This window comes from Corylus avellana, chromosome 1 (assembly GCF_965113065.1).
Source record: "Corylus avellana chromosome 1, dhCorAvel1.hap1.2, whole genome shotgun sequence".
Classification (NCBI taxonomy): Eukaryota; Viridiplantae; Streptophyta; class Magnoliopsida; order Fagales; family Betulaceae; genus Corylus; species Corylus avellana.
This window is the reverse complement of record NC_142490.1, coordinates 20,001,280-20,072,853: the sequence shown is the minus strand read 5'-3', so window position 1 is coordinate 20,072,853 and position 71,574 is coordinate 20,001,280. Positions and strand designations below refer to the sequence as shown.

The window sequence follows — 71,574 nt, the reverse complement described above, 5'->3', positions numbered from 1 at the left end:
CTCCCAGATGCCTTTGTTGTCAATGTAGGAGATGTTATGGAGGTCTGTCATGCTTAATCTTTTCCTATGTATTAAATCTGTTTATTAGATTTTTTGAAGCCCTAGGTATCCAATTCAAATATTTTATTGGTCTAATATCATTTCCAAACATGGAAAAACACATGTTTAACCCCAAAGTCTAACTACTTTGATATTTTTAATTCAGAATTTTAAAGATGGCACTTGGAACTCAACAAAATATTAAACTGTAACACTTTCCACCCTTAGTTTAAGTTCTTTCACAATCTATTTGGATGGAAATTATTTTACGTGTGTCGCAGGTGACACTTTAGCCCCAAATATTGCTCTGGAAAAGGGGTATTTTCCAAAACTTTTGTACGTAGGGAACTAATGCAACTCAGTTTTTACACCCAAAAATAAATAAATAAATAAATAAAATAACAAAACAAAACAAAAACTAGAAAAAAATAAAAAATAAAAAAAATGAAAATGGCGGAGAGGCCTTAGGGTAATTGGACAACCCACTCACCTGAGGGTGGAGGTCGTCCGACCGCCTCCTTAGGAGTTTTTTAGAGTGGCTCGTACAACCCCTAACCTTATAAGGGTGGTTTGGCCACCCCTATGATATTTTGAGAGTGATTCAACCATCTCATAAATATCTTTAAGGGTGGCCTGGCCACCCCTGTGATATTTTGAAAGTGATTCAGCCACCTCATAAATGTCTTTTAGGGTGGTCAGACCCCTTGCCCTAAGTGACAGGGTGATCTAACCACCTCCAATTGGTGGGGAGTGGAGGCTCTCTATTGCATTACTTTTTTTAAGTTTGGAAAAATTTCACTTAACCCGTATGAACTTTTATCGCTTTTACAATCTTCTCCTTAAAGTTTTAAAACTCTTAAAGTATATGCAACTTCTAATTTTTTGTAATGTCACCATTCTCATTCGGGTTCGGGGTTAAATCATATGGCAATGGATGAAATGAACTTTATACCCCTCAAAATTTTCTAAAATTTCAAATTTACCATTAATTAAAAAAAGTAAAAAAATAAAAATAAAAATAAATAAATAAAAGATTGGAAAACCATGCATGTGTTGCATGACTCATGACTGTGGGTTGTGACCCACAGCAGGGTCCGGTACTGACCAACGGCCATGGGTCACCTCTTGTGGGTCTGGTGACCCATCATATATCATTTCCTTAATTTCTAAAAAATAAAAAAATTAAAAAATGGTATTTTGGGAATTCTACACGCATCCGTTAGGATTTAACAAAAAATCCCTAAAGGATGTGTGAGATTGCAAATTTTTTAAAATTGGATATACTAAATTGAGAGTTTTTGAACTTTGGGAAAGATTAAAAGAAATGAAAGTTGAAGGGGTTAAGTGAAGTTTCATCTTTTAAGTTTTTTTTTTTTGTCTTTTTTTCTTGCTTGTTTTTTATTTTTATAATAGGTATACGAATTGAGTTGCATTAGCACACCCACAAAGTTTAAGAAAAATACATTTTACCCCACCTCCGAGACATTTTAGGGCTTAATAGACGTAAAAATGTCAAAGCAATACTTTGGGGATAAAATATATTTTCTCTTAGATAAACCTGGCCAATTCCATCTTCTATGTGGTAATACTTCGGACCATGCACCACCACACTAAGGTAGGGGTCTGACCACCCCTCAAGATGTTTTTGAAGGTGGTCGGCTTAACCACTCCTTTGAGAGTTTTTGGTGGTGGCTCATGCCACCTCTTACTTTTCATGAGTGGTCTAGCTACCTTTAAGTTATTTTGGAGTGACCCAACAACATCATGCATAAACATTTTCAAGGGTGGTCAGACCACATCCCAACTAAATCACTAATATAAATATATAATCCAACCCTAATTACCTTGCAACTGTTAGGGAACATATTCACGACAATTCATACAGAACAGCCACCTTAAGCTAGCTGCAGTAACGTACATATGCATGCACAAATAAACGAATGAAGAACTAAAACACGTGAGTTGAGCATGCATGCATGGTGTTGTGTGGTTTTGCAGATCTTGAGCAATGGGGCATATAAAAGCATCGAGCACAGGGCAACTGTAAATTCAGAGAAAGAAAGGATCTCAATCGCCATGTTCTTCAACCCCAAATTCGAAGCAGAGATTGGGCCTGCAACTAGCATGTTAACCCCACAAAACCCACCATTGTTTAAGAGGATTGGAATGGAAGAATATGTGAAAGATTTCTTTTCCCATAACCTAAATGGGAAATCACACGTGGAGAAAATGAGAATCAAAACTCATGAGGAAGACAGCACTACTACTACTACTACTACTGCCTGATGATAGAAAACGAAAATATCGTATGTTGTTAATTTGTGTGGCAATAAAGTCCTATGACTATAGTGTGTTTTCGAGTGGTAAAAATAATCCCATTTGGCTACAGCTCGAATGGGTCTAAATTGGTTAATTTGCTTAATGGTTTGTTTGAGGTTATGTTGTGTTATATATGATGCTTTGTAGAAATGAAAAATAAATGCATATATAAATAAATAAATTGTGTTGGTATGTGACATGAATGTTTATTTTCTTGTTGTTTCCCTGATGGGCATCTAGCATCACGATTTAAATGATATCATGATACTATGTTGTGGAGCGTCTTAAGCTTGAGAGGCCATGCTAGAGACAATTCGGCAAGTAATGATCCAAGTAGTTGAAGTTGAAACTAATCAACGACTCATTCTTCTGAGAGGGGTCATTTTACCATTAAAATAATCTTTGGTAAGGTCGTTTTGTTAAAACAACTCCATTACAGAGCGTCCTGGCCCTAACACTAAAGCTTTTTGTTGTGGAAGCTGATAAAAACTCGCTCCAATATATATATATATATATATATATATATATATATATATATATATATATATATATAAAAAGACAATTGAGAAAACTCTATCTCAAGGTGAGTTAGAGAGCTGTATATCATTTACTTATATATAAAGACAATTGAGAAAACTCTATCTCAAGATGAGTTAGAGAGATGTATATCATTTACTTATATAGACCTTTACAAGAGCAAGTAATACAAGGAAAGTAATACATGTATGGAAAGTGTATAATACAAGGGCAATAACGGTTGTACAATATTCATGAGAGTAATTTTAGGAGATGAGAATCATATTCCAGCTGGACTGCTATAATCACATATTGCTAGGATCATGGTGTTGAGATTTGCTAGGATCATGGTCTGGAGATTTTGTGTTATCAATATTATAAGTTTAGATCAAGTCAATAGTCCTGTATAAATCTGACACAATATATGAAATGATCAAGATCACGCACGTTGACCACAACAAAACTTGTCTTTTTCTTTATAGCTTATAATGATCCTTGTCTCAGAAGCTGCAGCACTGTCTTGCAGTTTAATTAGAGAAGGAAGAGATTGAGAGGAAACTCAATTATAGGTGAGTCATCCCTAGATTGGGAGAGAGAAATATTGATATACGATTTTTTTTTTTTTCTAATTAAAATATTGATATACAATTGTATCCTCTTGATCTTTTCAAAAACCAAAAAGCCTTTGAACGAGGAGGTCAACATATAAATTAATGTTGTGGGCAAGCTAGCTAATATCCGGTTCCTGTTATTTATTCTAATATTTAATTGGAAGATGAATTGAATTGAAAATACACTAACTAGGACATGTTTGGTATGGAGAATAAACTTATGAAATGAAATGGCTATTCTAATAGAATAGTCGTTCCTTTGTTTGGTTGCACGGAATGATTATTCTCCTATTTATAGGAATAGCTATTTTTATTATTTTTTTTAGATGAATAGTTATTCCTTAAATAATAGAATGGGTTTTTAAGAAAAGCTCATTAATTTTTTTTTTTTTGAAAACCTATTTAACAAAAAACAACACAAAAAAAAAAAAAGGTTCAATGGATGGCTACCCTAGAAAAACCAAGGGGATGGTCTCACCACCCCCTAGCCCCTCCTCGACGGACTCCAGGGGTAGTGAAGACCACCTCCATAGCTCGCGGGTGGTCACAACCATCTCCGATACTCATTAAGAGTGGCCTTCTCTACCCCCAATGGCACTGATGGATCTCCTCAAAGGTTTACAACAAGGGGCTCTAGGGCTCCAAGTGGTCCTACCGGGCGAGCTGGCAATCCCTTGGAGTTGGGGTGGTCACCAAAAACTATTTTTAATAAATTATTATTATTTTATTTTATTAATAAATCTTGAATATTTTATTTTATTTCTATAAATGAAAAGGTACACATATCCCGCTCTAACTACTGGCCAGTTCATTAATGTCAATGTCTTCACTAAACTACCAAAAATGTCATTATCTCCTCCAAAGCCAACAAAAACAAATGTCATCAAGAAAAATAAAACTAAAACTAAAAAAATATTAAGAATTTAAAAAACAAAAAAAAAAAAACAAAAACAAAAAGAGTACTTTTTTTTCCACATTAAAAAAAAATTGATTTTTTTCCTTTTTTTTAAGTTTTTTTTTTTTTTTCTGTTTTCGATTTTTTATATAATTTTATGAAGGGTATTTTTTTTTATTAAGGAGGACATTGCCCTTTTTGGGTAGTTTGGGGGGACTGGTGGACATTGGCACAATTAGTAGTTTAGAGAGGGAAATTTTTAATTGAATAGTAGATTGAGTAGAGCATGTGTATTTTTCTCTTTTATAAATTTTAGATATTTTAGGAATTTCGACTCAATTCTAATGAAAAACTATGTGTTGTCGTCAAATTAAAAATTGAGAGCCCCTATTGTCTGGTCCAAGTATAAACTAGTTTCTTTGCAGTATCCAATAGTAGATCAACACATCATCTCGAAACACGAAAAAGCACTAAGATGAAAAGTTGAAAACACCATATATATATATATATATAAACGCAACCTTTCAAGACTAAAAAATACACAAGGACTCAGACAGATCGAGACATTAAATTGAAAATAAAATTATAGACTTACTGGTGATGTGGACAACATGGAAAAGGGCAAGAAAGACAAAATTAAACAACGAAATAAAGCACCGTCATAGCTGAAGATGACTATGTTTCGCATGTTACAGAGTATAGCTAAGGTGAAAGGGAAACTAAGCGCAGATTTTCCACGCAAGGGTTGGCGGCAAAGGAGATGGGTAAACTGACGTGTCAAAATTCTATTAGTTGCTGCAAACGAGTGAATTTACAGTAAGAGTCTATTTGAGATTGTGTTTGAGAAATAGAGCTTTTAATTTTTTTTTTTTTTTTAAAGAAAAAAAAAATTAGGGAAAAAATGTGTTTTGGTCATTTTTAGACTTGTTGGATCCTTAAAAATACTTTAATTTTTTTACCAAATGAATATTTTTTTCTTCAAACGGACTTTTTTAAGTGTTAAAAGCACTTTTAGGCCTCTTTAAAACAATCACAAACCTTTCAAAAAAAAAAAAAAAAAAACCACAAACAAGGCTTAACTCTTAATTGAAATTATTCCCTTAAAGAGTATGAATGGTCATTCAATTCCAACTCCTTATATTCCCAATAATAGTCTCTTTTCTTTTTTCTTTTTTTTTGAAAAATATGGAACTTCCATTGATGAAATTTCATCAGCATAAAGCTCTTACAACATAGAGCATACAGCTCTGAAAAATCATAGCCAAAAGCTATGAAGGTTATAAAGTCATAAAAATAACTTCAAGATTCTACTAACCCATGTACAATTACATTTAAGAAACATATCTCCTTCATGCAGACTAGATCTAGGACATGAGTAGCTCAAATACAAAACAAAAATAAAAAACGATTAAAAACTAAAAATCCGGCCATGAGAGTTAAGTCTCCACACCAATCAACTCCATCCTCAACCCGAAGGCCAGGACAAACAAAATAAAAAATAAAAACCCCACAAGCATCACCGGAGGAGCACGGCATTATAGACATCCCTTCGAAAGATACGCATTGGCCGAAGAAGACGATAAGATCTAAGATTAAAGAGATTAGATCTGGATCTAGATCTACAAACTAGATCTAAAGCAACCCACTAAAAACGGAGAACGGTGGAACCTACAAAGAAGACACCGAACACTGCTATCGTAAAAGGGGAAGAAGGACGATCTAAATCTAGATCTTCCATCTTCTTAAAGTTCTTCTTAGTGTTGTTTAGAAAAAAAAGAAAGAGAAGAATTCTAAAGAGAAGGCTGACCCTCTCGATCTCTCTACAATAATAGTCATTTCTATTCCTAAATGAATTACAATTCCGTATACTAAACCTACCATAAATTATAACATATCGTAATCGAATTCTCTCTAGTTCTTCTTCTTTTAACCGTTGATTCAATTATCAACTAGTTGTTACTTGTTAGAGAAACAAAGGTCACATGTGAATTATAAGAGGAGTACCCATCAACAAGTTTTTTAATGGTCAAATATAGAAGTTAAATAGTCCATTTTCTAGATATGGATCGATAAAGATCAAGTTCAAGATAATTATATATATTAGATTTTGTGTTGAAAATATATAAATGTTGAATAACAAAACTTTTATATTACAAAACCTTAGAGAAATTGGACTTGCCTTCCCTTAATCATCATTTTTTTCTATCCGCATGGTTTGACAAAAATTTCAAGATTTAAGGCGATCTTCGAGAGTCACATTAATTAATGCTTGAGAGAGTCTACATCAATCACTAATTGTGGTTAAATTTCAATTAGAGTAACATGCTCTTAAACCTTTCATTAATTATAGCTTTAGCTTTTAGCAAGAATATTCTATATTCTTTCTTAACAAAAAAATAGCTATTCAAGTGGGCGGCAGCTATAATCCATATATGCAGTGTGTAATGACATTTAATTTTAAAGTTAAAATAAATCTTCAGCATACCATGATTTTTTTTTTTTTTTATATGAATAATAATTTTATTGGGAAAATTTTAGAAAATTCTACTGAACTTTCACTTGTTTTGACGCTACCGCTCAAAGTCTAAAAAATCTCAATTTAGAGTATTGAACTTTTAATTTCTTACAATTACCCCTTTCCGTTAGGATTTTTTTTTTTTAAATGCCAAAAATACCCCTGCTTTTTTATTAAAAAAATAAAAATTGCAAAGATGTTGCAAAGATTTTTTTTTTTATAAAAATAAAATAAAAACTTCTGAATCTTCACAATTTCTTTTTTTTTTTTTAATAAAAAAAACATGGGTATTTTGGGACTTTCAACAAGATTTAACAGAAAATTCTAACGGGATTAGATAATTGAAAAAAATTGAAAGTTCGAAACCCTTAATTGAGAGTTTTTAAATTTCAAAAGGATACCTTCAAAATGTGTAGAAGTTTATGTGAGTTTTGTGAAGTTTTCCCTGATTTATTTATAAAATTTAAATTTTTTAAAAAAATTAAAAAATTAAAAATTAAAAAAATTTAAAATTAAAAAAAAAAAAAAAAAAAAAGGCATGTGAGAATCACATACTTTAAATACAGGTGTCAATTTAATAGTTTAAACTGAAAAAATAAAAAATAAAAGTTCTCCAACCTACCTTGGGACAAAACTATGTGCAAATCCAAATGATAATGATGTGCATGAGAAAGCCCTCTCCTCCCTCTTCTTTTTCATTTCTCTCAAAAATATCAAGCCAGCCTCTTTCTTTACATTATCAAACAACTTTCTTCAATATTTTCTTACAAAAATTTTAAAACTTTTTCACCTATATATCACATCAACCAACTTCTTCACCTATATATCACATCAACCATTTTTTTATTATTATTTAAACAAAACAAAACAAAAATAAGAAAAAAATTTCTCAACACACCAAATGAAAATGGATAGGCCAAGCTAATGTAGTATATGCAAAATGATAACAATAAAGCTTTCCTTCAAATCGGGTCATCAGAAGAAATTTTTTCTTCTAACTTAATTTATTAAACTAACATGTGTTCTTAAAGGCATACGATTCTCACGTGCATTTTACATGCTCTAAAGACGCATATCAATTTAATAGAATGAGCTAAAAGAATTTGGTCCAGCCCAACTAGAAACAAAACTTTGTCCAAATCCAAATGATAATAATGAAATGAATATGCCAAGTCAATGTGCCCCCCCAAATTTGTAAGACAACTCAACACCTTGAACTTGTGCGATCGAGAGCCACTCACTGCATTTTAACTTTGCTATAACCATCTGTTTGGTGGACCTCAGCCCTATTGGAATATGTCAACATAAATAATGATTTTATTTTTTGAACAATTCTTTGGAATAAGCCTCCCCCGGGATTAGCATGTCACAATCACAAACGTGATCAGTTGCCTCTTAAATACTAATTAAACTGATTAATTAATCAAATAATTGTCAATAAATGCGTCAACTTTATAAAAGAAAAGGAATTGGATAATTATGCACGTTTTTTAGAAGCTTTAATTAGAAAATATTGTAACACGTAGTAGGTAGGTGAAAACATCCATTACGCAACCTGGATAATTTTGGCTAATTTAGGTCATGACTTGACTAGCAACTATACATTATAATTATAAGTTGAAAATTTATGTCTTCCTACTGTGCTGGAGAGGTTTTTCAGCAACATGAATCACCAAAAGGAATTTTTGTTAAGTTTTTGCTCACGGGTATATATATATATATTTAATAAATTAGTAATATTATTAAAAACTGTATTTTTATTCCACAATAACGGACCCATTGAATTGAGCCATTGTCAATAAATATATATATATATATATATATATATATATATATATATATATATATAACAACGATAAAAATGTGATTTTTAGGATTACTCTAACTTAATAAATATATTATTTTCCCCTAATCAACCTTTGAATTTACATTTCCAACTTTTGAAAGGCCACCCACTCATTCTTTTTTGGGAAAATTACAGTTTACCCCCCCAAAGTTGTCAGCGATTTGCAATTCCGCCTCCAAAGTTTCAATTTTTGCAATCCACCCCCCTAAAGTTTCAATTTTTTGCAATTCAGGCACTCCGTCAGTCAAACCTGCTTTGACTGACGGAACAATGACCACGTGCGACGCATCACGCTAACAGTATGCACTTTTCACGCTAAAGAGACCATTGGAATTTGCCCTCCAGATGACAGTATCAGTACAGTATAACCTCACCGGTATGGACATAATGGCTTCCACCTCTTCCGGGACAAAAATCCGCTCGATCAACTCTTTGTTCCACCCTTGAAGATCTCTATCAATGAGCTCCGCCACCTTTGCTTCCGGTTCAAGGATCCGAGGGGACGATTGTATAGCGAAAGTTATGGGACGGGGGATCCATTTATCGCCCCAGATCTTCGTTCTTTCTCCATTTCCAATCCTCCAAAACAGACCTTCTTGCAACAGTTCACATGCACCCGCAATGCTTCTCCAAGCATAGGATGGTTTGTGCCCCACTTTTGCCTCAAGAATAGAACTGTGAGCATAATATTTCGCCGACAGGATGCGAGCGACTAGGCTGTCCGGCTCTCGCCATAACCTCCAACATTGCTTGGCAAGGAGGGCCTTATTAAAACATTTAAAATCCCGAAACCCCATCCCTCCTCGAGACTTAGGGAGGCCCATCTTTTGCCAACTCATCCAATGTACGTTTGAGGCGCCCCACCAAAATTTCTGCATAAGAGAGTTTAGTTGGGAACATAATGTATTAGGGAGCTTAAAAACGCTCATACAGTAGGTAGGAATTGCTTGTACCACCGCCTTGAGCAAAATTTCCCGCCCCGCCTGGGATAAGAGTTTGAGTTTCCAGTCTTGCAATTTTTTCCACACCCTGTCGATGATCCCCTTGAATTCTTTAGTCCGGGACTTACCCACTAAGGCTGGCAAGCCTAGATAGGTATCATATCTCTGGGAGCTTGGAATTCCAGCCACCTCAAGAATTTTCTGTCTCATGTCACCAGGGGTATTGTGGCTGAAAAAAATGGCAGTCTTGGAATGATTCAATTTCTGTCCCGAGGCTTGTTCATAGCTGTGGAGAAGGGATGAGATGCGGTTCCAGTGCCCCATATCTGCTCTACAAAAAAGTAAACTGTCGTCAGCAAAAAAACAAGTGATTTAGGCGAGGTCCCCGTTTAGAAGTGGGCACCCCTTCTAGATCACCTTCTCTATCCGCCTTGAGAAGTAGAGAACTTAAGGCCTCAGCGCAGATTAGAAATAAATAAGGGGACAAAGGGTCGCCTTGTCTGATTCCCCGTGTTGGCACAATCCTACCCGAAGGTATCCCATTAACCAAAGCTTCATAGTGTGCTGAAGAGACACACATCATGACCAGTTTTATCCACTGGGGTGTGAAACCCATTTTCCCCATAACCGCCTCCAAGAATCCCCATTCTACCCTGTCGTAAGCCTTACTCATATCTATTTTAACTGCCATGTACCCCCGCTTACCCCGCATTCGGGTTTGCATGGTATGGAGGGTTTCATACGCAGCCAAAATGTTGTCTGAGATCAGGCGTCCAGGGATAAATGCACTTTGATATTGTGAGATAAGGCTAGGTAAAATCTCTCTTAACCGATTTGCCAGAACCTTCGTCAATATCTTGTATAATACATTGCACAAACTGATCGGTCTGAATTCCGAGACACAAGATGGATTTGCTGTCTTAGGAATAAGAGCTATATACGTAGCATTTATCGAACTATCCAAAACAGCATTATTGAGAGAGAAAAGTATAGATTTGCAAACCTCTGGGCCCACTATATCCCAATTCTTCTGGTAGAAGCCCGCATTGAAACCATCTGGACCTGGAGCTTTTAAAGGGGCCATTTGGAACAGGGCCACCTTAATTTCGTCCTCCCCAAACGGCTTCATGATCGACTCGTTCATTGAATTCGTCACCTTCTCCTCTACGGCCTCCAAACATCCATTCAAAATTGCGGAACCTCCCGTGGTAAATAAGGTTGTAAAATATTCTTCAAAAGCTTTAGTAATTTCCCCCTGAGTCTTCCATAAATTTCCTCTTTCATCTCGGATTTGATTTATTTTATTTACCTTCCGTCGGTGGTTCGCACATGCATGGAAAAATTTGGAGTTGCTATCCCCAAATTTGAGCCAATCCATTTTTGCACGCTGCTTCCACTTCAAATTTTCTTGCGCCAACTGGATTTTCAACTCCTTCTGGATAGCAATTGTGAGCCCACCGTCCGAATCATTTTCTCCACCTTGAAGGTCTGCCAGTTTTCTGCATTGCTCCCCATAAATTCTGTTTGGTTTTTTAACTTCTTCCCACTGCCACTTCAGCAAGGACCGTTTGCAATCTGCCATCTTGCTCTTCAAATTCAGCCACGGGTCTGTGTAGTGGGTGTCTTCCTGCCACGAGGTTTCTATTATCTCACGACACCGGCCATTTAACTCCCATCCTGCCTCAAATTTGAAGTTCCTGGCTCCCCTCCGATTGGCTAGCTGGTCATTTAATCGAACGGATAATGGGGAGTGATCCGACCATACCGAAACCCCGACCACCACTTCCACTTCTTGAAATAATTCACACCAACCCCCGTTTGCAACTGCTCTATCAAGTCTTTCCTTGGTGTAGTCCGTCCCTTCCCGACCATTATTCCAAGTGAACCTAGGCCCCTTGAAACCCAAATCCGACAATCCGCACACTTCTAGAGTTTGTTGAAAATTTTCCATTAGCCCCCTTCTACGTCCATTTCCGCCAAATTTTTCTTCTAAACAGATTATTTCGTTAAAATCCCCCAAACACAACCACGGTGAAGGATCCATCGTTGCTATGTATTGGAGTAAGGTCCATGCCTCGGGTCTTTTGCTAGGATCGGGATGACCATAGAAGCCCGTAAGCTTCCACGGAGTGCCCCTCGGGGAGGCTAGAACCTTTGCATTAATGTGCCGATTACTGTAATTTAGAATTTCTACCCCTGATTCAACCATCCACATCATCGCCAATCCACCGCTTCGGCCAATACAGTCCACCACCAGCATGTGGTCAAAACCCAGTTGAACTCTCACCCGTTCCATTTTATTTGCCCTAAGCTTTGTCTCCATTAAGAAGACTATTGTGGGTTTCTTCGTCTTTACCATCCGGCAAAGTTCCCGAACTGTCCGAAGGTTCCCAAGCCCTCGGCAGTTCCAACTCAGGAGATTCATTGCGGTCGGCGGGGCTGAGAGCCAGCCACCGCCAATCCCGATCCATTTTTACCAGTGTTACCGTTCCCTCCAATTGCCTTACCATGACGTCCGTCCTTCATTCGCCCCTTTTTAGCCACGTCCTCCACTCCACCACTGGACTCCCGCACCTTTCGTTTACCCAAATTTTCCCCGCTGGGGACTCCATGAGGCTTGAACCGTCCATTGTTCTGCCAGGTATCATCACTTGCACGCCGCGTAATGTGACACTCGTCAAAATTGGCCGTTTTCATTTTTTCCTCCACATCAGCCATGGTAAAAAAATTGCTCCCCGAAAGAGACCGGTTTGCTTTACCCCCAGCTTCCCTCCAGCCAGCTGAATTAACGTTTGGCCCCACCTCTGCGTTTAGGTGCTTCTCTTTCTGTGCCAGCTCAGCCATAAATTCTGATAAGTGGTGCGGATCGTGGTCATAAGTGTGCCCGCTCTCCCTTCCTTTCTTGTCCACCCTTGTTTCCTCTTCGGGCAGGTTTCCATCTTTGTCTCCCGAAAATTTTTCACCTCTGTTCCCTATGTTTGCGCCGTCTGCCAATCGGAGGGGAGCCAGGAACTTCAAATTTGAGGCAGGATGGGAGTTAAATGGCCGGTGTCGTGAGATAATAGAAACCTCGTGGCAGGAAGACACCCACTACACAGACCCGTGGCTGAATTTGAAGAGCAAGATGGCAGATTGCAAACGGTCCTTGCTGAAGTGGCAGTGGGAAGAAGTTAAAAAACCAAACAGAATTTATGGGGAGCAATGCAGAAAACTGGCAGACCTTCAAGGTGGAGAAAATGATTCGGACGGTGGGCTCACAATTGCTATCCAGAAGGAGTTGAAAATCCAGTTGGCGCAAGAAAATTTGAAGTGGAAGCAGCGTGCAAAAATGGATTGGCTCAAATTTGGGGATAGCAACTCCAAATTTTTCCATGCATGTGCGAACCACCGACGGAAGGTAAATAAAATAAATCAAATCCGAGATGAAAGAGGAAATTTATGGAAGACTCAGGGGGAAATTACTAAAGCTTTTGAAGAATATTTTACAACCTTATTTACCACGGGAGGTTCCGCAATTTTGAATGGATGTTTGGAGGCCGTAGAGGAGAAGGTGACGAATTCAATGAACGAGTCGATCATGAAGCCGTTTGGGGAGGACGAAATTAAGGTGGCCCTGTTCCAAATGGCCCCTTTAAAAGCTCCAGGTCCAGATGGTTTCAATGCGGGCTTCTACCAGAAGAATTGGGATATAGTGGGCCCAGAGGTTTGCAAATCTATACTTTTCTCTCTCAATAATGCTGTTTTGGATAGTTCGATAAATGCTACGTATATAGCTCTTATTCCTAAGACAGCAAATCCATCTTGTGTCTCGGAATTCAGACCGATCAGTTTGTGCAATGTATTATACAAGATATTGACGAAGGTTCTGGCAAATCGGTTAAGAGAGATTTTACCTAGCCTTATCTCACAATATCAAAGTGCATTTATCCCTGGACGCCTGATCTCAGACAACATTTTGGCTGCGTATGAAACCCTCCATACCATGCAAACCCGAATGCGGGGTAAGCGGGGGTACATGGCAGTTAAAATAGATATGAGTAAGGCTTACGACAGGGTAGAATGGGGATTCTTGGAGGCGGTTATGGGGAAAATGGGTTTCACACCCCAGTGGATAAAACTGGTCATGATGTGTGTCTCTTCAGCACACTATGAAGCTTTGGTTAATGGGATACCTTCGGGTAGGATTGTGCCAACACGGGGAATCAGACAAGGCGACCCTTTGTCCCCTTATTTATTTCTAATCTGCGCTGAGGCCTTAAGTTCTCTACTTCTCAAGGCGGATAGAGAAGGTGATCTAGAAGGGGTGCCCACTTCTAAACGGGGACCTCGCCTAAATCACTTGTTTTTTTGCTGACGACAGTTTACTTTTTTGTAGAGCAGATATGGGGCACTGGAACCGCATCTCATCCCTTCTCCACAGCTATGAACAAGCCTCGGGACAGAAATTGAATCATTCCAAGACTGCCATTTTTTTCAGCCACAATACCCCTGGTGACATGAGACAGAAAATTCTTGAGGTGGCTGGAATTCCAAGCTCCCAGAGATATGATACCTATCTAGGCTTGCCAGCCTTAGTGGGTAAGTCCCGGACTAAAGAATTCAAGGGGATCATCGACAGGGTGTGGAAAAAATTGCAAGACTGGAAACTCAAACTCTTATCCCAGGCGGGGCGGGAAATTTTGCTCAAGGCGGTGGTACAAGCAATTCCTACCTACTGTATGAGCGTTTTTAAGCTCCCTAATACATTATGTTCCCAACTAAACTCTCTTATGCAGAAATTTTGGTGGGGCGCCTCAAACGTACATTGGATGAGTTGGCAAAAGATGGGCCTCCCTAAGTCTCGAGGAGGGATGGGGTTTCGGGATTTTAAATGTTTTAATAAGGCCCTCCTTGCCAAGCAATGTTGGAGGTTATGGCGAGAGCCGGACAGCCTAGTCGCTCGCATCCTGTCGGCGAAATATTATGCTCACAGTTCTATTCTTGAGGCAAAAGTGGGGCACAAACCATCCTATGCTTGGAGAAGCATTGCGGGTGCATGTGAACTGTTGCAAGAAGGTCTGTTTTGGAGGATTGGAAATGGAGAAAGAACGAAGATCTGGGGCGATAAATGGATCCCCCGTCCCATAACTTTCGCTATACAATCGTCCCCTCGGATCCTTGAACCGGAAGCAAAGGTGGCGGAGCTCATTGATAGAGATCTTCAAGGGTGGAACAAAGAGTTGATCGAGCGGATTTTTGTCCCGGAAGAGGTGGAAGCCATTATGTCCATACCGGTGAGGTTATACTGTACTGATACTGTCATCTGGAGGGCAAATTCCAATGGTCTCTTTAGCGTGAAAAGTGCCTACCACGTGGCCATGCGCAAGGAAACACAGCAGCAGGCGAGTGGATCCAATACAGGATTCCTTAAGAAGCTGTGGGAGACCTTATGGGGACTAAAAATCCCCAACGTGGAAAAGAACTTCCTTTGGCGTGCATACCACGAGATCCTGCCCACCAAAGTGAATCTATGCCGAAGGAAGATTGTAGGAGATGCGCTTTGTCCAGTGTGCGGGCGTGAAGACGAGACCAACTTCCACATCTTGTGGGATTGCCCTTCGGCGAGGGACGTCTGGAGCGCTAGCCTGAAGAAGTTCCAAAAGAGCTCCCTAGGTGGTCCAACTTTTGCGAAGGTGATGGAGGAACTATTCACGAGCTGCGAACCAAAGGATTTATGTTTGTTTGCAGGGGTAGCCCGGAGAGTGTGGCACAGGCGCAATGAGCTGGTTCACGAAGGTCGGTTTAGTCATCCGAATGTGTTGGTTCAACAAGCCAAAATTGCTGTTCTAGAATTCTCGGAGGTAAATGCTAGACACGCTAGTTCCCTTTCAGATTTCGCAAAACCTGACGGGGGTCATGGTGCAGGGTAACCTTCGGGTGGCGCACATCATGGCCTGTAATCCTTCAGGGAGAAATTTGATTCCCAGGGAACAGGAGGGAGGTTCAGAATGAGGCGGAGTTGTTTTCTGTTGGATTTTACTTGTATTCCTGATTAGTGATCATCAATAAAGTCTTGGTTTTTATCAAAAAAAAATATATATATTCTTAGTTGACTTCCGTTTCCTTGACCAGATCGCCCCCCCCCCCCCCGGCGGAAAATTTGTTTTAAAATTACTTTTATTAACTACGGATTCTAAGAAAGAAAGAAAAAAATTAGTGCATCCCGACCCTCCCCAAATTAAACTTGAAGGACTTTACCCCCCAAAGTAAGACCACTTTTACGTTTTAGCCTTCAAAGTTCAAAAAATAACATCTACCCTCTACAAATTAAGGCTAAAACACAAAAGTTGTCATATACTTTATGAGGTAAAGTGTTTTTTTTTTTAGAGTTTAGGTGGTTAAAAGTCGCATGCAACCCGCGTGATCGACATTCCATCCGAAAAGACGGAGAAACTTGTCACTGTTTAATAATTTGTGCGGAATCGAATGTAACTTTTTGAACTTTAAATGCTAAAACGCAAAAATTGTCCTACTTGAATTTCTAGTTGGTTGGTTTAATTGACCCATCCAGGATATATTATATATATACTTCATTAATAACATTTAATAGTAATTAATTAAGAGCTATGTTTTTATTATTTGACAAAGAAACTTCTCCGGTAGTGATTCAATTGCCTGGCTATATAATTAAAAGCCATCATCACACCAATTGACGGTGTAGGGTGCAGCACTTTGGCAAATCAATGGCAGCCACGGGTTCCACTTCTTCTGATCATTTGGTCCTGACCATAGAGGAGGAGCTCGCCAAAGATCCTAAGATCAAACTCGTCCCAAAACGCTATGTCCGGGTTGATCAGGACCCTCCAGTTGTTGGAACCCTCTTCCCTGCAATCCCAACCGTTGACATGAAAAAACTGGCGTCTGTGGAAACCAAAGACTTTGAAGTTGAGAAGTTGCAGACAATTTGCATGGAATGGGGGCTCTTTCAGGTCTCCTTGCTTCTCATTTTTATATAAACATTTAACGTAGAAGTTGTTTTATTTATATATATATTTATGTAATATGTTGTTCTTGTATAGTTGGTGAACCATGGAGTCAGCTCTTCACTGTTGGAGAAGCTGAATCATGAGATTGAGGAATTCTTCAAGCTTCCATTGGAAGAAAAGATGAAGTTCAAGGTAAGACCAGGAGATGTTGAAGGCTATGGAACCATCGTCCGATCAGATGATCAAAGACTTGATTGGGGTGATAGGGTGTATATGATAATAAATCCTATTCATAGAAGAAAGCCATATCTCTTCCCAGAGCTCCCTTCATCTTTCAGGTTCTCTATCTCTCATCTTTCTTTTCTTTTTTCAAAAACCCGGCTTTGATATCCTGGACACCGTATAAATTAAGTGTCTATTCCACACACAGGTCGAATAAAGCTCAAGTTTGCATTCACGTAGAGTCGAGCTTTAGACCTGAAGCTTCATAAAGCATAAGTGCTTACTACTCGCGCCAACTCCGTCGAGAGTTCTTTTTTTTTTTTTTTTTTTTTCTTCCTATATGGGGATCGAACATCTATATAATCTATTCATTTTAGGATTTCATCCCTGAAATTAGATTAAGAGCATGTTTGGGTGTGCGTTTGAAGTGCCTAAAAGTGCGTTTAACACTCAAAAAGTTCGTTTGAAAACAAAAGTACATGTTTAGTAAAAAAAAATTGAAAGCGTTTTTAAAGGTCCAAAAAGCCTAAAAATGGCCAAAACGCACTTTTGGCAACTTCTTAAAAATGAAGCTTTTGTCAAAAAGCGTTTTTTGACTTAAAAACTCTATTTTTCAAACACAATTACAAATAAGCTCTAAGACCAAAATCATCTATTTGGGGAACAACTAAATATCCGGAACACCATGCAAAGTGTCTCCTCTACACAAGTCGGGTACGTAAAGCTCGAGTTGGAGCTCGAGCAGAGTCAAACTTTAGACTTGATGCTTTACAAAGCACGAGAGCCGAGCAATTCACAGCTTGATCGACCCCAACCTTTTGAATTTCTCTCATTTATTTATTTTCTTTTTGTTTTTGGGTTTCACTAGAGAAACGATGGAGTCTTACTTAAAGGAGTTGCAAAAACTTGCAATGACACTGCTGGAGCATCTGGGAAAAGCCCTAATGATAGAAATGAAAGAGATGAAGGAGTTGTTTGACGATGGAATGCAATCAACAAGGATTACATATTATCCTCCATGCCCACAACCGGAGCAAGTTATTGGTATCACACCTCACTCCGACGCCACTGGCATCACCATCCTCCACCAAGTTAATGGAGTTGAAGGTCTTCAAATAAAGAAAGATGGTGTCTGGATTCTTGTCAACTTCCTCCCGGATGCCTTTGTTGTCAACGCTGGAGACGTTCTCGAGGTTTGATAGTTCTTCATTCATTTCCTAATCTTTCTCCTTTTCAAAAGTTAACAGAATTCTGATAATCAAATTCCGTTCACTGAGTTAACAGATTCTGATAGCATGAAACGTTAGAGCTATTTAAGTCTATGTCGCATTAACGGAATCTGTTAAATTAATTGACGTAATTTGACTATATGAACTAAATTGTTTTTTTGACATACCTCAGAGATCTATGAACTTTATAAAACATATAAACCATAAGGACTAATTTTGCATTTTTCTTAAAAATTAAAATAAAATAAAAAAACATGTGCTAAATATAGTATCTGGTCAACTTTTTTGGAATCCCTAGTGCTATCATATTCAAACTTGTTTATCTTCATAAAATAATAAAATAAAAAATATGGTTGGTGACCAAGACCAACACATTATATGATAAAGCAGTCAAATCTTTGTCACATGGAGATGCTCCCTCGTTTGTGCACTAAGAGCGAGTCAAGGGCAACTGAGATCTTCCTATGACAGGATTGGAGTACTGCTGATACTACTATTATTTTATCAAATATGCTAAAAGAAAGATTCATGTTTTCTTTGTATTCTTCTAAAATTGATGTAATTTTTAAAATTATCATTTGATCAAAATTATATTACAAATATAATTGTGATTTTAAAAGTTACATCAATTTTAAAATGATACAAAAAAGACGTGAGAATATCATTTAGCATTACTCTTTCAACCCAACTTTGTGTTATTTGGGAGCCTGCTGATCATGTGAAGCGATGCCCAAAAACAATTAAAGATACACAAACAGAATTTGTCCAATGAAAGGTGATCGATTGGAGCTTTAAACTTGTATACAGACACGGAGGGGTGTAAACCGCTTTATATGAGTAGATAATATCCGAATTTTACATTTACATTCGTACTTTGTGGCCGGAGAGTGAATTATAGTAACGAGTATATGTCGCCCAAGTATCTACCTTAATTCATTAAATTTGATGTGACGAGATCCCTAACCAAAAAATTCTTCCACCAAATATTATGGGAAGACCACACCACATCGAATTTGGTGGATAAAAAATGGAAACTTAGGTAGTATATAGCTTTAATATTTAGGAACTGTCTGCCCATCTAAGGCAAACAGAATTCACCCATAACTACACATGGTCTTAATCCAATTTTAGGGATTAAATCCCAAAATGGTGTTTTTTACAAGACAAAAGTATTATTATTATTATTATTATTATTATTATTATTATTAGGCAGAGGTGGATATTAGCTAGCTATATTCCGCTATCTCCCAACATTTTTGCAAATGACAGGTATGGTATCCACCCAACTAGGGTTAAGGGTTGAAAATCCACTCGTAACCAATGTAGACAAGTAAATAGTAGATACGGGACAATTTTTAACTGCCCACCTGAACACCCCTGCTCACACGACCTATCATGTCGTTAACACTAGAAATTAACGCTATCTAACAACAATTCCTTGTAGACAAAATTAGTGTTATATGACAACAATGTAATATAATTATAGAAGGTTTTAAATTCACCAAAAAATGAACCAAGAAACAATAAACAAGAACTAGTATCTCTTTAACATGTGCATATTTTTGCAGATTCTGAGCAATGGGCTCTATAACAGCGTTGAGCACAGGGTAACTGTAAACACGAAGAAAGAGAGGATCTCTGTTGCTTTGTTCTTCAACCCAAAATTTGAGGCAGAGGTTGGGCCAGCAACTTCTTTGTTAAACCCAAACAACCCTCCATTATTTAGAAGGGTTGGAATGGAGAAGTATGTAAAGGATTTCTTCTCCAGGAGGCTCAATGGAAAGACATATTTAGAGCATTTGAGGATCAAAGCTGAAGGCAACAGTGCTTAGTTGATGGCAATTAGATTGTGCAGTACTGTGCTTCCCCAATACTGTATATCATAGGTGAAATAATTGAAAGATTTAACACAAATCAAGTGAGTTTTGTAGCTTGACTTTACTGTATATTCAAATGTGTTTATAAACTAAGTTCAAAAACTTTCAATTTTACCCTCTCGAACTTCTGATTTGATATAATTTACTCCCTCCATTGGAATTGAGTGTTAAATCCTAACGGGAACTATGAAAAATACCAAAATACCCTCATTAGGTCATAAGGGAATAATTGGCATTAAATCAAGCTCCACGTGCTTGGTCCTAGCAGGAAAAATAAGACAATGACATTCTTCAACCCCTATTGAGGATCAATATGGAAAGCACCTCAAAACCAAGAAAGAAAAGAAAGGGAGAAAGAGGGGTTACCTTGCCTCGACACTTACCACAGGAACCATGCATCTAAAAGAAAAGACAAAAATAAAAAATAAAAAAGTGAAGGATTGCTCTATTTGGTCGAAAGCTTTACCCATGTTAGGCTTGACGGCCATCAATATTGTTATAATTTTAAAAGTTACATTTGTAACACCCCTACTCCAAATAATATAATATTGTTTGCTTTGGGCCAAGCTCACACAGTTTTATTATTGGGTTTACTCTCAAAAGGCCTCATAGCATTTAGAGAAAACATATTACATATAAACACATCATCTTTTCTACCCGCAAGTAATGTGGAACGTCACAATCACTCCCTATTGGGACCCAACGTCCTCGCTGGCGATCTTCATGGGCTTGTACACGCTCCCCTCATCTCAGGTTGGATTACACCCCGCTTTAAATGGTACGAGGCCTTTTGGGTAAATCCAATAATAAAATCGTGCAGACTTAGCCCAAAGTGAATAATATCATATCATTTAGAGCAAGGTGTCACAACATTAGTTTCAAGAGACACAATCAGGACACAAAGAAAACTTATAGCACTAATCTAGGCATAGGACTCTCGAACATATTTGCAAACATCATATGGGCCCTAAACTGAACCCAAAAACTAAGAGAAGCCCAGTCCAACCCATTTGCCACTTGCTTATGCATGCATACATATCTCTCTCTATCTCCAAGACTGAGAAAATAGGAAAAGAAACGCCGAGAAAGAACGAGAAAGCGAGAGAAAGCGAAGGAAAATCCCCGAGAAACGAGAAGGAAGGAAGAGGAAAATGGTGGTGGAGGAGGCGCTAAAGTCAGCGACCACCGAGGAAGAGATCAACACCAACACGAACGCAAACCCTATCCCGAACCCTAGGGCTGGCGGAGCTGGAGAGGAGGACGAGGAGCCCGGGGAGGGAGAGATCGTAGGGCTAGACGAAGACTCGAAGCAAACGGGCACGGCTTTGGTGGACCAGCTCCACCCGCTCGAGCACTCGTGGACCTTCTGGTTCGACAACCCCTCTGCCAAGTCCAAGCAGGCCGCTTGGGGTAGCTCTCTGAGGCCGATCTACACCTTTGCTACGGTCGAAGAGTTCTGGAGGTTAAATCTTTTCTGTTTTTGCTATACTATACAATATGTGTGTGTATTGAGTTTTTGTTTCTGGTTGGTCTTTGTTTGGGTGCTGAGGAAGTGAAAGATTTGGATTTTGGAGGGGAAATGGAAAATTTGAGGGAAAATGGAAAGAGAAGTTGGCAAATTGTTGTTAAGAGAAATGAGGAAAAGAGAGTGTTGTCTGTTTAGAGTTAGGTTGATTTATCACTGTTTCTGTGCTAATGGGAATGAATTAGCTGAACATTTATGGATCTTGAATTCAAACTATGATCTGTTTGTGGTTGCTGAGAATCAGGAGGAATTGGAAAAGGGGGGGGGGGGGGGGGTGGGGGGGGTGGTTGAATTTTGTGTTATTTTATGTTTGTTTTAGTTTAAAAGGAATGTGAAGTTTATCACGTTTGGTCGGAACATTGTGTTTACTTGGATTCGTAGCTTTCTCTTGGGAACCATTAGAGCGTTTTTGATTCTTTCATGTGAAACAATCGGTTCTTGGGTGTGTCAAGTGGTAGAGACATTGTGCTTCGGTTTAAAAGAACTTTGTTTAAGTGAATTTGGTAGGTTTTTTGCAGATAGTTGAATATTGCATTCAAAACCCTAATTTAACAAAATTTTTGGTTTCATATGAATCATGTAGTTGAATTTTTTTTTTTTTTTTTTTTTTTTTAATATGGAGTATTACATGAATCTGTAGAGTATTATGTATATTTGTGCAGATACTGGTTTTTTATTCAGTTAAATGTTGGTTTCATACTTTTTTGTTGAGATTGATCACCGTATGGTATCATATTCATGTCTATATGTGGTTCTTGTTATTTATGTGCCATACTTTATAGTTGACTGAATACACTTTTGGTCCCTGAAATTCAGAAATTTTAATTTCTCCCCCTCTAACCCCTTTCTCCCAACTATATGTACATCCATATACTTGCACGTCATGTGATTTTAAGAGAAGCAAAACTTTGTGAACTGCACCTACCTCTATTATTTTTGAGTCAGTAGACTTTCTTCATTTGTTTGCTAGGGCTGAAATCCATAATTATACTCTTAACCGTGGGATTTTTTTCCTTAATCCTTGCGGTGCAAGGTGGAACTCTTCCAAGTTTATAGATACATCAATTGTCATGGACCACTAAAACATCAACTATATAGACTTATTTTAAAAAATTATCAAATATTGAGACAGCGCCTTTTTGCTTTTTTAATTTTGGGGATCCCGGTGGGAGGGGGGTTTGAATCAAGTATTCTTTCTTTTTCTTTTTTTGATGAATATTGAGTAACCTTTCATTTTTCCTCAAACAAACCGGTTCAAGATATAATAACTTCGAGTCAATTAAGGAGAACATGTAATGACCCATCTTTTTTTGATGAATATTTAGTAACCTTTCTTTTTTTTGATGGATGATTTATATAAATCATCCATCTTTTTTTTTTGATAACGTAGGAGAACTTTACTCAGATTAATTGCACGTTGCAAACGCATACTGTACAACAATCCTCACCGTTAATCAAACTCCTACGGGTAACTGACCCCACCCGCCAGAACCAGTTACCAGGTAATTCAGGAGCTTTCACTCCTGATGGGCTAAGCAGTTTATCCTCATGCCTAGGAGGCTAAATCATCCATCTTATAAGGTTTTTATAAGTAATAACCTTATTAAGTGTAAACGCAGAGTCAAATTTAACAAATGTTAAGTGCATGTGTGTGAAACTCCTTTTTCTTTACTAATTGCCCTGTAATTGTTCATTTAGGTGAGGAGGGACTTTGCTTCTGACTCCTTGAAGAAACCAAATTTGCATTACATAGATGAGAACCAGCCTATACAAATGTTTGTTTGTTGGAATCTTCCTATTGCCATAATCTCTTGGGAGCTTGCTCTTACTGCTGCTTCTTCTAGCCTCACCTTCACCATCACTGCCTTCTCGCATAATATCCTATTTTCCTTATCTCATGCAATAGAGGGAACAAGACTGAAAAGCCCAAACTGAGCTCAACAATTTAATACTTACCGATAAGTTGTGTGGAAGATGGTCCCTCTCTGCCTCATGTGGTGCATTTGGAACGAGAGAAATGCTAAAAGTTTTGAGGACTCAACTAGGAATTTAGAGGACCTCATTCGCTTTTTCTTGTACACCATTTTCACTTGGACTACTGGCTGGCTAGAGCCTATAGTGATCAGCTTCCAAGATTTTCTTTTTATGTTCTCTTCTTCTTTTTCTTCTTCTTAGTCGCTCTCTTGTATACTCCCGATGTACTAGGATTGCGCCCCTTTGCGCTTTTAATTTATATATCTTTACTTATCAAAAATTTAATACTTACCGATACAGAGGCTGTCCTGCCTGTACCTCTGTGAGACTGAGAGGGGATGTTAGTGTTTCTTTTCCTTGAAATTTGACAGTATTTTATGAACTTTTTTGTGGGAGTAGTTGGCTCCATTTCTATACCTCTCTGCTAAACATTAGCTATTTGTCTTGACCTTTTTGATCTTGTACTTTTTCTTTCCCTATAATAAATTCTCTTCTATCTAGTACTTAAAATTCGTTAACAATCCCCATACTCTCTGTCGAAACAAATATAGGTACCGATTGAATGATAGGAACCCCCTTCCCCCTTTTCTCTTTGGTTGTGGCCAAAGAACCCTATTTCTCTGCACATGTATAAAATGAAAATGGGGCCTGAAGACATGGGAGAATATCATAGCATCTCATTGCATCTAAATTTTTTGGCATAGTTTGTCTGATTATGACCTCGAATCTCTGTTTCCGTAACTGCTGATTTACCTTCTTGAACTATCAATACCTCTGGTCTCTCTATCAATCTCCTCAAAATAACTGACAAATTTGCCTGGGCAATTTATTCCTTGCACAGTGTTTACAATAATATTCATCATCCAAGCAAGTTGGGTCACGGAGCAGACATCTATTGTTTTAAACATAAAATAGAGCCAAAATGGGAGGACCCTGTTTGTGCCAATGGAGGGAAGTGGACTATAACCTTTTTTAATAGAGGGAAATCTGACACCTTTTGGTTATATACGGTATGTTTCAGACAATCTTTGTAAGTTAACACTGAATCAAAAATTCTTTGTGGCATCTAATTTTCTGAGTGTGCTGATACTAGTTGCTGGCAATGATTGGAGAGCAATTTGATCATGGGGATGAAATTTGTGGAGCAGTTGTCAATGTCAGAGCTAGGCAGGAAAAAATAAGCGTGTGGACCAAGAATGCTACAAATGAAGCTGCACAGGTAACTTTTTTTGAAGCAGATAAACCCACCAGCCTTCATCATACTGCCTTTATTATTTGTCCCCATTTTTATTTTATTTTTTTGACCCACAAGAAAACTTTTCATGCTTTGTCTCCCACGTATGGATGCTATATTACTGAAGCACATTAATTTTTGCTTTTGTTTATATGAGCACAACATGGATCCTTGGTTTGTATTTTACTGTGGCTATTCCTTTATTGCTCCCCTTTAATGCCCCACTTAGATTGCAAGAAGGTAGAGGAAAAGAAGGGAAATTTTATATGTGCACGTTGGAATGGTTATCATATGACTCAAAATACTTGATACTAAGTGGAGCAATTGGGTGATATGATCACTTGGATTAATCTATTGGACACATTTTATCTTTTCTCATTGTTCACTTTTTTATTCATGGGTTCTGTATGAAATAATCCTTTGATTCTCGAAGATTCAAGTGAGAGGAATAAGAATTGATTTAGCTTCCTTAGATCAATTTAAGAAATTTTCATGGATTTCACCTGTAAACAAGGCCTGGCTGAATTGCTGTTATTGGTCATTTTTAGCGATTGTTTTTATTCTGATTGTAAAAGGCCTGCATAGCATCTCATGCCAATTTTTTTTTGGCTGCAGATGAGCATTGGGAAACAGTGGAAGGAGTTTCTCGACTACAATGAGACGATAGGATTTATATTCCATGTAAGGATACTTTTTGGAGAATGTACTTAATTTGTTTTCCTTTATTGGCTCTCACCTCATTTATCATAGGTTATGGGTTTTGTAAGTAATGTTCTGGTCTTCCTCCTTCAGGATGATGCAAAGAAACTTGACAAAGCTGCCAAGAATCGGTACACAGTATGATTGATGTGTATGCCAAGAGGATGCAAGATGTTTTCTGGTTGCTGCCTCATCCTAGTTACCATTCTAGGGTTTGGTCTAATGAGTTGTCCCTGCTTTGGACTATTTTCCATTTTGTGAAAGAAATTTACAATGATAAGCTGAATTAGACTTCCTTAATTTTGGTCTTGGATATGCATTTTTCGTTCCTTATCTCAAAAATCCAAATGGTAAAGGGTTGCATATAAACACAAATAATGGTACTCACCATACTCTTACAAGTTCCTCACAAGTTGAGCATTACTTTAGGATCATGTTTTCTGCTCACATTTTTGTTTAACAAAGGTTGATCTAAAGGCTGATTCGCAGGGTCATAGCAGCAAAGTGTGTTGATGTGGGATAGAAATGTAATTTCCAGCTTCTTTTTTTTTTTTTGTTTTTCTTTGTGCGGTCATTAATCGTTTTAGACTAATGTGCTACACATATTTTTACTTCTCTACATCCAATTTCTCACACTCATATGTAACTTTTAAAACTACCATTGAATTAAAATCCAATAAATATCCATCACAAATCTAATAAATTTTTGCTCTTGAAATAGATATGGAGCTCATTTCGTGGTTTTTCAAAACTATATGTCCTCCATATGTCATGGCCACCAACGAGCCTAACCAGCGTCTCCTATGGCTACTCTATACGGCGCCAATTTCCTCCGCCCCCTCCATCCAACCATCATGGGCCGGGATGTGGCCTTCACACGCTGGCACATGGTTTTTACACACCACCCAATAGTCGTGCTCTACTTGTGCCTCGTCATCCCCACGAAGATATTTTAATTGTATGTTGGAGAGTCAATTACCAATATCTATTGGGTTGATGCAAGCCACTTTGGTGATGCAATAACATTTGTCACAATCATTAGTGGAGCTAGGATTTTGGTTGATAATATGGAAGATTTAAAAATAAAGCTGAAAATTTTACCATAAATATTAAAAAATATAACAAATGAAATAAATAAACAACTTCAAAAGAATTTAATTATCTTTTAAAACATAAAAATGCAACTTGCAATTTACATTTCACACTTGATATTAATTTATTTAGTTGTTCTCAATGAGTTTTCATATACTAATGACACCATAACTTCAAAATATGGTATAAATCGCACTAATTGAAAATTCTTAAAAATAAGTGACAACGATTAACAGTTTATAGGAGAAAGTATCAATTTTTTATTTTTTTTATTTGAGTGGGCATCATTTACGCATTGGTTATTGGATGAGTTAGTTTCTTAGATATTTATGTGGGGTATTCTTATTTCAAACTTATTATATAGAAGAAATTGATTGATTTTGTTGGTAGGATTTTCTCTTTACTGAAATATCGAGATTGTGGTCCATGTGAAAGGTCACCTTATCTAGTTAGCTCCTAAATGGATGACAAACACACAACATAGCACATACTTTATTTATATTCCTTTCCTTCAATTTAAATGCTTATAAATGTTATTGACCATTTTTTTTCCAAAAATGTGAAAATACAATTTTGCCCTTATGAATAATTCAAATGAATTAGAAAGGATTCTTGTCCCTTCATATTGAATTTGAATCCTCTCCAGTTTATTTGTTTTATTTGTTTTATTTGAAGGGCAAAATTGTTCCCAAAAAAAATGTAAAAATGACAATTTTGCCCTTATGAATAAAACCAATTGGATTCTATCATGTTCAAATGAACTAGAGAATATCCTTGTCCCTTGGTATTGGGATGGAAGGAAACAAAGACCAAAGAAGACTATGGAGTTTGGAACTTAAAAGACCATCATAAACCATTCCTAATTAATCAATCAAATCCTCATAGCATAATAAATTGTTAGTTATTTCAAGGATTAGAAAATGACAAAGGTGATATACCTCCACCACTTGCTTGCTTGGAAACTTTTGAGAAACAAATTGGTCACCACGAATTGAGATCCCTAAAATTAGACTGTCTGAATTTTACAGACATTCAAACAGTTTAAGAGAAAGAGATTGTGAGGTCCATTTGTTCCTGACAAGTAAGCTCACCACCTTAAACTATCCAAAATAAGTAAACTATACAACCTGCTCTCTTAAACTATCCAAATTCTAGTTTTCACCGTGCAAGAAACTGCATTGTCTTGGTCCTTTCAAAATCAATTAGGTCCACAAACCTATTTAAGGTATGGATATAGGGGTTGTTTGCCAATGGACCAAAAAAAAAACCCTCATACTATTCGTCTTAAATTTAACTCTTAATATTCTTACTTTTTACTTCACGTTAATCATCTTTTACTACTATTTAATTAAAAAAATCACTATAAAACGAAATTTTTTCACTTTTTCATATAAAACATTCTTATTTTTTTTTTCACATCAATCAAAGCTTGATACAGTTCCAAGTCAATCTCTTTTTCCAAGCCAATGGCAAACAAACCCTTCCATACAAAACATAATGTTTGACTGACATGACCAATCCTAGAGTCCAAATTCTCTCCCCAAATATCAATCAACCTCTCATTTTCAATTCTCAGTAAACTTCAATTTTCATTAAGTCTCTACTTCAGAAAAGGTTTGGACATATGGCTTCCACCACAAGCGAGCTTTCCTGAAAATAGACTTCAAAAGTACTTGCTTTTTGTCCTCCATTGACAACACAAGAGCCCTAAAAATTTCACATGATTTCTTATTTTTCTAAATTTTTTTTTTTTTTTTTTGAAAAAAAAAAAAAAAAGGAAAACACAAATACATTGGATTTGGATATGTGGCCGACCAAGCGACCACCTACAAAAAAATCTAGAGTGATCTTAGCCAGCCCTGATGTCTCTGGTGGTGGCCAGCCACTCACCTATTTTAAGGACTTATTCCACAAACCAAATGAACCCATTATACATATCATACTTTCATTTATTTTTAAGGGTTAAATACCTTATTCTTCCTGTGGTTTAACTTCTTTATTTTTTGTCCCATAAAGTTTACTTTTTATTACAAGAAATACCTCTGGTTTACCTAAAGACGGAGATGGTACATCCATCTAAATTTCGTTCAAAATTTCACGTAATGCCACGTCAGCACAAATAACAAATTGACATATGTCCCTATAATTAATAAAAAAAAATAAAAATATTAAAAAATTATATTTAATTAAATTTTTTAATATTCAAAAAAAATAAAAATAAAAAATTGGGGTTGGCCGTAGCCACCCCCCTTGGCCATTTGCGGGGTGGTTGGCCACCCACTTTGGCCATGGCCACCCTCATCTGGCCAATTTGGAGTGGCACGATCTATGGGGGTGGCCAAACCACCCCCAAGTGGCCAAATGGAGGTGGCCTAACCACCCCCAACCCGGCCATTTGGGGGTAGCCGAGCCACCCCCTAAATGGCCAAGGGGTGGCCAAACTTTTTTTTTTCTCTCTTTTTTTAATTTAATTAAATATAATTTTTTAATATTTTTAATTAAAAAATAATTAATTAATTATATGAACACGTGTCAATTTGTTATTGGTACTGATGTGTCGTTCTATCAAATTTTGGAAGTAACTACCAACTCCATCTTTAGGTAAACCAGACGTACCTACTGTGAAAAAATGTAAAGCCTATAGAAAAAAATATAAAAAAAATAAACAACATAGGAATGAGGTATTACACCCTATTTTTAATTCAATTTCTTTGATATTTGTAAAAAATCTTCGCATAATAAAAACAAAACATACTCATGTACCTGCACTATTTTATATAATAGAAATGAAAAAGTGGAAGATGTTGACCCATGAGCCTCCACTTTCATTGTCACAGGTGGAAGTCCTGAAAATCTTGCTCTTTTGTGAAAGCAGAAAAGCTCCATTGTCGCTGACACCAATGGCAAGACAAAAATAGTGGAAGAAGTAAATTGATATTCAATTTCTAATTTTAATATTGTGGGAGAATAATGTTAACACGTTTTTTTTTTTTAAAAAAAAAAAAAAAAAACTGCAAGTGAGGTCCAATATATGTTTGTAATTAAAAAAAGATTGGTAATTTTTTTTTTTTTTTTTTTTTATTTGAATATCATGTTGTTTGTAATTAATCATGTTTGCTAGGTAGTCGGCTGTGAACCATGCTTCATGAAGCGAAGGTCACTAGTTCGAATCTCCCTTCCTTTATAGACATGTCAGCAAATAAAAAAACAATGGAGTTGTTTTTTTCACATTTTTTAATATTCTTAATTTGACACAGATTAATATGTAAATATGAATTAAAGGTTCGATGATTTTCATTAACAAGTAAAAAATTGTACTATTTACTCAACGGTTGCAAAGATAAATGAGTTATACAGGCGAGAATCTCATATTTTTAAGTCTTATCTGATTCTTAATAATTCTCAAATACGAGTTTCGCGTGATATTGAAAATCTAGATTCCGAGGCATCACATTTCTAAGTATTATTCTCTTTGACATCCACATATATATATTTTGACTTATAAAAAAATATGTGGATGTCAAGAAAAAGATTAGATTTTGTGAACCAAATGCCATGACAAAGATAATAACCCAATATTTATGATGCCTTTTGGCATTTTCCTTTCTCTTTTTGGCTCTCTTCTATGTTTTGCATATGCCATTACAGGTTTGAGATTGTCCCACCCGCCCACACATAAAATGTGTTCAAAACTGCAAATTTCATTTTATTCAAAAATAAATTACAATATATATATATATATAAAATAGCATTCAAAATACACTATCCACCTTTGATTTTCTTCTTTATTGGAAATTCAACACCATTTTTAGCTGGAGTTATAAACTCCATTTACACTATTATCCATATATTTCTCTTATCCATGCAATTTCGCTATTTCTCCATCTTTCATTCATTTTTTTTTTCTTTTAAATTTACCATTAAATATGCAGGACCCACATGATCTATAAGACCTACATGTGACTCTTATAGATCCAATAGTAATTTTTTTTTTTTTTAAAAAAATATGGATAGAAGATGAACAAATAGCATTTCTCGTATCCATACGATTTATAACCAAGTTTATGAAATAAACTCTAATAAACACAAGCAACGCTACATGCTACATACTACACTCCATGCCACTCTTATTTTATTGGACCGTTATAACAAAACCCATTAATCCTTATTTATTTATCCATTTTTAACAAAGACTGATCTAAAAGGCTGATAAACACTATCACATCAGCTCAGCGAAATAACGATAAATGTCATGGAATTGGTGCATTGAATTCATACCAAAAAAACCAATTGATCATAACCCAACAAAAAAAAAAAAAAAAAAAAAAAGTTTCCATAAAATCATAACCCAAGCAATTTTCCTACTATATCTTGGTGGGGTCCCAATGTGCAATATTGGCACACATATCTGTTGTATTCACCATATAAAAAGCACCAAATCATTTGAATTTGCATAGTTTTTTTGGGTGTCACCTGCATGGCCTAAAAAGCTCTGCATATATACCATATTAGCTTCATCGTAATCCCTGGCTATAGCTTTGGATAATGAATTTCCTTATGCCATTAATAATCATCATCAAATGCATACTTCGAATGTAGATTTTTCCTTTCCTGAGCATAGCCGCCTAAAATATCGCTCGCCAACTTGCTCCCTCGTCCCCGTATGGCCAGGCTTTGCGCTTCTATATATAGCTCTCAACAGAAGCAGGGTCAGTGTCACATTTTGTTGATGAACGTGGATTTTTCTCAAGAAATTGGCACTAGTTTACAGAACAATCCGGTGAGAGCCTTTTACTGGGTTCCTTTTGTTGCTTTGATTTCTTCAACTTCTTTGTGGCCATTCTTGCTCATGTACGCCATTGTGAAAAAAAAGAAATTTTGGGTTTTTGATTTTGTATTTGGGTTTGGTTTTCTGGGTTTGTAGAGATTACAATAACCCTCATTTTGATTTTTCTTGATTTTTTTTTTTTTGGCGCTTGATATGTTGATGGGTTATTTTTGTTTTTGTTCTGCCTTTTTGAATTCTTCCTTACTGATTGGTTTAGAATAAAACCCAGATATTTATTTATGATCACGCTCAAGGTAAAGTTCTTTGCCATTTCTTGAACACTCATTACTCTGTTCAGTATTTCTGGGATTGTTATTTTTGAAATTATCTTTGACAATGTTTTTGCTGAGTTGATAGGTTAATGCACTGTATGAATTCTTTTGCTTAAGAAAAATCAAACAGCTAATATGACAAGTATGGACAGTTGTTGGAAAAGTTTGTAGTTCGTGTGTAGTAGGTGGGATGATTTAGTGTGGAGAATTTCTTGTTTATTTGAAGTAGAAGAGAAAATTCACCATTTCAATGATTATGTATGACACTTTGTAAGGGTGACGAAATATCAAGAGATTGAGTCTGAACAGTTTGTTGGAAACTTTTGTAGTACTTTTTAGGCATGACCATGGAAACGTGCAAATTGCAGGTTTCTTTACAGACTGTACACATGCCAGGGAATAAGTATAACTGTAGCCCTGTGACACCAAGAACTAGATTGGAAAGGCTTCTGAGAGAAAGAGAGAGAAGGAAATCCAACCGGTGTTTCCCATCTAGTGAGGAAGCAAGAGATTGCAACGGAGAGGCAGAAATCCATGTGAATGATTCATGTTCAACCGAGAATAATAATTTGGGTCTACCTAGGGAGGAAGAGTTCTTGAATGGGGTTGCAGCTGCAAGAACTTTTCTGGCTGATGGATGCCAAAGGCAAGATGGGCGCCCTTCTAAACAAAGATTGTTGGTGGTAGCCAATAGGTTGCCGGTCTCTGCTATCCGAAGGGGTGAGGACTCATGGCAACTTGAGGTAAGTGCTGGAGGGCTAGTCACTGCACTTTTAGGTAAGTGATTGGTCAAATCTTTCATTATCCTTATTCTTTCTTTAAGCATTCTATATTATAATTCAATTAGCTGGGACCACACCTCATAAATTACATTTTTTATTTTTCTGTTTTATTTTATCTTGCAAAGCTAAAAATAATAATGATTCTACTGTTTGCCCTCACTCCTTTTTTTTTTTTTAAAAAAAATTTTAATTTTTTTAAGCATGTTTTTCTATTCTCTATTCACTGAAGTGAAGGCTAAATGAAGCCTTGAAATTCTTTTGCAGGCCTGAAGGAGTTTGATGCCAAATGGATTGGTTGGGCTGGTGTAAATGTACCCGATGAAGTTGGACAAAGAGCACTCACTAACGCCTTAGCTGAAAAGGTTCGGAAATTTGGTTACATTTGAAGTCCCATAAAACTTAACAACTACTACAATTATCATCTATAATATTGGATAATGTCTATGATGTGTAAGTTTTGCTCCCATTCCCCCCCAATGCACAAACAAATAATGTACTGTCTCTCCCTTACTAACTTTGGTTTATTGACTGCAGAGGTGCATCCCAATATTTCTTGATGAGGAGATGGTTCATCAGTATTATAATGGTTACTGTAACAACATCTTGTGGCCTCTTTTCCATTATCTCGGGATTCCACAGGAAGATCGACTTGCAACCACCCGTAGTTTCCAGTCTCAATTTGATGCATATAAGAAGGCAAACCAAATGTTTGCTGAAGTAGTGAAAGAACATTACAAGGAGGGAGATGTCGTTTGGTGCCATGATTACCACCTAATGTTTCTTCCGAAATATCTAAAAGAATATAACAACAAAATGAAAGTTGGTTGGTTTCTTCATACTCCCTTTCCCTCCTCTGAAATACATAGAATGCTGCCTTCTCGGTCAGAGCTGTTGAGATCTGTTCTTGCTGCTGATTTAGTTGGGTAAGCTATTCATTTTTCTGCATATTATTTGGACATGCACGATTCTTTGTTTTATTCTGTTTTTGCTTCATCATGCTTCTTAGGAGTAGACTGGTATTTGGATGGAACTCAAAGTTCTCATGCCTAGAAAGGCCTCCAAATGTCATCCAAGTTTAGTGATAGACTTTGGTCAGCTGGTAAACTATGGTTGTGTTCGTGCCTCTTGCCTTGGTTGATGTCTCCTTAGGAACTGAGAAACTGTCTTCACCTTTCTCCTTGATTACCAATTTAAAAACAGCTCATTTTGGTGACATCCTATATGTTGCACGCTTGTGTTCAAGTCTTTGTATTAGATGCTAAATCATATTCGTTTTTCTTATTTTATATTAGCATTACTATGTTTTAAGTAGTAATTGACCACTATAACATCTCTGATGCCAATACTCCATTCGATGCCTACATATGACACTGACATATATTCCTACCACCTCCGAAGAACATTAGGAAATTCATAAGCTTCTATAATTGTTGAATAAACAAGAAATGCAAAGGTATTCATTGCCTTTAGATTATGCTGCTTTGCTCTGTAATTTTATTGAGTAAGTGATTTACTTCATGATTGATTAGGTCAAATTTGAAAAATATGTGCATGTGATAAACTGCTGTTTGTCCCAAGTGTTCGTGACATAAAATTTATGAACAAGGAAATCGTATAAATTTCTCCTAACAGCACATTTAAAGATATAAAGGGTGCAATCCAACTTTCCAACAAATATGCATGGGGTTCACTAGGTGGGAACACTAATGTATTAATTTATGTGTGTTTGTATGTATACATGTATATTTATATGTTTGTATGTATGATAGACCTTATAGTACCATTTCTCAGAAAGGCTAGTTCCTACGTCATTTTCCCTCCTTTTAATTGTCAACTTCATACCAGTAAACAAAACCTAATTAAATCAATGGGCAACTTCATGAACTCTCTGCAGCTGCAACTGAAATGTGGTAGCTTGCTCTTGTTAGCTTCAGTCAGGCCTTTAATTAGTTTTATCACCTTCAGTGAAAAGGAGCATGCAAATGTATTATGCCTTAATACTAATTAGAGCATTTCTTTTGGGACCATATAAGCAGAGCCATTTTTCCTTATTGACGACCTCCATCATGCTAAATCTAGTTCCCCATTTTAAAGGATTTTTCTAGTTGGGGAGTTGGGGATTTTAAAGCTTCCCCTAGGAAGTGTTCAATAAGATGAAAGTTACTATAAAGTTTATATCATTGGAGATCTAGGATTCTGATAAGTTAAAAGTGAGAGGCAAAAGAAAAGAGTTTTTTTTTGTCATCCTTCGGTTGCACCAGGAAATGGGGCATTCAATATCAGCCTGTTATATCAACAATACTTTTAAAAGAGTTTAATGACTGTGCTCATATAGATTTTATGTTAAGTTCTCAAGACCATAATGTTTTAATTGGTGGATATTTTAATATCAACAATACTTTTAAAAGAGTTTAATGGCTGTGCTCATATAGATTTTATGTTAAGTTCTCTAGACCATAATGTTTTAATTGGTGGATATTTTACCTTCCAGTTTCCACACATATGATTACGCAAGGCATTTTGTAAGTGCTTGCACTCGTATCCTTGGACTTGAGGGTACGCCTGAAGGAGTAGAGGATCAAGGAAAGCTTACACGTGTAGCTGCGGTACATATTAGCTGATCACCCTCTCTCTTTCTTTGTTTTCCATTCTCCTGCAAAATCCACACTTTGTTTCATATATTTCATAGGTTTGTCAGCATTGATTATAATTATCAATATGAAGTACTCCCTTAATTTTTTTCTCAACATGCCTATGTGTTATTTTCTTGGGAGTTTGAAACAACAGTTTCCTATTGGGATAGATTATGAACGATTTATTCGAGCTCTTGAACTCCCTCAAGTTCAGAATCACATGAAAGAACTGAAACAAAGATTTGCCGGCCGAAAGGTAAGAGCTACCTGTTTTGTTTGGAAGCACCATTGTTAATAGTTCTTCTTGATTATGAATAGAGTGCAATTAACTGTTGAGGTGGTGGTCATGTTAGGGGTTGGTCGGGCTAGACATGGTTATAATAATGCTGTTCTTGCTTATATTTGATTTATGTCTTCATTCTGGAATCCTTAGTCTTGTTTGCTAGACTTACTACCATCAGTTTGTTTGCTTTTAATTTTCCTCATGTTATTGTTCTTCTGTGGATAGGTAATGTTGGGGGTCGATCGTCTTGATATGATTAAGGGAATCCCCCAAAAGATTTTGGCGTTTGAAAAGTTCCTTGAAGAAAATCCACATTGGCGTGATCGAGTTGTTTTGCTGCAGATTGCAGTACCAACAAGGACGGATGTTCCTGAGTGTATTTTTCCTTCTTAACATGTTTCCTCCATTTAAATTCATATAACTGAAAAAGCTATATTTGTTCTATGCACATGATACATGCTCAATTGGAATTAAGTTAGGATGGATGATCGATCATTGTTAAAGTATTTCCTTAGGTATCTGGTAAAATTTTATTTCTCTCCAATAACCAATTATACGGGTCCAAATTCTTTGATTTTCTAATCACAATATGCAAAGCAGATAAACTAATAAAATTCACTTTCACGTAGGTTGTTATATTTTTGTATTTGACTTAGTGAAACACATGCTTTAAATTGTGTGCATATTATTGATTTTTTCTATCCTACTATTATAGCTTTTAACATCAATGAAGGCTTGTAGGTTATGATAAAGTAGTAAAATAGGAGAAGGAAATAATTCTCCAAATACACATATGTTTATGAGTGTACATGTACATGTGTTCTCAGCTGAACAGGACTTCTATTTGAAATGTGATGTTGGTTACATGAATCCTACTTTCCCCACTTAATTCTACCAGAGCCTTACTTTTCAGATACTTGGGGTTGGTTACTTGTTCACACAACCCTATTTAACTTAAGAGAGCCTTTACTTGAAATCCTTATGGTTGGCTACATAAATCCTATCTTACTATCGAACCCTATATCTATACCTCCTTTATGTATCTACATTTGGAGGACTTCAAACAAATTCCAGCTTTACATGACACCAAGTTTAACTGCCTCTGTTTGCAGCAAAATAAAAGGTCTTTGTTAATTTATAAAATATCTTTATTATAACCTACAAGCCTTATTAGTCCACCCACCAACACCCCCCCCCCCCCCCCCCCCCCCCCCCCCCCGGCCCTCTCCTTTCCTCATTTTCATGTCATTTTTTTTATACTTAGAATTTGTTTTGGGGGACTGTTTGATTAAGTTATGATCATCATGTTCATTTTTACTTGGGTTTGCCTTGCCTTAGAATTAGTCTCACGCATGCTTCGTTTTATGTTATTTTAATAAACTTTCACTAATAGAATTGCAATTCTTTGGGAATTCAGTTAGAGGTTCTTTCTCTGTTGCTCTGAATATGAAATTAATCTTTTCCAAAATTTTATATCATCTTGGAGTATCCATTATCAATATATTCTACTTGTTGCTTTGATAGATCAAAAGCTTACAAGCCAGGTTCATGAGATTGTTGGACGCATTAATGGGAAATTTGGTACTCTAACTGCGGTTCCAATACATCATCTGGTTTGTCTTTACCTTATCAACTTTTGTTTTTATCCAATCAATTACAAACTCATGTATGTAAAATTAGATAATAACTTATATTAATGGTTAAGATGTTAAACGCATCTCTTTGTTTTTTTAACTGTAAAAGGTATCTTTTTAATTGTAAATCAAACATTATTATCTTTTTAGTGACTTTATTGCTCACTACTAGCATTGCATGTTCACATGCTGAGTTCTACCATCACTTTTTCTTTTTTATAAGTATTTGTGGACTCAGAAATTTGAAACTGAAGTCCTAGAGATGCATTTTGTTATATAGTCTTTGGAAGCAGTGTAAGATAAGAAGTTAAACTTTTGTCATGTATTGATGTTGCATAGACTGAAAATTAGGCAAATATCATAAAATTATTGTTCTTTCTTAATTCGATATGTTTCTTATTATGCCCTAATTAATAAGTCCTTTAGCTATGCTCTTACGAAAAACATTTCTCTATTGCAACTATTGTTGGCTGATCATCTGAAGACTTCTAAAGCATTCTCTTCTTTATTTACAGGATCGATCTCTCGACTTTCATGCGTTATGTGCACTATATGCTATTACTGGTACTCATTTTTGTGCCATCGATCACAGACGTAGTCATTGTTGTCTTTTTTTGTCTTGTCTCCCCCAAGTTAAGAAGATGGCTAAGGTGTTGAAATAGTATTAGGAGGCAAATTAAATCATTAAATATCTTAATGAATTGTTTCTTGAGTTCTCATGCTAATTAAATGCAAAATAAAGTCTTCCAGTTAGCTCATGCCTATGCTCTTTATTGTTTTTATGTTCTTATTACTTACACTCCTTTAAATGTATCATGCCATCTGTTTTTTAAATGGTATTTTTTTCTATTGTCTTTGATAAACCATCCAATTTTCTGGAAATTGGCTATAAATATTTTAACTTTCTGGCATACTGTCAGAGCACTGTGAGCACATTAACTGAAGACAATCGTAAGAGAGATGGTTACATGTTGCTATTGACAATATATTGAAGTTGTACTCAGATACTTAATTAAGGTTTAATAGAAGGTTCCTTAAGATAAATGCACAAAATGCGTGTTCCCTCCCTGATTGGCCAAATAATAATTATTACATCTTTGGTTGTCCAAATTTTAGCAATATTTGTTTCATTTGACATACATTGAAGCATTGTTGTTAAATAAAACTGTTGAGGCAAGCCATCACTATGGAGATGCAATTAACCTATCATTTCTTCCATACTGTTGTATAAAAGGCTATATTTAATGGGAGATTTGCACTCAAAATGTTTTTATTCACTCTTTCTTGTTTAGATGTAGCACTCGTAACATCTTTAAGGGATGGAATGAATCTTGTCAGCTATGAGTTTGTTGCCTGCCAAGCTTCCATCAAAGGAGTTCTCATTCTAAGTTAGGTAATTAAGCTTTCCATTTATTTGGTTTTATTTATGATTATTAGTTTATTCATAGTGAACTGTTGGCTTTTTTAAAATGATATACCTGCAAGCAAAGATGTTTTGGCCATCACTTAAAAGAAGAAAATATTACTTTTGGCTAGAGACCATCGTAAAGAAAATTAAAACAATGATGATGAGGATGAACATCATATACAATATCCAGGAAATGTATCTTTTTGTTGTTGATAAACTGTTTGTAAGCTTGAAGATATATTTGAGGCATAAAGAGAAGAATAATTTAATCCAAAAGTAACTACTTGACTGAGGGTCTAAGTGTTTCTATACATTCTATCCCATAAAAACTTACCTATTCACCCGGTGAGCTAGAGTACTATACTATTAATGCAAGAAAACATACACAGCTACAGGAAAGAACAGGGAGATTGGCCTTAAAAAACTAGACAATGATATATAAGTAGATAAGATACTTACTTACCAGTCAACATTACATTCCGTTCAAACTGGTAGGTATATTCATGTGAAGCATCTGATTTCTTGCCGCATTTAGTAGGCAGTGATTATTGAGGGTGTTTCCTGCTAAAACTCATAAGAACATTTCATATTTAGCATTAGATTCCTAGCCACTTCCTACAGGTGTTGGCTTACTTGCTTTGTAACCCTACGTTATTTCGGGACTAAGCACAACAGGCCTATCTAAATCACTTGATGATTAGAGTTGCAGAAAAGAAGAGGACAACGAGTGAAGTTGGAAGCATTTCTAACCCTTCTGAGATTATCATGACCTGGAAGAAACCCCATTCTTTGCATGCGCAGTGCATTTTCTCCAACTCAGAGTCCATAAATTCAGGGGAGAAAAGCTTCTGCATGTCGATGACTGGGACTTGGGGTAAACAAGTGGTGTCGGATATGTTTGAAGGGTCCTGATAGGGACGCACATACCGCGGCGGCACTGTCGCCATCGTTTCCTTTGCCAACTCCTGAACACAAGGTGAAAAACGCTATGCCGACTCCAAAAAATTATTTATCACAATTTATGCGGAATTAATATTATGAAGCAATAAACAATTCAATCACCCAAAATATATAAAGCAATAAAGAGGCAAACACAGATATTTTGGTTACGAAGAAGAAACCTTTTAGAAAACATTCTAAAAGTAAAACCTCTCCGGGGCAGCCAAACCCAGGAAATCACTATCAAAAGATTATCTAGAGATTACAGACACTAGGAACACTTACAACCCTTTGCAAGACCTTGGCTCTGTAAGATCGACAAGCCTACAACTCGTCTCCTTGCTCACAATCTTCTTCAACGTGATTCTCCTTTATTGGACCCTTCCGATAGACTTCAATTAAGCACACAATCAAAACTAACAAAAATCCTCTAAGAGGAATCAATTTGGCTCACAACAAAATAATCACTCAAGCACAGCCTCACACGAACTCTTTGGGGGTGAAAATTCGTGCTTCTCTCTTCTATAATGATGTATATATACCCCCGACAAAACCCTAGACCTAACCCACTTAAAATCATGTTTTTGGGCCTAAAACTTACGGGGTGTCCGGACATGTTAATGGGTGGTCCGGACACGGCTTCGCGGAGCAAGATTTTAGTTTCTGGAAATGAGGTCCGGACCCGGGGAATTGCGGTCCGGACCCGGCCTGTCCAGTCTTCAACAACAGCTCACTCCGATGGGCGTTTGTGGTCCGATTGAGTTGAAATTTTGCAGGGACGTTCATAACACATGAATCTACATTATGAACGGTGGAGATTGGATTCTGAGCATTCTATATCAGTCTTTAAGCTGTGAACAGTAATATCTACATTTTGGAACTGAATTAAGCCAACACAAGAACTAACAAACTCCCCCCTTTGGCAATTCAGTGACAAAACCAAAATGTCGAGCCAATCCCATCATCTCCCCATATTTACTCCCCCTTTTTGTCATAGAATGACAAAAGGTCTTCATGTTTCTTGAAACACTTCACAAAATACATCAAGGCATATGTGGAACAAGAAGACATAAATAAAACTCATGATAAAAAAATGACGTAGAATGCGTGATTATAAAGAAACATCAGCAAAACTCCCCCTCAATGTATGACTCAATTAACAACAGGAAACTGGAAATGCAAAGCATGTTTCTCCCCCTTAAAAGTTAAATGAACACACATGATAACACATCAATGACTCATGTATTGCACAATGAATATCCAAACATGCTCCAAATATGCAAAATATACATGAGACTAGAAATGGCTAGAAACTCATATTGCTTAACCCAAGCCAAGAAAATGTTCCATTCAACCTATGCTTGTGTGGTGTGTGGGTAAGCCATCCAAAGAGAAAAATTTTCAATTTACAAAATGAGGAGAAAGTTTCACCACCATGAGGCTTTGACAAGTATATCAAATCAAAAGTCAAACCTTATCATACCAGGGCCTAGCCACTCTCATCCTATACAATTCTCTTTGTAAAATATTTTGCACAAGTTTGACACAGTGAAATAAATTCATTTTGGAATATGATCTTTTGATTTTATTTGTTTAACTATTTTGTTTATTTTTCTCTTTGAGAAAGTGTCCTTAAACTTTTGGTGGTTATCACAACAGAGAAAGCAGGAATTTTTAAGCCCTAGGTTCAACTAGCATATGGTCAATTTGAAAAATATGACTAGTCAAAAACCTCATATGGCTACCTAACAGACCTCACAAATAAAGTGAAACAAAACCTCAATTTAAGCTTAAATGTGCACAAAAGATAAAGCATAGACAAAATGTACCACATAAGCTCAGGCTTTAGGTAACCACAAAAAGAAGTCCATTAACACAAATTTTCATCTCATGCATATTAAGAACATTCCAAGACGTAAGGAATTACATCCATAAAACGTAACATGAGAAATTAATGGACTATCTAGGTGCATAAGACAAAAGAAAGAAAAAGAAACAATCAAAGTAACATATTTTTGTCTTTTTGAAAATTTTCTCAAAAGAAATGCACACAAAAGAAAAAACAAATGCAAAACAAAGAAAAATGCAATGCAAAACAAAACAACATGCTTGAATTGAGATTACAACAGGCAAGACATGAATGTCCTTTAACATTAAACTTTCATCACATCTTATAGGTCCCACTACAAAATAATGATTTGGTTTAATAACTACTTCTAGGTCTTCACAAGACATTACACATTCCTAAACATTTGATTAGCAAGTAGACAAAAATCTTGGTGGTCCGCATACAACATCTCATCTATAAGCTTTTCAAAGATCATGATATATGAATTTCTTGAAAAATCCTTTATGAATATGCCTCAAAACATGAATCTCAAAACAATCATGTATATACTCTTCATACAAAAAGTGTAACAACAAAAACAATGCAGTGCATAAACAATAAAGCAAAAACAAAAAAAATGCAATGAAAAAAAAACAACATGCTCTAGGATATTACAAAATAAGCAAAACAATCAGTCCTAGGCATGTTATTGACTCACCTAACTTTAGGTGAGATCACTACTACTCCCCCTCAATGGGTGAATGGTATCATCCTTCCTAACCTACACTTGAGAAATCTTAGGTCTAAACTTATGACTTTGCTCAAACTTATCTAGCCTAGATAGCACTTCTCTCATCATTATGACCAAACCCTCACTTTCTTTCTTAGAATAGGAATTTTCACTTTTATGCTTATGAGATTTCAAATCAAAACACTTTGGTCGAATATGACCAACCTTTCCACAATGATGACAAGTGGGCACAAACCTTTTAGAAGGTAATTTTCCATGAGGATGCATGACTCTAAGCTTAGGGTAAGATGCATGATGCTTAACATAAATTTTCTTACCTTTCTTACCATGGAGAGTCGGAGCAGCTGCATGATTTTCTTTCTTTGGAGCAGCTTTGAATTTCCAACAGTTTGGTCTAATGTGACCAACAATCCCACAATGATGGCATGTAGGAAAAAACTTACCTTGAGTTTGTTTAACTGAAGGAGTCTTAGAAAAATTAGTCTTGGTTTCTTTAACATTCACAGGATTAAGATTCAAGGACTCATTAGAAACATGTGAAGTAGATGCACCAACATTATCAACAATCATACTAGGCTTGTTAGGAACAAATTCTTTAGTACAAAGAAAACTTTTCAAATTATCACTAGTGAAATTTCGTGAGAGTTCCTTAGAAATATTCAATTCATTCGATAAAGACTTTTCAACAAGCACAGAAATCTCAGATTTCAAAGAATCAATCAAGATATGTGATTTAGACAAATCATTCGCCAAAGATTCTTTATCAGATTTCAAAAAATCAATTAGGACATGTGATTCAGACAATTCATTAACAATAGATTCATTCACATGTTTAAGATCTTGAAAATCTCCCAAACAATTTGTGTATTGATGTCTCAAAAGAGTGAATTTTTCCAACAAATTGTTGAAGGAGTTTATAAGATCATATTCCCCTTGAGAAGTATTCATAGCAAACAAGAGTCAACAGATCTCACTCAAGAATTTAATCCAAACAGAGTGAACCCGCTCTGATACCAATTGAAAAACGCTATGCCGACTCCAAAAAATTATTTATCACAATTTATGCGGAATTAATGTTATGAAGCAATAAACAATTCAATCACCCAAAATATATAAAGCAATAAAGAGGCAAACACAGATATTTTGGTTACGAAGAGGAAACCTTTTAGAAAACGTTCTAAAAGTAAAACCTCTCCGGGGCAGCCAAACCCAGGAAATCACTATCAAAAAATTATCTAGAGATTACAGACACTAGGAACACTTACAACCCTTTGCAAGACCTTGGCTCTATAAGATCGACAAGCCTACAACTCGTCTCTTTGCTCACAATCTTCTTCAACGTGATTCTCCTTTATCGAACCTTTCCGATAGACTTTAATTAAGCACACAATCAAAACTAACAAAAATCCTCTAAGAGGAATCAATTTGGCTCACAACAAAATAATCACTCAAGCACAGCCTCACACGAACTCTCTAGGGGTGAAAATTCGTGCTTCTCTCTTCTATAATGATGTATATATACCCCCGACAAAACCCTAGACCTAACCCACTTAAAATCATGTTTTTGGGCCTAAAACTTACGGGGTGTCCGGACATGTTAATGGGCGGTCCGGACACGGCTTTGCGGAGCAAGATTTTCGTTTCTGGAAATGAGGTCCGGACCCGGGGAATTGCGGTCCGGACCCGGCCTGTCCAGTCTTCATCAACAGCTCCGATCGATAGGTGTTTGTGGTCCGATTGAGCTGAAATTTTGCAGGGACGTTCATAACACATGAATCTACATTATGAACGGTGGAGATTGGATTCTGAGCATTCTATATCAGTGTTTGAGCTGTAAACAATAACATCTGCATTTTGGAACTGAATTAAGCCAACACAAGAACTAACACAAGGAACAGGGAGAGAGCTCCCCAGCGATTGCTCTGTTTCCATAGCTCCAAGAAAACCCAGAGTCCAAATGCTTCAATCCTACCTACTCCCAATCAAGAACACTCAACTTTAAGAATATTGACACGACTCTTTTTTTTTAATCAATGATAGACACAAATTTTATACAAATCTAATTGTCTGTCTTTTAATGAAAGTTACAAGGGGGAAAAAGAAAAAAAGGAAAAATTAAAAATTAGTCCTTATGGTTTTAGTGATTTATAATTAGATTTATGTAGTATAAAATTGAACTCGTAGTTCTTGAGATATGCCAAAAAAAAAAAAAAAAATTAGTCACCAAAGTCAAAGTCCGTTTACAAATTTAATAGATTCTATTAGTGTGATACGGACTTAAATAGGACAAATGTCATAATTTTATTGATTCTGATATTTCACGTTATCCGAATTTATTAAGTCGGTGAACAAAATTTGACTATAAAACTAAATTGTTTCGCTTTAATGCCAAGTAGACGTAATTGCAAAGGAAAAACCTTCTATCAGGTCGGTCTGCAAAATGCCACTTTTGTAGCAACCAATAGAAGCCTAACACATCACCTAAAGTACAAAAAATGCACAAAAATAACCTACAACAAAATACACTAGATTTTTGTTGAACCAAGCCCTCTACATGGATTTGCACAAGATACCTGTGAGTCTGCTGAAACAAGCCCTCTCCTGTGGATCTTTTTAGAGTGATAGAATCCCTAAAGGGTTAACCTTCCACTTTTAAGTTTTAGTTTTGAATTCAAAAACGAGTTTTAAGGCATTAAAAACAGGTTTTTAGGCATTAGAAACGAGTTTTGAGGCTGGGTTTGGCTAAAAAGATGCCGAATAGGGTGACTCACGGCTAGGTCACGGCCAAACCCAGCCGTGGAGAGAAGACCCATTAGAAAACCCCCCCCCCCCCAAAAAAAAAAAAAATTGAACAGGCCACAAACACCCGTGGCAGCCCGTCGGTGAGGGGGAGAGGGAAGAGGAAAGAGAGAAAAGAGAAAAAGTGGAAGAGGAAACAGTGGGTCTGAAGACGAAATCTCCCCGGCAGTGATGGAAGATGAAGAAGAAAGGCAGAAACTTGCGTAGGAAGAAGAAGAAATCCCGTGTTTTCATCCTATTCCATAAACTGTGCTTCCGTTACATGTCAAATATATATTGGGTGCTGTAAAAGTGGTCTTTTACGCACTGACCGTATAGTAGGAGCTCTCAAGTGCAAACGAAGTAAATCATGAAGTGATTTTGCATTTTTCCATTAAAAAAAAAAAAAAAACAAACAAAAGCTATTAGATAACATTGATCATGAGGTCACTATTTTTCTGTACAACCTACTTTACTTTTCCATTTTCTCTCACTCACAAGTGGTTCGTCCTTTTCAACTTATTAAATTCTGGCTCTTGGACTAAATTACCAAAGCCTGGTGGAGCCATGAAGGAGGGGCCAGCTTGCTCTATCTTGACACCAAGAAAATAATTTCTAGGTAAACCCTGATGGAGTTTTGTGGGGTATCAGCAATGGAATTGTTCACAGGATCCTGTGCTAATAAGGGAGAGAGGTGGTAGGAGGGGGCCTATCAGTACTTTACCATATCACCATCCATTATATTAATCACTAAAGTTTGGGACATGTACAATTATTAGCTTATATGTATAAGAGTGCCCACCAATTTTTTTTTATTGTGTTTTTTGTCAATTTGTGAAACAATTGGCATTGACTTTTAATAATAGCATGTTGATTATACCTGCTCCTTTTGATTTAGGGTCCATTTAAAATTGTGGTTTTAATAAGTGGGATTTTAAAAATTGTATTTTTTAAATCGCTACTTTTTAAAATTTCAAAAGAATTTGGTAAAACATGTTAAAAAGTATTTTTTTTATTATCAAATATTTGTTGTGCAATTCGCACATTTTCAAATATGTACCCCTAATTAACCTACTTATAGAAATCACTTTTTTTTTTTTTTTTTCTATTTTAAATTAAGTGTTTTTTGAATTGCAATATCAAACGCCTTACGTTTTGAGATATCTTTTAAAAATTCAGATTATTCTAACGAAATCGCAATCCCAAACACACCGATAGTTCATTCTGATGTTTAGAACCTCTTCCCTTATTTTTAATACTACGAGTGGTTCATGTTATTTTGCAATTTTTGTTGATGATTTGTCTCGTTAGATCAGAGTTTTTATAACGCTTTAAAGTTAATTAACTGTAGTAGTTTTTTTTTTTTTTTTTGGTAATTATCTGTGGTAGTTAATGTAGAGTGTTTATATCTTCTTACTTTTCTCTACTTTTAACCTTATTTTTAGTAGAGAATTTCAAATTGAATATTTCCACCGAGTGGAATATTGAGGTTGCCGACAAATTAATCTCCATTGTATGCATGCCAACGACTCTGATGACTGACCCACCGGCCGACAACGTACTTTGATTGAATATTTGCATTTATGACTTGTCTTCTTAAAAAACTGTACATTTTGAAAAACCATTGTTAAGGTTAAAAGTTTGAGCACAGGAACAAAAACTCCATGCATGCTTGTCTTCATGTATGTTTTGTTACATTAATTACCTTCCTAGCTAGGAAATTAACTTGTTAATTAATCTCATATTTGTCCAAACTTTTCTTCTTTTCGAGGAAGCATATCAATTTTTATTTTTTATTTTTTTAAATAAATGAACTCTCCATATTAGAAAGGAAGTCCTATTGATTGGTGCTAAGTCCTATTGAACTCTCCATCTTGCTCTCTCTTAGATTTCAAATTCAAAACAACTATCAAAGATGGGAAAGAGTTATTTAAGGACTTAGCACTACTCAAGCATTCAAACCTCTCAAAATTTCCTTATGAAATTTATTAGCCAAAAGTTTAACTCCACATATGTGCATGCATGCTCAAAAGTTTGATTTTCGAAAAAGTAATCCAACCACCCTAGCAAAACCACATGCTTAGCCAACCAACCTAAAACCCAGCCTTCTCGGTTGTAGGAATTCCTATAGCCCAGTTAGCTAGCCTCTAAAAAAATTGGGAACCCCTTGACCAGATCTTAGAGCCAATCTTTTTCCCAAGGTTATAGATCCATTTTGCCGACTTTCCTTGCCTACATTGTTCTATTGGCTAGATGTTGTTCACCTTAGAGACCTTATGCGGTTATGAGTACAATCGGGGGTGGAAGACACTTAATCCTCCGGATTTTTAAGGGTTGTCAAGGGCATACTGGGCATCGTGCGAAATGCGATGCTCTTCTAGCCATTGGATCCTACCTCCGGCTAAGCTGTTTTTAGGGCCAGTCTCTTAAATAGAAAAGATAACCCTTTCTATGAACCCATGTGTTGACGTCTCTAGACTTCCTAACATGCAAACCTTTCTTTATTTTTATTTTAAAAAAAAAAAAAAAAAAAAAAAGAGAAACTAAAACAAAAACAAAAAATCTTCCCTAGTGATGATATTCTACCATGGAACATTCATCAAAGTTTTGATTTTAAAAACTTACCTAAAATCTCTCCTAAACCATGTACCACATTGATTATCACAAATTGAGTTTTCAAAATAACTTAAAATCCTTCGTACTCACATGCCACAATGATTAACAAGATTTGAGTTTCAAATTTCTTAAAACTACTCCAAAAATTGCATAACTTGGAGACTTCACCCAAAAACCCTAATTTTCCTAGAAGTCTAGAACCTTCAATCCATTCAGCAATCCCTTGCTTTCTCTCAAAATTCCTTTCACCAAAACTCCAAGGCACACGTGAGAGAGGAATGAAGGAAATCTAAGTTCTCATCCAATTAAGTTTCAAAAACCGATTCTCTTTGCAAGTAAATGTCACCATGCTCTTTAAAATTTTGTTGTTCCAAATTGATCATGTTTTATTCATAACTTTTTCAAGCATTTTATCCAATGAGAATTTGATATTCTAATTGGATGAAATGAAAATGGTTATGGTAAAAGAAGAGAGAATGAATTGTGAAAATGGTTATTGATCTCACAAGACTACCAAATAATATAAAAATGAGAGTTTTCTCTCAAATTAATTTATTAAAATGACATTTGTCTTTAAAACACATAATTCTCACCTACTATACATGTGAGAATCGCATATTCTAAGACAGATATCAGTTTAATAGACCAAATTGAAACAAAATTTCTATAATCCAGTTTATAGGTAATTAGAATTTGGACAATGTATTTACATGTTGACTTGACGTGTTTCATTTTATTCAAAGCTTAAGCTTATAGGAAGAGATGAATTTAACATTTTTATCAATACTTTAACAATTTCTCTCACGCTCAAACTCCATTTTTAACCTATGAAGCCTATAATGTAAAATATATAACTGATCTATAACACTAAAAATACATAAATTTAATAATATAATAAATACTTTTTAACATATTATACAACCCATAGCAGAAAGATACCTTACACACACACACACACACACATATATATATATATATATATATATATATATATACTCACACAAAGTTACAAACAACATTTTCAGTTTCAAATGAAGAGCTAGCTAGCACGCCGGCACTCACGTGGGCGACCCTGAGGAAATCGCTTAAAATCAGTGCAATAGTTGTAAATCATGAAGTACTTTTGCACCCATCTGAGTCGTCTTCGCCCATTTGCATCGAGCCCTTGAGTTTGCCAACCACCAAGAGTGGCGGAGCTCGTTGACGTTGAACCACAAGAAGATGAGCCTCTAGACCACACGCAGGCATTAGCATTAAAGTCGCGGTAGTAGGCAGTGAAAGGAGCCTTGGACCAATCCGTTTTCACAAGCCCACCTCTTGTTGCCCATTGGTCTGCATTCCAGAGGCTCGAGTAAAGCTTCATGGGCTGGCTCTTGGGGAAGGGAACCCCAATGGACTCTTCGTTGTGGAATACTCTTATGGGGGTGTTATCCACCAAGAAACTGCAGAGAGAGAGAGAAATACCAAAAAATGTTACTTAAATTAATGGTGTACTAGAATATTCAAATTAATGGTGTACTAGAATATTCAAAATATTGGTTAAGAATCTTAGGACTGGGTGACGTCAAACCCTTTAATCATAACTCGCTAATTTTATGTTAGGTTTGTGACGGGTCTGCTGATTAAAAGTGTCAACTATAAATGTCACATGACAAGTTTGAATTATGTACTATATAAATAAATGTTAACCTGACTTATTTAATTAAATAAACAAGTTCCAAATTCACTAATTTTATGTGAAATTCATGTCGAGTTCACGGGTCAAGGTCAAAATTTGCATGGATTACATGATGTGAGAAGTAAATATCCTACATAATTAGCTGTGGATTCCATACAAAGGAATAGGTGTGGAAATCTTTTGTTGGGTCAAACCAGAGGTAGAATTGTTGCTCTCTCTCCCCTTTCCCTTGTGTATAGACGTTTGTGTGGACGATATAAGGCTGTCCACTCAAGTTCCCCAAGAACTCAAAATCAATCTCGTCATGACTAGTCCCCTCTGAGGATAGCTGCAGAAATTAAAGAACAAACTTGGAGCTAGCAAATTTTCTCTTGTTTCTCAATATATGTCAAAAATGGAGATAAGAGATTTACATAGTAAGCCGTGACGGTGCCAGCAGAGTTACCAGAGACGAGCTTCAGCTGCATGTCGATCCTTCCAAACAGATATTCTCTTTTGGATTGGAAACCAGAGCCAGATATTTGGTCAAGTGAAAGTGTGAGAAGCTTCCCATTATCTAGAATCTTCCCACGATGATCCCCCCACAAGATGTCACAATCTCCATCAAAAGTGCCAGCAGAAGAAACCACAAAGGAGCTCACAAAGAGTGAAACCAAGAGCAATTCTGAAATCCTATGACAAATGTATGCTGCCATCTCTAGAGATCGCGAGAATTAATTGGAATATGGTGAGATTGTGTATTTGTGTTGGGAGGAGGAATTTATAGGTAATGGAGAGAGAAAGAGGGGGTGTGCGTGGCGAAGGGTGTAGGATGCTTGAAGAAGTAGTGTACAATTATCAATAAATATACAGAGGGAATGGAGCTGGCAATTGGGTGTCTTTAGCTAATTAGAAAGCTGTGAATGAGTTTGGAGTATACAGGGATAGAACATTTAAAGTCCGTGAAATTGCCGTTTTGTCTTTAAAATTGTGCGTTTTTAAAATTAATAAATATACAGAGAGAATGGAGCTGGCAGTTGAGTGTTTTTAGCTAATAAGAAAGTTGTGAATGAGTTTGGAGTATACGGGGATATAGCATTTAAAGGTCCGTAAAATTGTAGTTTTATCTTTAAAATCGTGTATTTTTTTTTTTACAAAAAAATGTATTTTATTGTGGATTGGGATCTCTTAAAATTTCTTTTAAATTTTAGATTCTCAAATTAATAAATTCCAGCCGTTTATCTCATCTAAACGTATAAAATAAATTATATTTCAGCATTTAATGAGAAAGCTACCTTAAAAGAATTTAATAAGCCATATTTTTTTATTAAATACTAAAACATAACTTATTTTAGATGCTTTAAAAATGAAAGAAACTGCTCAAAATTTATAAATTTGAAAGTGAGAATCTCAATCCTCTCATTCCTTTTGATTTGAAATTCTGAGGGCACACCGATTTGGCTTTGCCTTGGCAAAACAGCCGAGGAAGGCACAGAGCAATGTGCCTGCATATGATGTAACATTCTCCAATTTTGAAGCTTTGTGCATGATTATATGTGATGAGATATAGAGAGGATAAATTATTTGACATCATGCAAGAGGACACGTGCAGGCTCCTAAAGTGATGTGGCTGAAGAGGTTGCATGGAAATAAGAGTTGGAGCTGGCTAGCTATCACAGAAACGCGCGTATGTTGCATGGCCACATGACCTGGCGCCATCTTCTACGCTACCTTTAATTGCTGTGTGATTATCTCCAGAATAAGCTATAATATTTTCAAGTATATATATATATATATAGTAGCTGGTCTTTGCAGGTAGGGAAGTTAATTTGTATTTGTGTGTCAAGTTTAGGTCATATTGAGACATATATATAAGATTATAAGTGCCTTTATAATTGCAGTTTCATAAGAATAATTTGCATTTTTAAAAGATCGCAAAATGTAAGGCGTTTAATATTGCGATTTAAAAAGCACTTAGTCTAAAATAAATAAATTAAAATAAAAAAAATTGCTATTTCTATAAGTAGGCTAAGAGGTGCTTAATTGAAAAAAAAAAAAAAAAAAAAAAAAAAAAAAAAACGAATTTAAACTAAAATCACTATTTCGCATAATAAATATTTGATAATAAAAAAAAAAACATTTTTTAACATGTTTTTTACCAAATGCCTTTACAATTTCAAAAATGCAATTTTTAAAATCTTACTTATTGAAACCGCAATCCGAAACGAACCTTATATAGGTTAACTTTAAGTTGATCAATTTAATTAAACGAGATTAAATCTCTCAATTCTAATGCTCTAATTTTGTATTGGGTTAGCATGTCATGTTAAAAATTATATGTCATTATATCGCGTGTTAGGTTTAAATCGTGTCAAAATATAGATATAAGATCATATAGGTCAATCCTAACCGGACTTATTTAATTAAACGGGTCATACTCTTCAATCCTAACCTTTTAATTTCGTGTTGAGTTCGTATCAGGTTCCGTGTATAAAAAATTGTTGGCTCTAATCTTAGTGTAGAAGAAGATATACAAGGAGTATTACCGGGACAAAAGATGGAAAGAAAAGTTAGCCTGCAACAATGGAGGAAGACGACATGTCCTTGTAATGGAAGCAATCTTGGCATATCTCAGAGGTAGCAGAATGAATGAGCTGTGTATATCATTTTGTGAGAGGTGTTATCAACAACATAATTGGTGTTTTAAGGCTGTATTTTCTTATTAGAGGAGACAGCTTGATTTAATTAGCTATAGAAAGAAGGAATCAAGATGACTTGAGAGTTGGACAAAGGGGTCGAAGTACGAGAACACACGTGAGCTGCTTTATTTCTTGAGAAAAATAAAGTGGGTGCTTTGCTTTGCAAGTTGCCAACTTTATCATCTCACGGAGTTCTATATATATATATATATATATATATATATGTGTGTGTGTTTGTCATCCTAATTAACTTCAATTTTTTGTTCTACAGGTGTTGAATAATATATATATATATATATATATATATATATATATAGAGAGAGAGAGAGAGAGAGAGAGAGAGAGAGAGTATGAAGCTTTGCCTCGATCTGGTTGAGCAGAAGCCGTGGCACTCATAAAATATTTTGATATATATATATACATAGAGAGAGAGAGAGAGAGAGAGAGAGAGAGAGTATGAAGCTTTGCCTCGATCTGGTTGAGCAGAAGCTGTGGCACTCATAAAATATTTTGTGATTTTTTTTTTTTTTTTTCAATTGAAGTGTGAAGAGGAAAAAAAAAATTTTGATTTTTTTGAATAACCTATTCCATTCTTCAAGGGAAATTAAAGTTATTCATATCAAAAGCTATTCCTTTCCTTTTTTCTAGAATATATATATATATATATATATATATATATATATATAGGGAATATTTATTCCTTTTAATGGTATATAATCAAATAGAAGAATAGTTATTCACGTGGAATAGCTATTTCATTTTAAGAGTCTATTTCACGTGTCAAATGGGGCTTAATTAGGTCACACTGGATATGCGGAATAGATCATGCGTTAAAATAAAGTGACTATTTATTTGGGAGTATACCATTCTTAAGAATAGCTAGGGGTGGGCAAATTAACCGTTACCGTTTAACCGGCCGTCTACCGGCTTCAACCGAACCGATATAAACCGTAGCCGATATGCCGATATCCTTATCGGTTAAAAAAAGTATACCGGAATTCGGTCCGGTCCGGTCCGGTTAAGGGGTTCTTATCGGTTAACCGATAAGAAACTGAATTTTTTTTTTTTTAGTCCTAGTCCCAAAACGGCGCCGTTTAGTCTTTTAGAGAGGTTTCCAAATTCCCACAAGTGACATAGGTTTCCGAATTTGTGTAATGGTGTTGCCCATGACTTATTTTCCTTTTGCTAAGTGACTTTAATTAGTTAATACTTTGTTTATTATTCATTAATGAATCTTATTTTAATTTGGGTTTGGGTAGGTTTGTTGTTTTTTTTTTAAGTGATGGCATTTGATGGAATTTATTTGCCTTTGGTAAAAGCATTTTTCATTAACTAGTTTTGCTAGTCTAATTAGCATTCATTATGTTAATTAGTCCATTTGCTTTGGAAAAATGTATTTTATAATATATATAAAAAAAAAAAAAAAAAAAAAAAAAAAAAAAAAAGGTTGAAGTGGATCAATATAAAAAAGCTTCAATTTTTAGCCCAAAAAACAAATATTTGGGTCCTAACAAAAAGTATTTGGGCTCTCAAAAGTCAAAAAAAACTCATTTTTGGTTTTTGGCTCAACAAAATAAATCAATATAAAGCTCTCGGTTAAATCGGTTAACCGGTTTAACCAGACCGTTTAACCGTGTACCGTTTTAACCGAAATTATCGGTTAAAATTCTTATTGGTTCGGTATCGGTTAATAAACCGTTTAACCGAAAATTATCGGTTAATAACCAATAAGGTCCTTAACCGGACCGTTTTAACCGATACCCAGGCCTAAGAATAGCCAATTTCTTACTAAGAAGAATACATATTTTTCTTTTAAAATAAAAATAAAAAATAAAAAATAAATAGCAATTCTTTGAGGACTTGAATGAGTTTTTCAAAAAATTCATTAATTCTTTTTCGTAATTTTTCTGCAAATCTAAATATTGAAAAAGAAAATCACAAACATATTTGTGGAATATAAAACACCATAACATCCGTTAAAATACATCCAAGAATCCCATCAACTCCAAAAAAAATTCTTCATTTCTTTCAATATACGAAATCCACAACCCAAACAAAAGAGCTACCGGCCAATCTGCCCCTTCACCTCAATCGGTTAGCTTCCAAAATCACCACCAAAAAACACCATCACATCACATGCAACCCAAGTTTCCACAATAAAAAACCCAGCAAACTATCCTACAAAAAGCTTCACATAATTGGCCCTTTACCAATTTCCTGTAGCCTTTTTTTCCTTATTCAATTAGAAAAAAAAAAAAAAAAAAAAAAAAATTGGCCCTTTACCAATTCGCATAACTCATATTTCATCAACTATATATCGAGATTCCATAACACCCGATATGTATAATTTTTCTAAATGGAATAATCATTCCGCATACCAAACGGGAAATATGGCTCTTTATAAACGTTGCAAGAGAGGCGGCTAAGGTTTTAGTATTAGGGTTTACTTTGCAACAATTTTTTTTTTTTTTTTTTTTTTTGGGATGAGTAAAAATTTGCATTCCAAAACAAATAAAACACCCAAATATTACACGGTAAGAAAGCTGGAACTCAGTTTTTTACGAGAATTTGCAACCATTTTCATTAAATAAAGATGCCAAAAAAACTAATATAGTGGGCCTTTATTCATTTAACTAAGTTTAGCATAGGCAGCACTAATGGGCTTGCACACTATAAGCCCATCAACTGGGCCTTTGCCTAAAGTAATTAACTTTAAATAGCACAAAAAAACAAAGGATTGAAAGTTCCTAAAATATTTAAATCATTGATGGTACATTTCAGCTAAAATAACATGCTAGGAAAAAAATAAAAAAGTGCCACAAACTAACAGTCGTTTGCGATAGAGCCTCACAATGTTCAAAATGTACTAAAGTAGCCCATCAAACTACCAAAATATATCAAAAATGCCACTTTTTTTTATTCATATAATACCCCTATTCTTTTAACAAATAAAATAATAATAAAATAATTTAAAAAAAAAAAACCAATGGACGAATAAATACAAAAAAAAAAAAAAAAGTTTTTTAGAATAAATAAATAATTAGTCAGTGTATTTGACCTAAATTACAAATTGTTTCATGTTGTATGAATGTAAAATCAAAGGTTCTTAAGATATTCTACAAAAAAAAAAAAAAAAAAAAACACCCTGGAGTCAAATTCCGTTAAAAAATTGTTTTTATTCGCCCTTTTTTTTTGTATTTTAAAAAAATTGTTTGGTTTTTTTTTTTTTTACAATTATTTTATTATTTTATTTGTTAAAAGACGAGGGGTATTATAGGAATATAAAAAAAAATAAGTGACATTTTTTATACATTTTGGTAGTTTGATGGGCTACTTTAATACCTTTTGAACATTGTAGGACTCTATCGCAAACAGCGGTTAATTTTGGGGACTTTTTTATATTTTTCCCAAAGTTTTTTTATATAAGGATTGTTGTTTCATGTATAGTTTTCCTTTTGACAGAAATTCTAGCTTGTGTTGTTTGTTCTTCGGTGGATAAATTTCTCTTATCCATAAAAGACACAAGATACGTGAAGGAGAGAACTATTTATGGGTGCTTAGAAACACTTTGGTAAAAAGCTGGGAAAGCCAAAGAATGAGAGCATGGTGGGAAATGGCCCTCTTATTCCAAATTTCTGATTTTTGTTTTCCTGTTTAATTCAAGTTTAGAAAAAACAAAACCATTAAATTTATCATATATGAAATATTCATTTTGTTATCTAAAAGTAGTTTTTAGAAATTATATATGTTTGGAAAACCCGACCAAACAGGAAATTATTTGTGAAATTTTTTCTAAAACAATTTATCATGTTAGAGTCAAAATATTTGAGTTGTATAGTGTTAGAATATAGGATTTCTATATATTTTCCTTAGTTTTTTTATTTTTTATTTTATTTTTTAAAATATGAAACTTTCATTGATGAAATTTCATAAGCATAAAGCTCTTACAACGTAGAGCATCCAGCTCTGAAAAATCATAACAAAAAGCTATGAAGACTACAAAGTCATAAAAATGACTTCAAGTTTCTGCTAACCCATGTACAATTATATTTAAAGAACATAGCTGCTTCGTACAGACTAGATCTAGGACATGGGTAGCTTAAATACAAAATAAAAATAAAAAAACAACTATAAACTAAAATCCGACCGTGAGAGTTAAGCCCCACACCGATCTATTTCATCCTCAACTCAAAGGTCAGGACAACAAATCCATCATCAACCTGAAGGCTATGACAAACAAAATAAAAAACAAAAACCTCACAAGCAGCGGAAGAGTGTTAAAGGAACAAATCTAGAGAATATTCTGGATTTATTGTATAGTAAATCTCAAAAGTCAAAAAGGCTGACTATGCATGATTTGGGCCGTGATTCAAGAGATGTGCTCCCTCTTCTCTAGTTTATATAATAGACTATTTGTAAGTAGTGAAATAAAAGAATTTCTTTTTCTTCTAAAATCTTATAAAGAACACACCATCGTAGACATTGTTAACGGTATGATTTCCACATCAATAGCATCAACTAAAAATGGGTGTACAGTCAATTATGCAGCACATGCTGCAGATAATGAAGATCAGGTATCAGAGCATAAAGTCTCGACAGATATGGCTAAGGAGCTCTACCATGCTAGGAAAGCTTTAAACCAAATAAGCAAGGCAATATTTGACTCTCGTACAACACCAAGTCACACAAGGAAAGGGCAAACAGTGAGGGATTTTATTCTTCGCAAAGAATCTCTACCATCACTTTAATCTAGATCTTCCCTCATCTTGAAGTTCTTCTTGTTGTTGTCTAAAAGAAAACACCAAATCGACCTTATTTATATTATTATCTTAGTTGATTGTAGTCAAATCGACCTTATTTATATTATCTTCACCGGCAACTTTTTCTTTATAAACATGGATCATTTGTATTGTAAACTTATCAATTAATCCTTAGAACAATTCTTAGTAATGAACGACTACGTCATCATAGGCATCTCCCTCCAAAATTCTCGTCTTTTTTCTCTCTCCTTCTGCTATTTTCTCATACTTTTCATTTTTTATTACAATTCTTTACAAATTGGGCAAGCGCCTAACCTCGAGCACTCATCCATTTGGCAAACTGCTGCTGGGAGATTAATTATATCTCATGCATCACCAATGACGATTTCACTATACAAATGGGTTTGAATTTGTCCCACAGATTGAGATCAAGTTGATTGTCTTAATCAGAAACGTGCTTGGTTTGTTGAGTAGTAAAATCACCAATTAATGGCATATTCGTCAAACCATGTGCATCAGCTTTACAAAAGAAAAATCTGAATTTAAGCACGTTTTGTTATCCATAAGCTTAGAAAAATGTCACTTTGAGAGTGAAACATGTAGTGGATGAAAATATAAACCATCACGCAACTACGACGGATTCAAGCATTAATTACTCGACATGCACTTGTAAGTAGGCTATTTGGGATAGGAAAGAATATTTGTGTCTCTAGCTGGTCATGATTTGACTAAATTTTTATCTTTTTTATTTTTATTTTTATTTTATCAGATCATAAATTCAAAAGTTATTGTGAAATAATTATGGAATAAAAATGTAATTTACATTATTCTATCATAAAATAATAGCTAGCCCCCATGATCTTAAATTTCTCCTTAACTTTTACTTGTCTTTTTTTTTTTTTGGGAAGGAAAAATATTTCATATTCATTGATAAAAGGTCGCGAGCAAGTGCTCTTACAAACAGAGCAAAAAGCTCTAAAAGCAAATCATAGCTAAAGACAAGAGCTCTACATATGTCGACAACATACCAATCAACCATTACAAAACATCTGCTAACCCATTACTATTCATCAGGTTTAAAAGCAGATCTGCACCAAACTCCTTCCAATGCATAGGTAGCTCTTATTCTTCGACTCTGAGAGCAAAGAACCTCCAAGCCAAAACTCTTCCTTCTCGACCTGATAGCCAGAATATCAATCACATCCACAACCCAAGGGTCTAGACCAAAGCAACAATGGGCAGATCGAAGAGAGAACAGAGCCTTATTACAAAAGCAGGAAAGCAGGAAAAAAAAATTTTAATTAAATTTTTTTGAGATGCTAATGTTACAAACCTGCTTTATTTTTTCAGCCCTGCTTTTTCTTACAGTTTTTATGGTTTCTAATATTCAAATGCTTATTACCATTTGTTATTAAGACATTCATAAGCTTTACGTTTTTTACCATTATTTGAGACGAGATAGCATTTTACTCTAAAGCAATCTTGACCGTTGGCCATTAATAAGTTTTAATATGGCTTTTGATTCTTCAATTGATATGGTCATTATTTTGTCTTATTGATGACTTTTGATTCTTCATTCGGTCTTGAGCTTTGTTTTTTCTCTTTCTGTGTATACTTGCCCCAACAGCAATGATTGTTTGCTATTGCATTTTATAATTTATTTTGATTAAAAGGGTTGTTCTATTAGTCTTTGTTATTAAAATTGTGTCCTCAATGAAGGTAAACACTATAGTCTAATTCTAGAAAGTTGTGTGTCAAAGGATCCGACTATACCGAGTTATATACTTCGAGAGATACGAACCAACCTTTAAAAATAACACTTTTGTTTGATTCTATAACATTATGAAATCTTTGCCGTTCTGCTCAAATAGATTGTTCTTAATTAGAACATGTCTAGTGGAGTGCATTTTGGAATGTCATAAAAACTTTAACTTCCTTTTTGAATACCAATTAATTTTTCGAATAAGAATGACGGATCTTCCGAGGAGGATTGTATAAGTTCATCTGATCAGATATCCACCTAAAAGCAGCCCCAAAAAGAGGATCAGATTTTCTGCGCAGGTTTTGTGAATTATACGGCTATTGCGGCGACATTGATTTGTAGCCGCAAGACAATCTGGCCAACGTACACCAGAATTAACTTTCCTGCGGAAAGCCGAAAGGTCATGCATGGATTCTCCATTCTCGTATATATATATTGTGGCGATGAAAATTGCTGCGGGTAATCTTATGTAATATTCTTGTTCTTAAATCTCCCTAGACGTAATCCACATGGAGACCCCTAAAGTAAATGGGGAAAAGGGTAATCGTCAAAGATGAAAAAGTAATTTTTTTTTTTCTTTCTTTCTTTTTCATTTTTCACCCTCTCTATTAACTACACACAATCTCTTAATTAAGAATTGCATCAATTTCTTAATTTTCACAAAAGACAGAAATGAACCATTTAATTAGCTTTTTTTTTTTTTTTTCTTTTTCTTTTTTTTCTTCCTCTTTTAAGGTAGGACCTTTTTATTTACACTGTATTAGGTTTTAGGGCATGTTTGAGATTGCGTTTGAGAGGCCTAAAATAAGTGCGTTTAACACTCAAAAAGTCAGTTTGAAAAAGAAAGTATTTGTTTGGTAAAAAAATTAAAAACGCTTTTAAAGGTCCTAAAAGCCTAAGGGCCTGTTTGGGATTGCATTTGATGGGCCTAAAAGTGATTTTAACACTCAAAAAGCCCGTTTAAAGAAAAACATACTCGTTTGGTAAAAAAATTAAAAGCGTTTTTAAGGGTCCAAAAAGCCTAAAAATGGCCAAAAAGCACTTTTGGCAAAAGCTTAAAAATGAAGCGTTTGCTCAAAAGCTCTTTTTAACTTAAAAGCTCTATTTTTCAAACACAATACCAAACAGGTTCTAAAAATGGTCAAAATGCATTTTTGACAAAAGCTTAGAAATAAAGCTTTTGATTAAACACGTTTTTTGACTTAAAAGTTTTATTTCTCAAACGCAATCTCAAACAGGCTCTTAGTGTTAGCAAATTTAGTGTCAAAATATGCACACGATTTGGGTTGTTATACTTCATTTTGTTTAGAGTTGAGTCGGTACAAAATTGGATTCAAGAAGAGAGCAAGAACCAAAAGTTTGAATGATCTAACATAAGTTTAGTTGCATCGGGTTTGATTGAATTCATGAATCAATTTAATTCAACTTCCAGAATGCCTCGATCGCAGTCTCATTTGAAAGAAGTTTTGAATGAGAGGATCTCAAAATGCGTTGATTGAAGTGTCTTTTGAACCCCTAAAGTTGGATCTATCCAGCTCAAACGTGGAACTATCCAACTGGCCGCTAACAAAATTAATTGGCAGTTGACTTTTTTTTGAACATATCTTTTCTCCTAGCTTATATTAATGACTTACAATTTCAATATATAGAGAAAGGCAATATTTCATTGATACTGGAGACTTCAAGACCTCTTGGTTCTTCAAATTTTGAAATTTCAAGAACAGTTTTGAGACCATGTTTGGAGGCTAGGGTTTGCTCTTAAGACCCGAAGCGATAGCTTCTAGCTAGTTCAGTGGATCACTGGTCTCTTCTTTAGAACAAGTTCCGTGTTGAATCTTCTCCTTTATTCTGATTTGTGACCAAATAGAATAGGCTCTAATACACAACACTCATTTAAATAGATATTTAAATATTCCTAGTTAGATTAGGACTTGGAAGACTAAGTCCTACACAACCAATTCACACCCCTACTTGGAGTTATATAATCATTGTGCAATTATATATGTCAAGCCCAAGATGGTAAATATCAACTTGAGGAGGGTCCTAAAGGGAAAATAAAGTAGCTCCAATGGGTCTAGAACGCTTATCAATATGTCAAGCCCAAAATGGTAATTATCTCATGACTTGTTATACTAAAAAGTTGTAATTACACTCTACTATTTATTTTGATTAATCAAGAGCTTCATTAACTTCTTATAATTGCATTTGTCCCCTTACTATCAAAAAAAAAAATAGTGACGTTTGGAATAGTAGCATTTTTTTAAAAGTCACTATACGTTTTACTGTTCAAATGTCCATATTCATAAAAATATCGACATTTGAATAGTGTTACCATTCACTCATGAATAGCAACATACTATTGAGGGAGATGCCTTGCAAATTGTCAAAGCAGTTAAAATTGAGAGCAAAAATTAAAGCAAATTTGATCATATAATTAATCAAAGTGGGGATGCGTCAATTGAGATCTTGGAGGATTGATCATGTAATGAAGGATGCAAACTCAGCCGCTCATGATTTAGCTAGAGAGGCCATATACTAAGTGTCATAAATAAAGTTTGGGTTAAAAAAATATCAAATAATTGTATCTATGATATTGTAATCAAGGAGCATGTTAGAGCATACAATTTGTTCAAAAAAATTATCCATAATGAAACTAAAGTTAAAATAAATTTATTATCACTTTATTTCATTATCTCTTAATCATTGAGTCCGCAATTAATCTTTTGAGTATTTTTGAGTATTCTTGTACTCTTGAAATCATATTTCATTAAGTACATTTAATTTTAGTATCTCCTTACATAAAGACTACTCACTGAAGGTTGCACAATAACTTGTGAAGGAGGAGGAGGTGTAAGATATAAATATAGCTGAATTTCTCCTAATCACATGCATAGAAGAGACTTCTGAGGCAATGAATTAAGACAAGTGTTTAAATGTCAACTATACATGTGATAAACAAAAAGTTTTTAAGCAAGAAAGAATCTCTTTCAATTTTTTATTTGATATAGCTAGAAGAGAAATGCTAAAGGCCCAACTTTTTTGCCCAACAAAAGTCTAACGTTTACCCTTTATTTTTTTTCTAAAAAAAACAAAATGAAAAATGGAAAAAATGTCTGAAGCAACTCTATCTATTTTTGGCCTTTCTTTTATTTAGTATTTTTTAAAAAATGAAAATTAGTATTTTTCTTCATAATAATGACATTTTCTTGAAAAAAATGACATCATTATGAAAAAAATACCATTTTTCATTTTTTTTAAAATACCAAATAAAAGAAAGACAAAAAATAGATAGGGTTGCTTCAAACATTTTTTCCATTTTTTATTTTATTTTATTTTTTAAAAATAAATAAGGCAAAAGTTGGACTTTTGTTGGGCAAAAAAGTTGGGTCCCTATCATTCCTCTAGCTAGAATAGCTCATGGTGCTGTTTGATGGTGAAAGTTTGAATTACTATATAGAGAGATGAGTTCTTGACTTAGGCGTGTTCCATATGACAATTGTTTTTGGGGAAACTTCGTGGTGCTGTTTGATGGTGAAAGTTTGAACTTTTTGAGGGTGACTTTTCTCCTTAATTAATTTGATAATTAATTATTTGAACACAGCGGGAAAGACCCGCATTCCTTTCCCCCTCCCCATTTGAATAGAATAGAAAGAAAAAAAAAATATATGACAATGATTTGAATGTTTCCATAAATAATCCAAGATTGTGTCATCAAAATTACACAAATTCTCCATCGGGAGTGGGGGAACAAAGCATTTTATAACGTTGTCATATGAAAAATATACCGGAAGGATGAAACTTAGAGCCATGGCTTTTTGTCGATCATATCCTTAATTTCAAGTGAATTGAATTACCAATAAATTTTCTTAAAACCAATTGATAACTATATCCATATATCACTAGGGATGACATGAGGATTTCTTCTCGGGGTGTCAAAGCATAAACAAAAAATATATTAAGATTTAAGATTAAATTACTATATAGAGAGATGAGTTCTTGACTTAGGCGTGTTCCATATGACAATTGTTTTTAGGGAAACTTCGTAAAGGCCCTTTGAACTTCTACCCGTTTTGAGAAAAACCCCAAAAGTTAAAAAACTCTCAATTTCTTTCATTGAACTTCTAATTTGATGTAATCTCCCCCCTCTCGCATTAAAACAGACAGTAAAATGGTTGAAATGACCTTTATACCCCAGAAACTTTTATAAAATTCTAAATTTATTTTTAATTTCAAATTAATTTTTAAAAAAAATTAAGGGTATTTTGGTATTTTTAATAGCTTTCGTTAGGAGTTAACACCAAAAACAAACGGATGGAGGTAGATTTCATCAAATTAAAAGTTTGAAGAGTGAAATTGAGAGTTTTTGAACTTTTAGGAGTCATCTCAAAACGCATGAAAGTTTAGAGGATTCGTGAAGTTTTCTAATTTTTTTATTTTTTATTTTTTAAGTTGATGCATGGTTTATATATAGAAGCAAATGGGTTGTGGGTTAAATGGGTATGAGATGGGTTGGATTTTTGAACTGTTCACCAACTGTTTGGACTTTCAAGTTTTGGCTATTTACTTTTTTATGAGGTTTGGGCTGAATGAAGAAGACTTGGTCGTCTCATAATTTGTTTTTTAAAAAAAACTATACAAATTTCTCCAAAATTAACTTCTTACCCCTTCAAAAAGCATTTTCTTTTAGTTTTGCCCCTCCCACACCTAAAATTCTAGTTCCGCCCTTGTCTGTTTTGTATGTCACACTAGTAAATAACCATCGAGGTCCCCAAAAGATAATTCAATCGGTTGGAACCATGCCTCATGAAGCGGAGGTCACTAGTTCGAATCCCCTTCCCTTTTTTTGTGCGAACATGTCAAAAAAAAAAGTAAATAATTAACCATCGAGGCTAGCTCACAACCGTTCAATTTTTCATATCCACAAACTATATATTACTTTATTATTTTTCATGTTTTAATGCATAAAATAATGTTTTTCCAAGCTTTCTCAAGCTATATATATAATACTCATTGCAAGCAATGCTGGTATATAGCAAATGGCCTCACTGGAGCCAGATGGCTATTGGAGCTCAAATTCAGTTCTCAGTGTCATGGAGCTTACAAAAGAGCAAATGATAGCCATCCCCCAGAGCTATATTTGTCCACATCAACAGCCTCTTGCTCTCTCTGCAGATTGCACAACTTTGCCAACAATCACCACAATTGACATGAAAAAATTGGCCTTTGGGGAGGCCACAGGATTAGAGGTAGAGAAGTTGCGTTCAACTTGCAAAGACTGGGGATTTTTTCAGGTTCTTCTATCAATTTTATTTAACTATTGGTTAATTCATTTATATTTAAATATGATTTCCCTTTGAATATATATTGATTAATTAGGATTCTTTAATGTACAGTTGGTGAACCATGGAGTTAGTTCTTCACTACTAAAGAAGTTGAAGCATGAGATTGAAGAATTCTTCAAGCTTCCCATGGAAGAGAAAATGAAATTCAAGGTAAAGCCAGGTGATGTTGAAGGCTATGGAACAGTTATCAGATCCAAAGGTCAAAAACTTGACTGGGGTGATAGATTCTACATGACAGTCAACCCTATTCACAAAAGAAAGCCATATTTATTCCCAGAGCTCCCTCCATCCTTGAGGTTCTCTCTCTCTCTCCCTTGACTTTCATGATATTTAGATCTCCGGGACACGGTGTAAAACGCCTCCTCTACACGGGTCAAATAAAGCTCAGGCTTCCGCCAATTACCAACCACTTAGGATTAATTACTTTCATGACATTTTCCACATCTTGCTGGGATACCTTAGAGTCATACTTGTTGGAGTTGCGAAAGCTTGCCATGACACTTATGGTGTTGATGGGAAAAGCTCTGAAGATGGATACAAGAGAGATTGAGGAGTTGTTTGAAGATGGGTTGCAATCAGTAAGGATGACTTACTATCCTCCATGCTCACAACCAGAACTTGTCATCGGCCTCAGCCCCCACTCCGACCTCACCGGCGTCACCATCCTCCACCAAGTTAATGAAGTAGATGGTCTCCAAATAAAGAAAGATGGGGGTTGGATTCCGGTGAGCTTCCTCCCGGATGCCTTCGTTGTGAACGTAGGAGACATCATGGAGGTTTGTCATACTTCTCTGTCTCTCCTGAGTAACGATGATTGAGCTTGTGATTGATTATTATTGTAATTTTAAAAGTCATCTCATTTTTTGAGACTATAAGAGAAACTTTTAAAATTACTTGTCTCTCCCCATTTTTATTTCCTTTTCTAAAGAAAACATGTGGTATATTGAATCTAGTCAAGGTTTTTGGAAACTTTAGCAATCATACTCTTTTAACTTTTATTGGTCCAATATCATTTCCAAATATGGTAGAAAAGTTGTTACGTGATGCACGAGTAAATTTATGGTCTAATTCAGATTTTCTGCCATATATTATTTTAACTATAAATAATTACTACATAATAAAATATTCTAAGAAGTCAATCCCAATTCTTCATATAGAAACATTAATTTAATTTAATCATTAAGAATTATGAAATATAAATCCTAAAGTACAAATCAATTCCCTAACTGATCAGGTGTAATTGCCCCACCCTTGACTTGACTGCAACAACTTTTGATTAAATATTAAGCTTTCTAAAGTGGATCATTAGGCCAGGGTTCAGTTACCCTAGCTTATATTATCAATAGCAAATATTATTGAACAATAATTAATATTCAGGAGGATATGTACGTGCGTCTGAGGAACCAACACAAAAATGTTATATATTCAGGAGGATATGTACGTGCGTCTGAGGAACCAACACAAAAATGTTATATATATATAATATGTTACACATACTTTTACTCTTACACTTTTAAGTACAAAGTTTCTAACATAGCAGTGAAAATTATTAGTGAATTCAAAATCCAATAATGATTCGTCCCCTAATTGTGATTTTTCGTGCAATCTTAGAGAGTGAGAGAGTGTATATAGCATTTTTTTTATATATGTACTACCATGCACGCTCCACCACTAACATCCACAGCAGTCCAATACTCTATCGACACTGACCCAATGATACATAGGCCCTTTTCTTTTAGTGCAACTCCACTCACCTATCACTGGTACTATTCAATGACTTATAATACTATTCCCATACATAGTACTAAGGCTAGCCTATCGCTTGCTCTCTCTGTGACTCAATCACGAAGTTAGAACCCATTTGACCTTATACTCGACATGGCGGCCACTTTAAATATAATTCACCCTTGAAAACTGGCTTATAAGGAAATGGTGTTTTAGAGCTATATTTACGTGATTAAGATTGTATAATGCTTAATTAAGCTATGTGAGACACTAATTAGAGCATGTTTATGATTGTATTTGAAAAAATAGAGCTTTTAAGTAAAAAAAAAACACTTTTTTGACAAAGCTTCATTTTTAAGTTTTTGCCAAAAGTGTGTTTTGGTCTTTTTTAGGCTTTTTAAACCCTTAAAATTAAGCGCTTTTAATTTTTTGGGAAAACTTCACTTTGACCCCTTAAACTTCTACCCGATTTTACAAACCCCCCCTGAACTTTCAAATTTCTCATTTTGAACCCATGAACTTTCAATTACTCTCAATTAGAACCCTTCCGTTAATTTTAACCATTAGAAATACAAAAGAAAAAGACCAAAATGTCCTTGATTTTCATTTTTTTTTTTAAAATAAAAAACGTTTTGGAAGTTAAAATTTTATACAAAAGTCAGAGGTATAAACGTCATGTAACGTTTAAAATCTGACGGAGGGGTCCACATAGAGAGTAATTGAAAGTTCAGAGGTCCAAAATGAGAGATTTGGAAGTTCATGGGGGTTTGTAAAATCGAGTGAAAGTTTAAGGGGTCATAGTGAAGCTTCCCCTAATTTGTTTATACCAAACGAGTACTTTTTTCTTCAAATTGACTTTTTAAGTGTTAAACACACTTTTAGATCCCTCAAACACACACCTAAACAGGCTTTTAATATCATAACATACTGTAAACATCCAATTTAATGTCATTTTGCAGATCTTGAGCAATGGAGCCTACACCAGCGTTGAGCACAGAGCAACAGTGAATTCAGAGAAAGAAAGGATATCTATCGCTATGTTCTTCAACCCCAAATTGGATGCAGAGATAGGGCCTGCAAAAAGTCTTTTAAACACAGAAACCCCACCATTGTTTAAAAGGATTGGAATGGAGGAATACGTCAAAGATTACTTCTCCCGTAACATGAATGGAAAGTCACTGGACAACATGAGGATACAAATCGGGGAAGGCAACAATGGTTGAAAAAATATACAACACATGTATAATAGTACATGATAGTTTCGAAATTGAATCCTATAATGTTACATATGGTGTGTGGGTGTGGCAATAAAGTCTTGTGTCCCGTGATGTACGTGTTCAAATGGTAGACATCCATTAACTCTTGTCATGTCTTTCTCTTTGTGGAAATGAAAAGTAGAATAAAATTTGGTTCTTCTGTACGTGAGAGTGCACCCATCACAAATTTAAAGCTGGCTAGCTTTTGGAAAGTTACTAAGAAAGAAACGTTTACAACACATTGCTTTTTATTAATCTGAGGGGAATTTTAATTTCATAAGTAATTTTAGAAGTTTCTTTTGTTTCATTCTAAATCTGAGGTGGATCGATTTTAAAATTACGTACAATTTGATCAAAATTCAATAATAATCTATTATAAGTCCAATAATAACTTTAAGAATCACGTCATTCTTGGAGGGACGCAAAATAGACTTGTAGCATTACTCCAATGTCAGTGTATCACAATTCACAAGTGGCGTGTATGTGAAAAGAAGTCATTCATGAACAAATCAATTTTATGTAAAACCAGCAAAAAGAAAATGGTGGGGGGTGGGGGGCCAGGAGGGACTTTAGTGGAAGCAGTTTTGTGTCGGCAGCTAATAATAGCAGGGGCAAAGGTGCAAAGCTGTACGTGTGTAGGTCCAATTCCGTTTGTGGGTCTTGCTAGATTTTTTCCTGTCGTCACCATCCTTGAACCTTTGCTTTTACGGTTAACAATCTCACCAATATTTAAGGCATCAAAAAAGAGTGGTTGTTGCTTCGAAGAGACCCTTTTGATAGCTTTTCATGATATATAGCGTACGTGTTCGATACATGCCTTTGTTGCGTGGCTTTATCGTTTCTCTTGATATTTTTTTTTAATCTTATAAAGGGTATTTTTGTCTTTTTGAATCAACTGAGAATGAGCAATCGAAGTAAGTAATTGCCCATGAACCATAAAAAAAAATAATGCTTTTTCATTTAACATGTCTATCTTTTGATAAACTTTACATTAATTCTAGTGACTTCATAACTAATATGTTCCGAGCGTAACATTCATGATGATGGTGGTTATACCCGTATAATTAGGAACTCGACCCTATGGTCTACATTTATTTTTATTCTGATTAACTTTGGATCCAATGGTTGTTAGTGACCAATGGGGCCATGTACGGATTGTGGTCATGCCTTGCAGTTGCGGCATCGCTTGTGGTGTGGATCAATCGAGATCGAACGCGGTCAGACCATTAGTGGTGGCTTGATCTTGTACCTCGCTTGGGTATATCGGTGTTGAACCAAAGGTCCATTGAGATGCACAAACCCTACCGTAAATGAGAAAAGACAGAAATAGACCATATAAATGACGATTACGCACTACAAATGACTATGTACACTTCATTAACATGATTTCCTTCACTAGACCCCATGTGCCTTAACCATTTTTCAAAACATGCTTTCTTTTCTATGAGTGCGTGATAACAAAGGCTACACTATTCAAATTTTCTTCAGAATACATCCAAATTCTAAAGTAATCAATCTTTTGATTAATTCTCGATTAAACCAGGCTCACTGTATTGGCTAAGTTTTATTGATTACCTACATATTAAGTTGTGGACTGTCGCAATTACTTTCCTATATGTAAAACATCCCGATGTTTTACAGTTTAGCCAGCTTATCGAGATGATAGGTGAGAGCTGTTCACAGATCTTGAGATGTTGAATGAAGGGCTTGTAGTGGTAGACTTATGCATATCAATTGTGTGTAGTTGTTTGAGACGGTAATTTATATTTGATATTCTCTCACATTTGGAGGCTTTGATACGTATTATTGTTATAAAAAAATATATATTATTGAGGTTACTTAGTTTTCAACTCATATTATTATTTTTTTATTTCCGCTCTATTTTACTCAAATACTTCACATAACGATAACATCAAGCATTTCGGCATAGGAGCGATCAACAAGTAAAATACTGAAATATTACAAACCAAAATCTAAAATAATACAAATCTAGTCTAATTCTACGGTTCATTCTTCAGGCAAATCAAACAGGTGCTAGTTTGAACTCCAACACTAAAATGTCGTCTGATCTACATCAAAACCTTTTAAAGAATTCTTCAAAAGTAAAATTATTATGAGGCAGCTAAATCCTAGGAAACTTATTTACAATAAAAAATTAAAATTACAATAAGTTATACTTGCAAAACCTTTGTAGTAAAGATAATTGTTCTCAATAAACGACATGTTTGTTGCATACTGCAATAGCTCAAGAACTCTGGCCAATCTTCTTTTAAGTCTTCTCTGAAACTCGAAACCTTGGTGGTTGAAAGTTTGTTTTTGTGTGGTTTAACAAAGTCTAAGAAAGGTTTAAGAATGAAAGCAAAAGGATACTAAGGTTAATTATCTCCAAGAGCACAAAACAATGGCCTTAAGTTCTTCTAAAAATTGTTGATAAGGATGCTTATATAGATCCTAGGAAAGCATGTAATTTAGCTGCAAGTCATATTCAAATGGGTTAGTCGCACGTTCGAACGCAAGCTAGCTAGGGTTTCACAGTTCTTTCGCCGGTGACATTTGAACGTGGTACAACCAATGTTGCAACCGAGCGCCTAGGATCTATCTCAATTCCCTTTGAGTTTGAACCCTCTACGACCGGGCTAATTGCTACTGGGCACCTCTGTAGCTCTTGTAAAACACCTATGTTTGATCATTTTGCAATAGCCATTACGACCGAGGATCCTAGTGGTAACTTGTTCCATATATACAATGCTTCAACCTCGTTCAAATGTAATGAAGTCACCACTGCAACCGAGCCTCTCAAGAACTTGAATTTCAACATCTTGAAGACATCCGTTCGAACTTTCTGCGCGCGATCAAAGCTCTCGAATCTCAATTCTTAAAGTGCCTTGAAGATCACATTTGACCAGCCATCCACCGAGTTTGTGATCAAGCTTCTTGGTTAGTCTTGAATGCTTGCATGGCTCTTTTAACTCAATTTGAAGTCCCCAAAAATTTGCCAACATACAACCTAATTAACACTCAGTGCTCCAATATTGCTTGAATCAGTTTTTCTGATTGGCCTTCTATAGCTTTAAAGAAAGTTCCCACATTAATGGTTAAATGATTAGACTTTGATAACTAGATTTGATATTAATTGACCTAAAGTACAAATTAACAATGTTGAAGTAATGTTAAACACATACATGACCCACATTCCCGTAATGAAGTAATTGTTTTTACCATGGCATGATTGCAGTTTCATAAGCAGGAGTGACCTCGATCTTATGTGGTGACTCTAGCTGATCGATATTAGCTAGAGCAAATCTCAATTGTTTCCTGATTGTGAACTTTCTGGAAGAATTACTTATAGCAGGAAATTCAGGAATTCTAGGGTTTCCTACTCTAGGACTCTCTTGGGAAGATCCTGAATATTTCTTCATTTTACATGTAGGAAAAACATCATGTCATTCAACCGAAATTACACGTACAGTAGATTATTCATCATTTTCTCTCTTTTCATTTTTCTGATCATCTTTAGCTTTTTCAAGTAGTTTCCTTTTTGTAAATTCGCCAAGTTTTCTGATCATCTAAAGACTTTAGGATTGTTTGTGCCTTACCAAGTCCTTATCGAACTCTCACGTTAAAACAAACAACAACCAAAAAAATGAACCCCACATGTGGAAATACATTATATATATATATATATATTATACGTGGATGGCCTTGAATCGTCTGAAGAATATCATTGTTAATTATTCTTTGTAATGAAAAATATTTATAAGTAAACGTTTGATCATATCAACTGTATAGAAGTAAGACTTCAGTTAATTAATTAGCATTTAAAAAAGATTCGAAATCCATCGATCAGTCAAAGCTTCTTTCTCTTTTTTTATCCACAAACAGCGTAATTATAGGGACAAGCCAAGTTAATGTACCCCGTCTTTGGAGCACAAACATCAATCAAACATAATCTAGCTAATTAACCAACTCTTTGGATTAGATTAATTTAATAAACAACAATTACGTAACCACCGAATTATGACATGTGCGTATGTTGGATGCATAGAAAAATGACATGACATGATATGACAGATTGATCAAAGGATTCAAATGCACGAGGATAAAGCAAAATATGATGTTCGTCAACCTCCATGAGCTACCGATATCCCCAAGCTTGGCCTGTCTGCTGGCACATGCATGCATCACGGATGACGACTTTATGATCCATGGTGACATTGAACTTGCTCAAGCATGCATCATCAACTTTTACAAAAGAAAATTCCAGATTAATTTGAAGCACGTTTAATTGTTATATGCATTATAAAAATACATTACTTTGATGATCAGGAAGTCACGCATGACGCAACCTAGAAGGATTCAAGGGATACTATAATTATGATGAGACGTTTGTAAATACATTTGAATGAATATTTAAGGCTACAAATCTTAATTGGTTCAAGACTCCATTTTAAGTTTTTGCTAAAAAAGCCCAAGTAATTCCCCACTTCGGCTAGGGTTTCTGTGGGTGGCTCAACCACTCCTAAGGTCAATCTCTCAGGGTTGTTTTAGTCATCTATTTTTGGTCATTGGGGGAGGCCGAATCACCCCAAGGGCGTTAGGAGTGGTTCGGGCACTCCAGACAGGCCACAAGGGTGGCTGAAATCGGCCACCGTCATAACCGTCCGTTAGTTTGGCTAACGAAATTGCGACAAAGATAATAAATTGATAATATTTACCAATAAGTCATGCATGCATCATCTGTGATACAAATTAAAACTTAAGTGTAAAAAAATAAAAACGTGAAAACTTAAGTACTAAAAAAATAATTAATCCTTTATTTTATTGCATTTAACGATATACATAATATTATACGTAATAGCTTGGAGTGATAGGTTGTTATGTTAATTAAAAAATTTAAACCACGTGACATTAAAATCATCACCATACATGTTAGACTCGATCAACCTTTCTAGAGGCAGGTGCACCAACTATATATCATACATGTCATTCAATCTTCCTTGCCGTAAAACCCTTATTTACAAATAATTCCCAATTTTCCATGAATGGCACATGGGTTTTTATGAAGTCAATATTGTTTTCAAATGCTGCTACTCATTCACGATGATGACTAATATTCATGCCA

General features: G+C 35.3%; 6 protein-coding genes across 6 annotated transcripts in view; 5 read left to right on the top strand and 1 right to left on the bottom strand.

Moving 5' to 3' along the window:
• Window positions 1-2,325, top strand: part of LOC148588078 (protein SRG1-like) — a 3,256-nt gene extending 931 nt beyond the window's left edge. The window contains exons 3-4 of the mRNA XM_088514035.1: window positions 1-42; window positions 2,038-2,325. The exon at window positions 1-42 is cut by the window's left edge and continues 280 nt beyond it. Of these exons, the coding sequence (XP_088370161.1) occupies window positions 1-42; window positions 2,038-2,325 (330 nt within the window). The remainder of the gene's footprint in view (window positions 43-2,037) is intronic.
• A 14,079-nt stretch (window positions 2,326-16,404) lies between these two features.
• LOC148588077 (protein SRG1-like) lies at window positions 16,405-19,930 on the top strand. Its single transcript, XM_088512275.1, has 4 exons — window positions 16,405-16,650; window positions 16,741-16,985; window positions 17,738-18,062; window positions 19,667-19,930. The coding sequence occupies exons 1-4, from the start codon at window positions 16,405-16,407 to the stop codon at window positions 19,928-19,930; spliced, it is 1,080 nt and encodes a 359-aa protein (XP_088368401.1).
• A 1,092-nt stretch (window positions 19,931-21,022) lies between these two features.
• LOC148588076 (eukaryotic translation initiation factor 4E-2-like) lies at window positions 21,023-25,740 on the top strand. Its single transcript, XM_088517851.1, has 5 exons — window positions 21,023-21,437; window positions 24,316-24,484; window positions 24,568-24,693; window positions 25,324-25,389; window positions 25,501-25,740. Exons 1-5 carry the CDS (start codon window positions 21,127-21,129, stop codon window positions 25,549-25,551), a joined length of 723 nt encoding a protein of 240 aa, XP_088373977.1. The 5' UTR covers window positions 21,023-21,126; the 3' UTR covers window positions 25,552-25,740.
• A 6,233-nt stretch (window positions 25,741-31,973) lies between these two features.
• LOC132170360 (alpha,alpha-trehalose-phosphate synthase [UDP-forming] 1) lies at window positions 31,974-38,324 on the top strand. The gene is made up of 9 exons (XM_059581313.2): window positions 31,974-32,376; window positions 32,646-32,743; window positions 32,916-33,304; window positions 34,873-34,987; window positions 35,169-35,270; window positions 35,523-35,673; window positions 36,822-36,910; window positions 37,447-37,495; window positions 38,224-38,324. The coding sequence occupies exons 1-9, from the start codon at window positions 31,989-31,991 to the stop codon at window positions 38,322-38,324; spliced, it is 1,482 nt and encodes a 493-aa protein (XP_059437296.2). The 5' UTR covers window positions 31,974-31,988.
• Window positions 38,325-48,125: 9,801 nt separating this feature from the next.
• LOC132170780 (xyloglucan endotransglucosylase protein 1-like) lies at window positions 48,126-49,630 on the bottom strand. The gene is made up of 3 exons (XM_088518172.1): window positions 49,343-49,630; window positions 49,064-49,257; window positions 48,126-48,693 (listed from the first exon to the last, which is right to left on the bottom strand). The coding sequence occupies exons 1-3, from the start codon at window positions 49,622-49,624 to the stop codon at window positions 48,291-48,293; spliced, it is 879 nt and encodes a 292-aa protein (XP_088374298.1). The 5' UTR covers window positions 49,625-49,630; the 3' UTR covers window positions 48,126-48,290.
• Window positions 49,631-63,165: 13,535 nt separating this feature from the next.
• Window positions 63,166-66,574, top strand: LOC132170777 (protein SRG1-like). The gene is made up of 4 exons (XM_088518974.1): window positions 63,166-63,420; window positions 63,523-63,766; window positions 63,922-64,247; window positions 66,156-66,574. The coding sequence occupies exons 1-4, from the start codon at window positions 63,166-63,168 to the stop codon at window positions 66,417-66,419; spliced, it is 1,089 nt and encodes a 362-aa protein (XP_088375100.1). The 3' UTR covers window positions 66,420-66,574.
• The last annotated feature ends 5,000 nt before the right edge of the window (window positions 66,575-71,574 follow it).

Excerpts from the sequence above, each read along its gene's own strand:
- LOC148588077 (XM_088512275.1), top strand. The coding sequence starts at position 16,405 with ATGGCAGCCACGGGTTCCACTTCTTCTGATCATTTGGTCCTGACCATA. Across the intron at positions 16,986-17,737 it reads GAGCTCCCTTCATCTTTCAG|AGAAACGATGGAGTCTTACT; the intron begins GTTCTCTATCTC and ends GGGTTTCACTAG. Across the intron at positions 18,063-19,666 it reads ACGCTGGAGACGTTCTCGAG|ATTCTGAGCAATGGGCTCTA; the intron begins GTTTGATAGTTC and ends ATATTTTTGCAG.
- LOC148588076 (XM_088517851.1), top strand. The coding sequence starts at position 21,127 with ATGGTGGTGGAGGAGGCGCTAAAGTCAGCGACCACCGAGGAAGAGATC. Across the intron at positions 24,485-24,567 it reads ACACCTTTTGGTTATATACG|TTGCTGGCAATGATTGGAGA; the intron begins GTATGTTTCAGA and ends TGCTGATACTAG. Across the intron at positions 25,390-25,500 it reads CGATAGGATTTATATTCCAT|GATGATGCAAAGAAACTTGA; the intron begins GTAAGGATACTT and ends TTCCTCCTTCAG.
- LOC132170360 (XM_059581313.2), top strand. The coding sequence starts at position 31,989 with ATGCCAGGGAATAAGTATAACTGTAGCCCTGTGACACCAAGAACTAGA. Across the intron at positions 33,305-34,872 it reads CTTGCTGCTGATTTAGTTGG|TTTCCACACATATGATTACG; the intron begins GTAAGCTATTCA and ends TTTACCTTCCAG. Across the intron at positions 37,496-38,223 it reads TGCACTATATGCTATTACTG|ATGTAGCACTCGTAACATCT; the intron begins GTACTCATTTTT and ends TTTCTTGTTTAG.
- LOC132170780 (XM_088518172.1), bottom strand. The coding sequence starts at position 49,624 with ATGGCAGCATACATTTGTCATAGGATTTCAGAATTGCTCTTGGTTTCA. Across the intron at positions 49,258-49,342 it reads GCACCGTCACGGCTTACTAT|CTATCCTCAGAGGGGACTAG; the intron begins GTAAATCTCTTA and ends TAATTTCTGCAG. Across the intron at positions 48,694-49,063 it reads TGGAATCCACAGCTAATTAT|TTTCTTGGTGGATAACACCC; the intron begins GTAGGATATTTA and ends CTCTCTCTGCAG.
- LOC132170777 (XM_088518974.1), top strand. The coding sequence starts at position 63,166 with ATGGCCTCACTGGAGCCAGATGGCTATTGGAGCTCAAATTCAGTTCTC. Across the intron at positions 63,421-63,522 it reads AAGACTGGGGATTTTTTCAG|TTGGTGAACCATGGAGTTAG; the intron begins GTTCTTCTATCA and ends TTTAATGTACAG. Across the intron at positions 63,767-63,921 it reads AGAGCTCCCTCCATCCTTGA|GGGATACCTTAGAGTCATAC; the intron begins GGTTCTCTCTCT and ends CCACATCTTGCT.